This window comes from Rhamphochromis longiceps, linkage group LG7, assembly GCF_057381845.1.
Source record: "Rhamphochromis longiceps isolate RC_006_pf linkage group LG7, R_longiceps_female_GT1.1, whole genome shotgun sequence".
Taxonomy (NCBI): domain Eukaryota; kingdom Metazoa; phylum Chordata; class Actinopteri; order Cichliformes; family Cichlidae; genus Rhamphochromis; species Rhamphochromis longiceps.
The window spans coordinates 64,658,439-64,710,757 of record NC_140563.1 but is presented as its reverse complement, the minus strand read 5'-3'; the positions used below and the strand labels follow the sequence as shown (position 1 = coordinate 64,710,757).

Here is a 52,319-nt window from a genome sequence, read left to right as displayed (position 1 = left end):
GTCTGATCCACATTTTTATCATCGCATAAGTTTTGTCCCTGCCAGCTTAAGATTTGATTTAAATACAAAACACTAAATTTTGTGCAAGCCTATACCTTTTGATAAGCTTTTTCTTCTCTTTTCTCTTTTAAATGTGAACTGGATTCCAGTCAACTTGATTAAAAAGGAATTGCCAACCTCAGAGTTTAAGGTTACACCCTGAATTTCTTTAACCTGCTTTCTGGAACAAGCTGCTGCGTTAGGAAACAGCAGAGGAGACTCAGGAACAAGGCGTAGAAACAACTAACAAAGACTGAGAGAGAAGATTAAATACACACCAAATAGATAATAAACTCAATCGACACAATAATTGTAAAGGGAAAAAACAGGAAGCCACACGTGGATCTAACCTTCAAAATAAGGTCAAGAATAAACTGTGAGGCAGAGACAGGGGTCATGAAAGCCGTTAAAAATGGATTAGTGGAAGTTTCATGGATGTAGATGAGGTGGAACCCACCTTACATATACCTGAGACTCCACACCTTTATTGTTTACGCTGCTACCCACAGACCACAAATGGGGCTCTTGCATCTTTTAGAGCTGTGGCTGCAATCAGTCTTTATTTTCTTGCTGTCATTTCGAGTGCAGAGAAAACCAAAAATAGAGACAGGTTTATTCACATGGATGCTCAGTTCAGGATTAACAGACACCTCGAGATGCTTTAAAGTGTGAGGTAAAAACCCTGCAGTATTCAGGGGGAAAAAACTACAATCAAGTAACTCCCTATAAGCAATCACTTTGCAATTGTGGGAAGAAAAAACTCTTTTAACAGGAAGAAACCTCTGGCAGGACCAGGCTCAGGGAGGCGCAGCCATCTGCTGCGACTGGTTGGAGAGGTTAAGAGGTAAAAACACAGAGCATATGAAGGCAGACTAAGGGAGAGAGAAGACAAGAATGTAATGACATGTTGCTGTGGTGAATAAACCTGCGTGGACTGAAAAAAGCCGAGTGGAGAAGTGTTTAGTACACAACGTGAAGCCTGGCAGCAGTCTGAGCCTATAGCTGCGTAACTAAGGGATGGTTCAGGGTCATCACCTGTAAGCCTGCAGTCTGAGAGTCTGGTGCTCTGTTAGCATAACATGGTACTGATGAGGTCTCTAAAATATGATGGGACTTATTCAAGAATTTTTATGTGAGACGAAGGATTTGAGTTTCAATTCTGGATTCAACAGTGAGCCAGTGAAGAGAATCTAACATGGAGAAAGAAAGACACGCTCTGTCTTTCTTGTCACTGTTAGCGCTCTCACAGCAGGATTCTGGATTAACTCGAGGCTTTTGAGGGAGCTTTTAGAACAAGCTGATAAAAAATGAATTACAGTAGTCAAGATTACAAGCAATTAATACATGAACTAGTTTTTAGCATCACTCTGATACTGTGAGAATGTAAAAAAAAAGCAGTCCGACATGTTAGTTTCATGTGTGCGTTGGAGGACATATTTTAAAATGACTCCCAGGTTCTTCACAGTGTTGCTGGAAGCTACAGTAAAGCCATCCAGAGCACATATCTGGTTAGACACAATGTTTCTAAGATTTTTAGGCCCAAGTATAACAATGTCGTGAATTTAGAAGCAAATTGTGGGCTATCCAGGCCTTTATGTCTTTCAGACGTGCCATTCTGTCATTTGGCTTTATAGATATATATAACTGGGTATTATTTTCTAATAATACTGCCTAAGGGAAGCTGGTATAATGTATATCGTGTTGGTCCAAGCACAGAACCCTGTGGAACTCTGTGTCTAACTTTTCTGTGTACAGATTCAAACCATTACAGAGCATTTACTTTAATAAAAAAAGGTAAATGTTATGATGAAGAGTATCCAGTGTTGCACCGAAGCCTAAAGGACAAGCACAGAGAGAGCTCCAGTTCGATCTGTGCTGCTCAAAGTACAGCGAGCGGGACCAATTTGCCTCTCCACAAAATTATTTTTAGCACCTCAAAGCAAGTTTCTAGGGAGTGGCACCATGATCTATTCGGATTTTCTGGTTGACAAGATCTGAGCTGTGATTTTAATCTTTTGATGAGAGAAGAAGCAGCTCCGTGCATATTATTATGTGTTCTTTAAATAACAAATGTGCAGCAGACCGTCACTTCTGTACGCAGGCGTGAAGAAGATGCAGGACTCCGGGCACACAGAGCGTTAATAAAACATCAGGAAACCAGGTGAGGTCAGATCAGAGGTCAGACGGTTGACCTTTAGGTCACCGAGCTGAATGGTTTTACTAGCTGCTCCTGTGTTTGCATTGTTCTGAGTCTGGGAACGAGCCACGCACGCCTCCTCTAAGATGTCTCAGAAACACACTGTGTACGGTCCACATGTGAATCAGCTGTGTGGCTGGGTGTGTATGGGAGAATTTGTTCCTGTGCACACAAACACAGACATGCTGCCATGTGGAATGCTTGTCTGCTGGCTTGCCTGGCTTGGCCGTGGTGTCGGGTTGCAGTAGGTGTTCCGGAGGCTGCGACCCTGGCATATCTGTGTTTGTTTTATGTCACAGCCCCTCCCTCTAGGGAGATGACAGTCCAGCAGAGCCCGAGGGGATGAAACCTGAGATAGGCAGAGCTTAGTAGTAAACAACAACTCCTTTATGAGGCAGAGGCGGCTGTCTGCCGCATTCGAAGATCTCATAGAGACACAAAGATTTTTTTTTTTCTGGTTAGGGCAGTGGCTCCTAAAAGTGAGGTCAGGATAAGCCCTCTGGGGCTTTGTGCATAATAGAAAGCCAAAGAAGTTTAATCCCAATACTTGTTCTTTTAAAGTTATGAAGATTTAGAGTGACTAGCCTTCATAAATCCTGCTCCATTCGGTCTGTAACGTTAAACCAACACAAAGCAGCATTAACTTCAAGCCTCTGATAATGTTAAATTAGCCTAAATGTCAAGCCTGTGCTTGCTTGTCTTTTTAGTGGTTTGCCCCAGCTGTTGCTGTTCCTGCATGGAGTCCATCAATCTGTCAAGCATTTCCCCTTCAGTTCGCTAGCATTAATGGCACAGACGTAGCATTACTAAAAATGTGTAACAGGTTGTTCTTTCGGGGTTTTTAAAAAACACAACCCGTGCAACTACATATTATGTTTTATTATATGTGGACACCTCATTTGTAAATGACTAAGTGGGAAAAGGTTGTTAATCATCTTACAAATATATGTGTCAGTCTCTGCTCTGTGGTGCAAGAGCTGTGCGTCTTGATTTATAGTGTTTTTATTAGAATTTTACTTAGCATTGATTAGCAATTATGGGTATTTGTGCATTATAGCTGTACGTGGATTTTAAGGATGGCCCTAAGTTATAACTTTTCAAAATTCTTTGGTTCAAACATGTCCAAAAACACTACTTGCGTGATGGCTACATCCATCTTTTATTTACTGTGGACGCAGACTTTTGTAGTTGTGTGAGTACTCAGTCTGTTAGGTGAAATATTGCGTTTAAACTTAACTGCAGACCATTAAACACGAATACTCAAACCTAGGCTTGCATAACAGCAGACGAAAGTTACACACGTCACGTTTTTATTGATTATAAATCAGATTTAAAAAATATTTCTAGGTTGTGGTTGACTAACTTTTTGAGTCTCTGAATTCCTGCCACAAAGCTCCCATCCAAAGTGTTTTTCTCTTTCTTTTAGCGTCACCTTATCTGATTAGTTGTCAGCCCCGCACAGCAGACTGTGTTTTATCTCGACCCTCCTCCTCCTCTTCCTGAATAGAGTTTGGGCGCTCCACTCTTTTGTTGTTGAACGCAGCCTGTACAGTCCCTTCCCCTTCCCCCTCGCTCTCTTTCTCTTTCTTTTTTTTCTCTCTCTCCACCCATCCTCCCATCTCTCACTCACTCTATTTCATCCATCCAGGGTGACGCCAGTCCCTCTCACCCCGCCCCGTTCAACTCAGTCCGCTGCGTTCATTTCATTCCTGCTCCCATTCCGCGCATATTTCGCATCCTTGGAGAGACGCTGCGTATTTTACGCACTCAGCGCGCCCGATCCTTCCTCAAACCAAAACCGAGAGGAGACTCTGGAGTTGGCGGAGGGCTTCCCGCTGCTGTAGCGACTCCGATCCGGTGAAAAGTGTGGGAATTAATCCATAAAGAGGCGTATGAATCGAGGTAAGTTCCCTAGGAGGAGTCCCCCCCTCCCTCCCTTCGCTCTCTTCAGCCTGTAGCCTGAAAGCCCCCGGACGTTTCGCTTGTTTCTAAAATCCTGAAGTGGTCACTGAAGCTCAAATTAAAACAGTTTCGGCGACACTGGAATACAAATCGCCACAAATACACCTATTCTACACGCTGAACAAGTCTAACAAGCTTATTAATACTGCGCCGTGTTGAGCTTCAAAGCGAGGGATGTCGCTTTCACTACAGTTTTATTCCCCTTCCTTCCGACACCAGAAAACAAACCTTGTTTCCTAACACTTCTTTCTGTCGTAAGCTAAAAATCACGTGTTTTCTGTTTTTAAAAACGGGAATGTGTCCACGGGAGATTGAGAGATTGTGGATGAAAAGCTTTTCGCAGCAGCGCTGGGAGGCAGCTTAACAAAGCTGGGAGTGAATGGGGGACTTGTTGCATCGGCGGGGTTTTCTCTTTTCCTACACAGGCAGGCAGGCAGGCAGGCCCCAGTCACAGAAACAGGCCATAGGCTGATAACATGCACACAGCCAGTGTTTACCCAGTGGACAGAACACATTACACGCTCACTCTCAGCACCATCACACAGCCCGTTTGGGAGATCTGTTAACGCATTTACTTCTTATTCCACCTTTATAGAAAATGACTTTTATGAAGAGCTTTAAAGCTCTTCTTATATATATATATATATATATATATATATATATATATATATATATATATATATATAAGTCTAAATGGAGATCTGTGATGCTGACACTCCTTCCACTCCACGCGTCTGTCAGTTTGGAGTAAAAGCTGCCTGCAAAAATTAAACACATCACAAATCACAAGTGTCCTTGTTCTCCAGCAGCTCCTCACATGAGCCTATGTAGTTGTGTTCTGTACTTCCTTTTTAATATTGATCAAAGGACTGCTCCTGTCCTCTATGGCTGGAGATGTGTGGCAAAGCAGGGCCAAACCACAATGTAATTATTGGAGAAAATTACAGCCTGTAGGATGAAACATAGTAGATGCATTAATTCTGTTACAGTAATCCTTCTGTTAGATGTCGGGAGGGCGATGTTGGATAAAAGGATTATATTTCAGAGAATATTAGTTTGGGCTTCTTTTTGAATAGAGTTGATGCGGCTAAATGAAATTGGGGATATTGGAGATGAATGTTTTGTTAATGTGAAGTTGTGCAACAAGTCCAGTAATTACAATGGAATCAGTGAGGAATGTAACTTGTAGCTGTTTCCATTATCAGTGTAATTTTCTAATTCTTGTCTCTTTTGTTTTTGTTTTTTTTAAAGATGTCTGGTGCTCTATTTCCCCACGTCACTGAATGTATCGTTTTGTTCATGAAATATATAAAAAACAAGGAGGGAAAGACTATTCTGCATATTCTGCCTTTTAAAATGGTCCAAATGATGAAGTAACACCTGACATTGTCGATCAAGCGGTGAATTTCATCACTGCCCCAGTTTCAGAACAGCCAGTGCCAAAAAAAGTGTGGGATGCATTTAAGTGTTTTTTAAAATGATCCGGAAAACAAAAGAGTTTTTCTGCAGAGGTATTCCAAATATTTCATTCCACCTTTTTAAAAGTGTGTGAACAATTACTTTGTTCAGGCTCTGTTTTGGCAGATGTGCAAATTATAACATTGGAATCATTAATGAAATGTGGATTTCTCCAAGTGGAGCAGGTTACTTTTAAAACCTGTCTTTAAGAGGGCGAATCTGAATGTGGATGCAAATTGCGTTTTCTATTCACGCTCATCCCCCCTTTAAAGTTTCCAACAGTGACAAATCAGGCCGGCCTGAATGTGTAACAGAGTAAGGTGTGTGTGTGTGTGTGTGTGTGTCATTGTCTTTGCCGTGTCTAGGCCCGCAAGTGTACAAAGCTTTGTCAGTCGCTCTGGGCAAACAGCCTCCACTTTCCTCCCCTCTCCCCCTCACTCACCCGTGCCTCTCCTTCTCCAGTCCGTTGACATCTGTTTTGAGTGCTCCGTGCACCTGTAGAGACCAGGGGTGTGTGTGTGTGTGTGTGTGTGTGAGTGAGGGGGAGAGGGAGGGGAGGAGGAGAATAAAGGGAGGTGCAGAATGCAAATCCAGGCGTTTGTTCGGGGCCTAAGCAACGCAGACTGACTGACTAACGACCATTTGGTGTGTGTGTGTGTGTGTGTGTGTGTGTGTGTGTACACACACATTTGTGGATGTGTGTGTTTGCCTCTTGCTGTCCAGGCCAGGCAGCCCCATTGTTGAAGCAGCAACAGGCGTTGGTGGATGAGGACGCACCATATGGCCTCTGTGTGCTTTAGTCACAACCGCTGTGTATGTGTGCATGTTTGTGTGTGTGTGTGTGTGTGTGTGTTTTCATCTACTTCACCAATGCTGCTGCAATATGGTGGAGTTTGGAGTGGCGCTGCTCGCTGCCGTCCTCCTTGTTGTTTCATCTGTCGACTCATTTCTAAACAGGAGGACAAAATCCGGCACACAGATTTTTGTGGAACTGGGATTAAGAGGAGTAATCTTCGTGGCAAATGAAATGATGTCTTGTGACGTCCCACTTGTTTCGTTTATAATTTCAAATGTAGTTGTAGTTCTTTTTTTTTTTTGCCAGTGCAAGTTGTCATTTTGGCTGAATCAACAGGTGATACAGTAAATCCTGCAAATGAACGGATGCTGCTGGCTTGCAAGATGTTTGCTCTGCTCTTTTTTCTTTTTTTTTTAAAATTTCTCTTTTAAAAAAAAAAAAGACACAATCTTCCTTTTAATTCTCACGATAAATTAATTCCTCCAGTGTCACTGCAGTCCAGTTTTTCAGCTTCCTGGTTTTTCATCGAGCAGTTTCTGTTGTTGTTGTAGTGCATTCTGTTCTGATGTCCCAATATTTAGCATGCAGCACGATACGCAAAGATAAACTCTGCCAAGAGGGGAAAAACTGTAAAAGAAAGAAGGGAAGGGGGGGGTGGCTGGGTGGGTGGGGGTCCGGGCTTGTATGTAATGAAATTTAGGGAGCTGAGCCAGTTTATTAGAGCAGCAAAGCTGTGTGTGTGTGTGAGTGTGTGTGCTGAGGGAGGGCAAAGGGGTTAGATGGGGAAAGAGAGGGTGGTTTTGGGGGTGAGGTTGTGAGGGTGCAGGCTTTGTTTAGGAGATGGGGGAACAATAGGCATCCTCCTGGGTGGGGTGGGGGAGTAGGGTGGAATAGGGGATGCTGGTGTGCAAGGGAGCCGGATGGGGGGTGGTGGTGGTGGCTGGATTGTGGCTGCAGGAGGCTGGCGGAGCCTGTGCTGGCTTGCCTGACTGCCCGAGCTCCTCGTCTTTCAGTGTGTCTCTCACATCCACACAGATGTGACTGTATCTGAAAATGTGTCTCTTTCGTTGTTTGTATCTGTGCCAATAATCACTTAAGTCACACAACAACACTGTTGTTGCACTTTGAAGATGATAAGAATGCTGTTACCGAACGTGTGATTCTGCAACATGTTGTAAGATACGGCAACATGTCTCTATTAGAAGCAAACAAGCAAAAATAAAACAAAATAGCCCATAAAAGCACATTCATACCCACAAGACGTGAAACCAGCTTTACATGGCTTTACTTTTTGCAGTATAATAAGCTAGTGATGCACTCATTGTGACATTCTGATGCTAATAACAGTTTTTTTCTTTTTACTTAAATTTAGTTTTTATTATTTGTAATTATCAATTTTTTCTATCTAAACTAATATAGCCCCATTTAAATGAAACAAAAAAACTATTTCACTGTTTTGATTCCTAAACATTTCACATCCCAAACCTGATGTGCCACAACAGCTAAATATTTCCCAGCAATATCAGTAAATGGTATGTCATTAGCTGATATTAGTCAACGATATCGTGTGATACATCGGGACACAGATACGTGATTTTGGGTCCTGTGCATTCTGGTGTATGCTTGAGTGGATCCTGAAAACATGGAGGTCAATTAACACCTTTGGGCTCTGTGCTGTTTTCCTTGAGTTTGTAGCTGAGCAGTTTTTTAAGCGATATGAGGCACACTGTCCTTCCAGAGGAGGGAAGAGTCACCGGGGAGTGTTGTTGCTATGGGGTCCTGTGTTTTCTCTCTAACATTGTTTAGGTGGTCATCAGCAAAACATCAAGATTTGCTGGCATTGCAATTTTCTGCAGTGCAATCACTTCACCTGTCATGGGCATAATTGCTGTGGCTGATCAGTGTACACTGATCATAATCCATGTACATTTTTTTTTACTGAACATACAAAGGCAGGCATGGATTAACCCTAATCCCTAACTTAAAAAACTCAATGAAGATCTCCACTGAAAAAAGTGACTTGGCTTAATCCTTGTCGCGGGAGCTGAGCCATTGTGTGAATAAACTGCAGAATGGAGCTCGTGTATAAAGACGCTGATGTCTTTGATATTCCCTTTGAGTCACGTGATCTTATTTTATTTGTTTTTGTTTTTCTTCTGCAAAAACGGAAATAAATAACTAGATAAAAATAGAATTTTTGCACATTACTTTTAAAGCTACATTTAACCTATACTGAAAATACCACCGAGAACAGTAAGTTCACATATTTTATTTCGAAAGTAAGAACAGAAATAAATACTGTAAGCAGGATCTCAGCCTTTCGGGGGTTTTGAGCACCAAGCAGAGGAATGGATGAGTCCAACCATCCCACTGTGGGAAGTCTGAATCAACCCTCACATTTCCTGACCTCAGCAGGAAGTGAAAAGGAAGTCTAGATTTCAACTACTACTTATGTATTTTCCCGGCTGGAAGAATTGACACGATAAACACTCCACAGAGTGGGCCAACTGCTCGCTCTGCTCTCTGAAAACTCCCACAGTGGAAAAATGTTTCCCTGCTGTTGTGCTCACGACCTCGGTTTTTGTGTTCAGCAGGCCTGATGGTGATTACTCACTGTTGTTTGTTCTGATAATTTCTTTTCACTCTGTGCAGAGTGTGATAAATTATTAAAAAATGATATATAATTACCTAATTGGAAACAAGTAAGTTTTCACAGAGTACGAAGTCTATTTCTCTTTTTCTTTGAACTTATATCCTTTTTATGGTAATTCAGCTAACACTGGTTTGTGTTTTAGATTTGCTATTAGCATTAGTGAACAGCAGCAGAAAATAGCACAAAAAAGAATCCTGTGGCCTTTTCATTTTTAAAAGATGAAATTATATTTTCTCCTCTTGCACATTTAAAGCTAAGCAATTTATAATTAAAACCTGGCTTTTAATTTTACTGTCTCAATATTTTTTTTATTTTTAGCCTTGACATGTAGCACCTAGCCAATTAGCCTAGCTAATGCTCGCAACCTCAAGCTAGATAATGCTAACGTTCAAATCATAAATTGAATTTGGAATGATCATCGACTTGAATTCCTTACTTGGAAAGTTGGAGAATCTCCAAGTTAAGAGTCCAAGATGGCGACATTGAATTAGACTTCAGTAAAGCTATAAAACTTTTAGTTTGTACAGCCACTGTCATGTATTGTGACTCGCTAAATACTCCGTGACGCAGGCTTTATCTGACGTGCTGTAGCTGTGTTTTTCTGTGCAAAACAACAAGTTTCACGGTGTATTGTTAGCGAGACCTGAGTGGTGCGAACTCCATTTTTTACTTTTATGACATTTCTGCTGGAACGCGCTAACTCGGGAATAAAGTAATTTCCCAGTTCTGACTTCCAAGGGACACTTAGAAGTCATAGTATGACTACATGTAAATTTAATCTTTTTGTGCAGTTTATGTTATTATGTAAGTTTCAGTATAGCATTACATAGAAGTGGAAGGAGAGATAGGGAATGACATACAACAAACATCCATAAATAAAGCTACCAGCGCAAGGCTAGCTTACCTACCATGGGCTCTGAGCTTGTGACAGTAGCTCAGAAATGTCACAAATGAAGACTTTCAAACCAGTGCTTTGTTCTGCCTTACTTAATGTTGATCGCACAATGTCAGCTCTCCAGGCTGTATTTTGAAGCCTCAACATTAGAGATTTAGCTGCTGCTATGTTCCCATATTTGTATATAGTGAAATTAAGTGTAGCAGCAAGTCATAATAACAGTTGCCTCAAGGCGCATTATACTGTATAGTAAAGACACTTGGAGTATTAGAGGGGAAACGACAATCAGATGATTTCCTGTAAGCAGAACTTGGCAAGAGAAAAGAAACTTCTGGCACACCCAACCTCAGTGAAGGGCAAACACCTGCCATGACTGGTGTGGGGTGGAAAAAGGAAAGGAAACCAAAACTAGTTTAAAACTCAGTTCGAGCAACAGAGACTATTGAAATGCTAGAATCTCAAATTTTACAAATTATTTTTTAGATCGTTCAAGTTGTCCTTAACTAGTTTTTTTGTTTACAAAGTTAAACTCTGGGAGGGACAGACGACCCTCTGAGAGCACAATAAAATGACAAAAATCATTCAAATAAAAGTTACCCTAAAAAATGATTGATGATTATACTTACTTTCAGAGATATGAGTTAATGGCACATTATAGTAGATTTTCAGTGAGTAAACAATTGAGCTGATTCAACATAAAGCAGCATTTTTTAAAAATTTAATTATTCCGCTGTTGATTTGTCCCCCGGATCACCTTAAAGACCATTTGTTCTGATCCTTTGTGGTCTGTGATAAAGTCCAGCTGGAGTTTCAGCTTAGGAGAGAGGAATCCAAAACAAACAAACAAATGAAACAGTGCTGACAAAGCACTATATTTAAATAAGGGGTGCGCAGCCGCCACAATCTCTGCCTCTTTACCTGCTACTGTCTAAATAAAGCAGTACCCAAGTTTTAATGGACCACAGATGGAAAACACAGTTCAGGGGCTAATTCGTTTTGTACGTGTGTTTTGAGGAGAGCGGAGCTCGTGTTGGCTTTAGAGGATGTAATCGTGGCAATGAGATGGGTAGATGGAGGTCACTGTACTCTTTTTCGCATCCATGCAGCCGTACGCTGTTCCTTTACTAGGTGTGGGTTAAGACTCACAGATGCACGCACATGCAGCACACGTGGTGTCTGCCTCGGCACAACGCTCCTGTGTTCACACTTATTAAACGGTGTTGTATTGCTGTAACCTCCCCAGGCCTCCCTTTCCTCTGGTGGAGGATATTGTCTCCTGCGTGTGTGTCTGTGTGACGTGTGACCCCACCCCCCTCATCCTCCAATTTCCCTCCACCCTCCCAAGGAAGAGACTGGATAATGACTCTGTCTGACTCAGCAAAAAAACCAACCTAAAGCTGGTGGATGAGGAATAACGGTAAGGACGGCGAGCAGAGAGGAGAGCTGCTAGCTGAACCTTTTACCGTCATATTTCAGGAGGAAATAAGCACTTCACTGTATCAGTGTGCAATCTGTGACCAATTACTGCGTGTGTGCATAAATGGTAATGCCTCCGTGAGAAGAGATGGTGAAATAATGAGGAGCGCATGCTGTGAATCACAGCCTCTTCACCACTCATAAAGCAACTTTCTCTGTCTTACTCAAGTGCGTATTAGTGCCGAGAAAGAATAAAAGATGCTTTGCAGGTTTCTTTTCACTGATGCAGCTTTATTATTCAGCCTGATGAATATGTCTTTGTTTTGTTTTTTTTTACAAAATGAAATCGGGTCAGAACTAATCAGAAGAACTGGAGACGTGGATAAAGGTTTTTTTTTTTCAGTCTGTCTTCAGCAGAATGAACTTATCAGTAATGGATTAATTGAAATCGTGACCAAATTATATCAAAAAGTCTGAACTCGGACACGTGCATCAATGCCAAGTCAAAAATCACATGTGACGGAGTAGAAAACTGATTAAAGTCTACATTAGAAATGGAACCAAGAATAATCGGCTTGGTCTGAATGGAAGGCATTTGTAGGGTCTCATATGGATTATCCATAAAAGTAGGTAGCCACTAGTGAAACCAAACAAAACACCTTTCCAGCTTCAGATCACGTGAGAAACGCTGCTGAATATTGTTAGTATAATGAATTTAATTAGTACGATACTGATTTCTGTTGATTGCTGTTCAATGCAGGGTATCTAATGCTGCCGTTCTTACAAATATCTTAGATGAAATTTTATATCCTGTCTTCTGCGCCGTGGTCATTTCAGCCGTTTGATGTTAGGGTTTCGTTCACTACAACTTTCTTATTTGTGTCTTATGGGAGTGGACGAGCACAAAGGACAAGATCCCTATCAAAGCAGTCATACTGTGATATTGTCATACCAACGCATTCTCACCCTTGGGTGCTACAAAATACAGTTCTGGCAAGTAATGTCATTACACCTCTCTTTTGGTGTCGGTTCCTTGATGCACCAGCTACAGCTGTGTGTGTATGTATTTCTATAGATGTATAAAGGTGCTGCTTTTGTGACCTACAGAGGCTGTACTAAGAGGCTGTGCAGATGGGAGTTCATCAACCATGAGTTTGCGGTTTGTGTCCTTATCTGACTCTTGTGTTTTTGCACTTTTTTCCCCCCACTCGCTGATTATTTTTTCAGTTTATTTTTTTTTATCACTTTTTACTTTGACTAACACTCCGTGGTTGGGGTTAGTCAAAGTAATGGAATGATCCTAGTTTGGGTAGGATAACCCCCTCCTAAAAGGATGCCTTTGTAGACAAAGGCACACCAGCAGTGTTAATTGTAACCTCTGGAATGAGAGTGGGCTGGTCATACTTTCTAAACTGCAAGAGAGTTGGTGTAAAAAGGGAAAAAAGCAGAGTTTTGTATTCATGTGGTCAGTATGTGTATTCAGTTCAAATCCACTCAGTTTAATTATCAAGTTCTTGGATTGGAGTTCCGGTGACGTCCATCAGTGCTGGAAAAAATCCTTTCTCCCTGTAAGTTTTTCAGTTGAATTCAGTTTTATTCATATAGCTCCAAATTACAACTACAGTTGCCCAGTTGCTTAAGGGCTTTGTATTGTAAGGTAAAGACGCCGCAATAATACAGAGAAAACAGAGAATTGTTGGCTGACACAACAATCAGATCACTCCCTATGAGCAAGCGCTTTGGTGACAGTGGGAAGGAAAAACTCCCATTCAACAGGAAGAAACCTCCAGCAGAACCAGGCTCAAGTGGGGATGGCCATCTCATGCAACTAGTTGGGAATGAGTGGTGGAAGATGAGACGAAGACATGCTGTTTAGTTAGTTGACTGCTGATCACGTTATTTCACTCGATTTGTTAGTGTTTGGCACTAGTGTACAATATATCGCAGTAACATTTAATATTATTTTATGCCATCAGTACATTAAGGTAGGAATGTACCTGCTTAAGCAGGTGCTGCTCAAGCCAGAAGTAGACAAAGGCTTGCATCCTTGAAAGGTTTTATGTGTAGTTTATCCTTTTTGACCCTTAAAGACATCCAGTCTCTAAACCTTCGATGCCCTGGATAATAGATGTATGAGTTAAGACTTTCTGTTCTGTGTATTTGTGTTTGAATGTCGATTCTTTTTTAACATTTTAAAGGTTTCAACCCTTGGTTTCAGTTCTTTAACTCTTAACATGGGCTGTTTATCTGCGTGGAAACAATGCCTCCTATTCATTGCCTGCTTTCGTTCCTTGGATGTCCATATGTCTGCATGTTCGCAGCAGATATCTGCTTGTAGAGATTAGGATGACCTTCACTCTAATGTGTGAAAAGCAAAGTAAATCTGGTTGATTAGAAGTATAAAATGCACAATGTTCTGTGCTCATTGCATGAATGGCATGTGCTCAGTGTTAAGGAAAGAAGGGGGAACCAAAAAACTCATAGTGAACTATTCCCAGTACATTTGAGATGCCATATATTAACGGTTGTAACACAGTCACAGTCTGTTATTCTGGAAGGTTCTGGACCAAACCTTTGAATATGTGACTGTCTTCCCTCTCTTCTATAGTTATGGTTTTATGCTTGTCTCTCTGTGTTTTGTCCTTTAAAAAAAAAAAAAAAAAAATCTTTGTTTTTTTCTGTTCTCTTGCCTCTTGCCCCCACCCACCCCCACCCCAGCCAGTTGTGGCAGATGGCCGACCCTCCCTGATCCTGGTTCTACCCGAACTTCCTGTTAAAATATAGTTTTTCCTTCCCACTCTGTCACCCAGTGCTTGCTCCTAGGGGACTGAGTCTGTAAATTAAAGTTCAAGCTTTGAAAGTAGTGCAGCACACACAATGTAGATGTTTTTTTTTTCACAGTAAACACTTAAATTTTGAGATTATTTTTAATTGTAGTATTCTTTTTTAATAATTAGAAAAAGAAGACTTATAGCGCTGTGGTGCAATGTTCCTATCTGTTAACTTTTATTTATAAGAAATCTCCAAATGACTTACATTTTTCAAATACTTGATTCTGAGACAAACAAAAACAAACAATCAAGCAGACCCCCCCCCCCCCCCCCCCAACCATTCTTTGGACTCATTTACATATTTAACTATTTGTAGCAGTGCTTTACATAGTATTTATGTTTATTTTTACAGAGCATGGGGTATGTTTTAAATGGACCTAAGCACATACATGACCACAAACAGTTACAAAACTTTGTGTAAATCCTCTTTGACACACAAACAGTTTTAGAAGAATCATTTCCAAATATTTTCCTCACGTGTAACAGTAGTAGCCACTGCGACCTGACCTGACGTCACTGAACTGGAGTTATTTGTTTTTGTTGACCAGAAGTGCTTGGCATGTGGGACAACCCCTCCATTAGCCTGTTGTTTGGGATATGTGCGTTCACCAAAATGCTAATGCACCCTCAACTATGGTCACTTCTGATCACATGGTAGCAGCCAATATATAACCGTTAGCGTCCACTAATAAAAGGGTGTATCAATGGTAACATCCATCCTTTATATACAGTCTATGAAGCCTACTTTAGCAGGCAATGCTCTGGATTTTTACACAAGGACAATAATTACCCATCACACAGATTAGAGGACAGGCAGGTAAAGGAATGCCTAAAGTCTGAACAGATTGTGAAATATTCATTGGCATTTGCACATCTGTTGGATGAGTGCTAGGAAAGTTCAGTACTGCAGCCCCCGGTCTTTGTAACATCCATGTTGTAGCAAATCCCACCTCAGATGTTGCAAAGTCCTTATATTCAAAGGTTTAATTTACTAGAGTAGTAGATATGTGCATGCATTAGTAAGAGAAAATAGAACTACATTTTTCTCTTTTTCAGAATTGTTCCTATAGTGATGACCAGGGTGGAAGTCAGGGACGGACGGCACATCAGCTCGGCCCAGAATCACACATTTAAATACATTCTGACTGCTTGAATAACATGAGGTGTACTTGAATGATTTTTACCTTGGGACCTCTGTAGTGGAGGCTATTAACATAGGAAGATGAATGAAGCACCCCCGAGTCTGCTTAGATATTGAATGCTTTAGTCACACTTGCATACTTGTAAAGAATGAATATTGTGCCATATGGTCCTTGAAGTAAAATAGCAATATTAAAATAAGCAGAGTACAAGAAATGTCATCCCTGATGGTGAATAATTCTCTTTGGGCCATATGGGCTACAACATTAAAACATGGCTAAACATTATAAAGTGGAACAATGTTTGCTTTGAGGATTATGGGAAAATCCTCTTTTTATAAAAACCGGTGTGTGTGTGTGTGTGTGTGTGTGTGTGTGTGTGTGTGTGTGTGTGTGTGTGTGTGTGTGTGTGTGTGCAAATGTTGGAAGCAGTTGAAACAGATGCCGTTGAGTGGTCCAACAGAAGAATGAGTGAAAGGAACTGCCTAGGCTGGGATAAAACATTCAACTTGTATAGCAACACGACCTCCTGCTGATGCACACATACAAGCACAATTACACACACAAACAGGTTTCTTCTGATAATGCAGACAATCGCACGCCAGTAAAAGCTTCCATCTTCATTATAACCTCCATAAACGTTGCATATTTGCAAACACACGCATGTAGCAGGCCTGTGGAAGAGCTGTGAGAATCAAGTGAAAGTGGAAGAAAGGCGACACACGGGGAAAACATGAGAGTCCGAGGCAGCTGCAGGATTGTGGCTGTATGCCCCGTGTGTGTTCTCCTGAGGGCTGGCACTGACACTATGAAGCCTGCTGTCCTGGCTCGAGTGGCCCGGGCCTGCCTGGTGACAGAGAGACACGCAGGGAGGGGGGGGTGCCCGGGGTGCAGAAGAGTCGCCCAGTAGTCAGAGTTGATTGTTGTGTGACTAATGTCTCTCTCCAGCGTCCATCTGCTACTGGGCCCCTTTCATGGCTCACATGAGCCTAACTGTAGTTCTTATTCTTTAACCTCCCCTCTTCATCAAAACCTTCGTCCACACAAACATCAATGTTAATATCAAACTACTGGATTCCCTGAGATACAGTGGCTGTATTTAGGAAGATTAAGAATCTCAAATGGGTTATTTATTGTGACAAATATAACAAAGTTTTTACAGTGAAAAAGATTTTTTTCCCTTTCTGCAATTTCTGAGCAAGTTTATATTTTAGTCCGAGATAATGGATGCACAGTGATGAAACCAGAAGTTCTTCACGGAGCTTTACACCAAGTTCGAGGTCAGTTTGCAGCCGAGAACCAAACCCAGAGAACCTTTCATGTAGAGATTAAATTATCCTCTAAATACAAATACTTAGAATTTTACTTTTAAAAGACTTAAAGTTGGGGTGTGCCATTGTTACTTACACACTGTGCCGTCTTACATGGAACTTACAAATCTCACAGGCCTTATTCACCACTGCACGGTCTATGTTTGGCTTTTAATGGCTGGCTTTGTCCTTCTGTAGACTCACATTTCTTATATTCTTATTTAGAGGCTATTCTTGGTCTACTTACTGACCTACAGCACATTCTTCTCCTTCTTACCCATAAAGCCCACACCGAACTTTGAAAATAGACTTTCTGATTTGCAGATCTCTCTGGTGCAAAATCATGTAAATCTCACATCTCGGTAAATAAATATAAAGTTATTTTTACTGACTTTGACACAGTTGCTTCATTCTGCAAATGATATGAACAGTGCTGCATCTGTTGGGCATGTTGGCAGTATAATGTTAGCTTTGTTGTTCTACCTGGCGGCTATTACGTATTCGTGTTTAATACCACGTAATCCCTACACACCGGGATATACTTTGCATAATTTTCTCATGTATTCCACCACAGTAGATGATGCAATCTCATGATGTGGTTGAAGTGCACACTAGTGTTTTTTTCCCCCCCAACATCAACCAAAGTAAAACATGCATCCATCCAGGACATCATATCATCACCCAGGTTTACCAAAAAGAGGAAACTTCACAAACTGAGGATTCATCACAAAGTGCAAACGTGTCTCCTGAACTGGAAGGCCAGATTAGATTCAGTGAAACCAAGATGGCAGGAGGACACAAGTCTAGAAAAGGCTTGGAGTGGCTCATGATCTGAAGCATTTGTTTATGATTGTGGTTTGTTAAACTACAGTTGAGCCCCGTGTACAAAAACGGCTTGCGAGGACTCGCGAAGATGGAAAAATTTGGAGAATCTCATATCGTTTCAGCCTTTATGCCATTTTAACCAGTTAACAGCTGGTGGATGAAGCTCCAGTTTATGCAAACGTGATCTTGTCAGTTTGGTTTTTTTTGCCTTATGCAAAAATTCCTCTCATTAGAACATTTGCATGGTTTCTTTATGCTGATGAGTGTACCGTAATGGAGTAATTCGTGTGAGATCGGAACCACAGTCTGTCTTCCTGTAATGCTGACGAGTACAAGCTTTTAGCAATAATTTAAGTACATTTTTACTTGAATGGGTATTTACACTATGAACCCCAAGAATGAGGTTCACAGACCTCATGTGCAGAGAAGTGAAATATAGCAAGTATTTATTCAGGCTGAGCTTGGTATTTAAAGCCTGTTGCACAGTGATAAAAGTGGTAGTGTTGAGTGTTTAGATGCAATAGAGGTTATAAATGTAGCTGTGAGAATTAAAACGCCTTTGAATTTAAGCGTAGGTGGTCTATTGTCATCACTTCAGCATAGGGTCTTTAAAGAGGTCAAATGTTTTCTGAAGAGCTCTCCAGAAAAATGCAGAAATATTTTCAGATGAAGAAGAAATTCCACATTTCTGTAACACGTCTTAAACCTACTGGTTTGAGAGCTTCATCTCCAGTCTTTTTTTTCCTGGGTGAATCTTTGAATGCAGGAATGCTTTTATGCTGAAATATTATTTAAACTTTCCTTTTTAACCAAGGTTATGGGGAACAAAGAGCTCAGTGACTACACGGAGGTAGCAGACGCTGATACATTTTATTAGGGTGTCAGAATGGGGCGAAACAGTTTGAATACGCTGCTTAGAGATTGTAATGATATTTGATTACTGACAGCTCTGAAGCACCTTTATTTTATTTTATTTTTGATCTCCTGTCCTAAGCAATGGGTCGGTCTTCTGATTATTTATTTTTGTAAAGAAGATATTTCAGTTTGACCATTGGAAGTTAATCCTCTGCTAACAGTTCACCTGTGGAGTCCTTCAGGTCTCTGTTCATGCCGCAAATCTCAGAAAGTTCAGTTTTCTATGTGTGTGACTAAAGGCAGACACGTGAACACCCCATAGCTCACGGTCGGTTCACTAGTGGACGTACACTCAACAAAAATATAAACGCAACACCTTTGTTACTGCTCCCATTCCCCATGGGATGGACGTAGAGACCTAAAATTCATTCCAGATACACAATATAACCATCTCTCCCAAACAGCGGTCACAAATCAGTCCAAATGTGTGGAATGTGCAGTTTTGTCTCACAGCAAAATGCCACAGATGCCACAAGGAATGAGGGAGCGTGCAATTGGCATGCTGACAGCAGGAATGTCAACCAGATCTGTCGCCCGTGCATTGAATGTTCATTTCTCAACCATAAGCCGTCTCCACAGGCGTTTCAGAGAATATGGCAGCACATCCAACCGGCCTCACAACCGCAGACCTCGTGTAACCAGCCCAGGACCTCCACATCCAGCAGGTTCACCTCCAAGATCGTCTGAGACCAGCCACCCAGACAGCTGCTGGAACAATTGGTTTGCACAACCAAACAATTTCTGCACAAACTGCCAGAAACCATCTCAGGGACGCTCAACTGCATGCCCGTCGTCCTCATCGGGGTCTTGACCTGACTCCAGCTCGTCGCCGTAACAGACTTGTGTGGGCAAATGCTCACATTCGATGGCGTCTGGCACGTTGGAGAGGTGTGCGCTTCACGGATGAATCATGGTTCACATTGTTCAGGGCAGATGGCAGCTGAGAATGTCCCAGTTCTTGCATGGCCAGCATACTCACCGGACATGTCACCCATTGAGCATGTTCGGGATGTGCTTGACCGGCGTATACGACAGCGTGTACCAGTTCCCACGAATATCCAACAACCTCGCACAGCCATTGAAGTGGAGTGGACCAACATTCCACAGGCCACAATTGACAATCTGATAGACTCCATGCGACGATGTGTTGCACTGCATGAGGCAAATGGTGGTCACACCAGATACTGACCGGTTCTGGGTCCCCAGACCCCCAATAGCGCAAAAAACTGCACATTCCAGGGTGGCCTTTTGTTGTGGGCAGTCTGAGGTACACCTGTGCACTACTCATGATGTCAGATCAGCATCCTGATGTGGCACACCTGTGAGGTGGGATGGATTATCTCAATATAGCAGATGTGCCCACTACCACACATTTGGACTGATTTGTGACCACTGTTTGGGAGGGATGGTTATATTGTGTATCTGGAATGAATTTTAGGTCTCTACGTCCATCCCATGGGGAATGGGAGCAGTAACAAAGGTGTTGCGTTTATTATTATTGTTATTATTATATTTTTGTTGAGTGTATGAGTGCTTAGGCGACCCACTAAGGCGCCGTGTCATACATCAGCTGTTGTCTTCACCTCCTGTTGGTGTTTGTAAATTTCACCTGATACTCATTTTGCATCGCTAATGGTTATTTCGACTGTGCTAAACTTCACTGAGATTCCACAATCTCTGGTCACCACGTTGCTGCTTGTCTCTTCCTTTTTCTAAGCCCCTTTACGGTCCTTTCTTGTAAGAACTATAAAAGAACACAAATAAGAGAATCCAGGTTTCATCTTAAATAAGAAAGTTAATTTTGTCTTTTGTCTTTAATTTTGTGTTTCCTTTTTCTTTGCAATGGCACAAATAACGCTTTTTAAACTTATAAAATCTACTAAATGAATCCATATAAGAGACTCAGCCAAATGTGCTTCATTACTTAAATCCTGCACAGAACAGAATTCTTGTTAAGAAAATCCTCTCGTCTTGTCCTGAATTGGGTAAGATGAGCAAGATGGATGGAAAATGCTAACAGCTCCTCAAAGGTCAGTTGATTTATACATGTTTTTATTAGTTCTTTAGTTTTAAAGATAAAGTAATTTTAGCTGAAAATGTAGCATTAAAATTTAAAATGCACGTCCACTGGTTACTCTTCTAAGAAGTATTTTTCGGACTGTATATTTCCGCTGTGTTCATTTTGACAGTACATTTTGATTTGCGTTTTTGTAGTCTTTTGACTAAAATGCTCTTTAGTTTCAGTCAAATTTAAGTTGTCTAAACTTATGAAGTTTAAAAATTTGAAGTCTTTCAATTGATTAAAATACAAAATGTTTTTAATGGTGAGAGTTGCTCCACACAGTTTATAAAATGTCTTACTTCCCTTGACTTTAAATGCAGAATGTGTCCACATGTTTACTCTCTTCTCTTCCTTCAAATCGTTGACATTTTGTAGCGTAATCAGTTCTGATTGGATCTCGTCTCTCCAGAATATTTCCATCTCGTTTTTATTTATCGACAAAAAGTCATCATAGTTTTTTAACTTGGCTATTATGTTGTTTTTGTGAGGAAACAAAGAGTCACTGATGAAAATTATGACGAAAAGTAAGAAAAGTCAACAAAGTTCATGCTGGTTTTGTGCTGTGCTGTGGGTTCATTGTCTCTAAACAGCTGTGAGATGCAGCTGGAATTGACCTTAATCAGTAGTAGAAATCAAAACTAGTCATTTTATCTTCTATTTATTATAAAATATTGCTCAGTGATGCTTTAGACCTTGATTTTAATAGGCTGCCAATGTCAGTGACTGACTCTGATGGGCTTTAAAAAGCACTTTACAAACAAAAATGAGTCTAGTGTAATATTGTGCTATCACCTTCTGTTAGCTACCATATAGAAGCAACATATTTAAGCGTAAAGGTTGAAGGTTGACAACAAATTAACAAGAACTGACTTATTTAAAGAATGTTGCCATTGACGTATCAGTGAAATGACTGTAACGTGAAACTAGACGATCACAGCGTCTGTATTCTGACTTCAGCACGAAAAGTCTCACCGAAACTTGTAAGAAATCCAGCTGCTGCTGCTCATTGGTGCGGGCTGCTGGATGAATGAATCTTTGTTTGAATGGGGAAAACTGCTGGAGAGGGATGGGTGGGAAGAGGCGGGGAAGAAAGCCACGATGGGAAGTTGGAGAGGAAACGGAAACGAGGGTGAACAGAATGAGCATGAAGAGAGAACCTGGGGACAAACTCTAGTAAAACCAGCAGATCCCTTTCATTACACATGTCTGTAATTCTCTGCCAGCGGATGTTTTCTTGTGGATTCGCAGCGTTTTCCTCCAGGTGTTAAAAAGCCTCAAGCTGAACGCTGGTGTGCAGACGGGGTTAAAATGTGTCCAAAATGTTGCCTGCTGTTTTACATGCTTCAGTTGCATGTGTGCTTATTGTCAAATATAATTGTGTTAAGTATAGACACACACACACACACATATCTACTTCACACTGCAGGCTTGTTCGGGCTGTGGCAAGGGGACAGTGCATGGGAAGTGTGAACAGTAGAAGACCAGGCAAAATGACATGTGTTCGCCCAAGGGGCTGGCACAGTAATTGTGTGTGTGTGCGTGTGTGTGCGTGTGTGTGTGTGTGTGTGTGTGTGCATATGGTGGTGGTGTTTGAGTGTGGTGTGTACTGCGCCAACCCTGCTGTTTACCATGGGGGATTTAGAAGAATTGTAGGCAGCTGGCAAGCCCCTTCAGTTTGTCTTTTTTCCCCTCCCTGAGTCTGTCGCTGTGTGTAGTAGTAGCCTGCCCCTCACACGCTTGCACTCCTTACGTGCATGGATTTGATGTACCACAACGGTTTTAACAAAATAGGCAATTTCCTTCATGAAAGGAAGCAATACTTTACCTCTTGCAGCTGGAATACAGGCTTGCTACATGTTGATCGGTACTTAAAGCTACATTAAAAAATATTTTCCTGGTTTAAAAAAAAAAAAATCTGACTTAATATCAGTGTGAATCACAAAGCAGGCTGCAGAGAGAGAAGAATGGCACCCCTCCATTATGTTTGTCCCATTTTCTGAAATGAAATTCTGGGATGTGGTGATCACACCTGCACAATGCAAGCTGAAAAGCAAAATTTAGCAGTGAAATCCGTATTTGTCTCCTGAACATGACCGAGAAGCTCATTGGATGCAAGTCGCTGGGTGATCAGTTGATCCTTTCCTCTGGGCTTGGGGGTGTAATTGTATCAAAACTTTGACTCTAGTTTCTTTTGTCCTTTTCTTGCTCTTTTTTGTGTTAGTTTTTTGATAAAACATAGGCACAGCCACAGTAAGACTGCTCGCTGGAAAAGCGAGGCACCCTTATGAAGCCTCGAGCTGATTTTGTTTTTGCTGTCGCCGTCTTGGTGCTTTGGAATCGGACATGACAAGCGAGAGGCGCATCTGTCTGTGGAACAGAACTCAATGTTTTATTCAAGAGTTTGATCGCAGTGAACACTCTCCTGATCGCTTTCACAGAATAAGGGATCAGAGGGACGTTTTTCCAGAGACTTCTATACAATCGGGAGTCTTTTTGGAACCAGAGGAATCGGCCCCTGCTGGTCAGTGTTGGCTTCAGTTTCCAGACCCTAAAGCTGCATCCGTCGTTTACAGTCAGTGGTTATAAGCAGACCCCTACTGTACCAAACAGTAAAATTATTCGCAGTTTCAATATTAAAAGGTTTTTCAATAGCGTGCCACTTTGTCTTGTCTTATACGTGAGCTTGTGTTGCTGCAGTAAAATTTAATTTGCATATATGGGAAGAATCAAGTTTGAATATTAATGACTAATACGATACTTTTCTTTGTTATTCCTCTTTTCTTGTAGAGCTCTGAGGTTGGATTTTGGAGCGGCTCACTCACTTTTCTACAGTTCACTAGTCCTTAAATTTTTATTACTGGTAGTTACCATTTGGAGCTACCGTCAGTTTCTAGTTGGCCACAGCTGGCCGTTGTTACTGGGAGTTAATTATTACCATTATAGTTCATTTTAGCTTCAGTTTATCACTAGACTTTTAATTACTTTATCAACTTGGCATCAAGGCATTTGCACTGAGTACACATCAGCTAGTTACCGTTAGCTGCCAGTATGGAGCGCAGTAGCTGGAGTGGCAGTGAGAGTCCAGGGGAGGACATGGACAGACTGAGTGATTCTGGAGGGGACAAGACCATGGATGGGGATCCCGAGGGAGTTTGGAGCCCGGACATCGAGCAGAGCTTCCAGGAGGCCCTGGCCATCTATCCGCCCTGTGGAAGGAGGAAGATTATACTGTCGGATGAAGGGAAGATGTACGGTGAGTGATGGGAAATCAGGGCTGGGTATAAATCAGTACAAGTTACTGACACTTGAAAAACTGAAAAAGGTCTTTTTCTCATATCAGTGTAGATAAACAATGAAAAACAGTTTTACTCCTCGCTTAATAAATGTTCCTATTGCTTTGGACTGCGAATTACAGGAGCTGTTGTGAAAGTGCGATGCACCCCGTGTGCTTTGTTTTGGTTTCTTCACGAAGGCGCAAACAAGCAGAGGTCACTTCTTTGTGTTGTTCTACAACCGTGGGCCATATTTAATAAGTGTGAATAAATTTGATAGTTCGTCACTAATTCACACGGTATATGTGGTAGAATGTGATATAAACGCACCGAGCGACTGGCCGAGCTGTTGAAATGTTCGCTGTTGTGTCAGACGGTGCGAATAACGACATAGACGGCTGTGGCGGAGGCTTGTCGCGCAGGGCAAAGTGTCAGAGATGCAGGGGGAGGAAAGAGCCGTAAAAGAGAGGAAATAGAAGCAGGCTATAGGTGCGCAGTGTGTGTGAGCGTGGGACTAAGAGAGAGTACTTATATGTGTGTGTGTGTGTGTGTGTGTGTGTGAACTAATCGAGTGATGAACAGATGGTTCTCTGGCTGCCACCAGCTGCGTCCCCCCTCCCTTTCACCCTGTTGTTTTTCTTTTTTCCTCTCTTTCGTCGTATCGCTCTCTAGTGAATACTTCTTGAGTTTTGGGAATCGAGAGAAAATCAAAATCAGTATCCTAAATATGAGATAGTTATTTCCTCTATCATCTAGGTTAAAGGTCCCACACAGACTAGAACGCTAAATATGAGCCCTGAAAGAGGGCGGCCATATTTGTTTGTCCCATTAGTGAGGTCAGGTCCTGTTCATGGGTGATCTGGCTTACAGTCTGTGTACCAGTGCGTCTCTAGGGTGTTTGGTTAGGTTAAGGTCAGGACTCTTTAAAGCACCTTAAAGTTATACTTTTAAAAACTTGTGAATTGTCCCAACGTCACAGTTTCCTTCGGAATTTTTGCAATTTTAGCGAATCGTCTTCTTTTTTTAGCTTCATGTTGTTGTTTTGCTTCAGCTGTCCTTTTCTTTGAACCCCAGAGACACAATAAGAAGAGTTTCTAAGCCTGTAAAGCAAACTTATGTAACATTAATGCTATGATAATCTATGAGGAACATGATCTACTATAATTAGATGTCTTAAACCAACAGTACTAATGTTCTGTGTGCTGGTATAACTCAGTGGTTGAGCAGGTGACTTATTTGCTAAAAGGCTTCTGGGTTCGAGTCCGCCCTGGGCTATTTCCTGTGTGTTGTTCCCCTTGCTCTCTCTCTGCTGTTCTACTGTGCTGTCCAAAATAAAGGTGAAAATAAAATTAATACATTTTCTGATGTGTAGATCCGGCCACGTGTGTTGTTATGGAGGGCTATGGAACAAAAATAATCTCGCTGCATTATTTGGCTGAGTTGTGATGCAAAAAAAGCCAGCCAGCTTTCAACAGAAATGAGCTAAATGTTCTTTCACATCCCCTGGTCATTCATGGATGCACTGCTGCTGTTCTCTGAATAGAGCAGAAACAGAGAGAGGTGTACCCAAAAAACCCTAAACGCTACGGACATGCACAGATTGGAAGCAGCAGCGCTCTCCTGTCGCGTTGATGCTAAACCTCGCGATCGACCTCCTTTGTGTTCCCGATCAGTTGCCGATCAATCAGACTCATTCTGTTCTCTGCCTTGGTGGCATGTTCAGTTGTTTACCTTGCTGACTCTGTGTGCAGGTTGTTGACACGTTTATCATGGTGACCTAATCGAGTTAGATGGTGTCTGTTTTCAGAGGCAGAGCAGGAAAGGCGAAATGGCAAGAAGGGATGAGCAGCATTTGGCCACAGAGACCAGGGGTTTTAATCATTGCCTACAACATCTGTGCAAAGCGGAATTATAAAACAGTATCTCGTTTATTGTAATTTTTAGCTAATGGAGCTTGCAGGATTGAATAGGCTCTTATTTTATTTCATGCCTGGTGTGTAATCGGGCTCTTGAGGCTTTGTTGAGTTTGTTTTGTTTTTTAATGATTTTTCTGCTTTTTTTCCTGCTTGCACAGAAGCAAAATACAAGCTTAGTTATTAAAGGCAAACTTAAACATCTTTAAGGGTAGATTCGCTTTCTTTGACATTACATTAAGGCACACTGAGTGGCTGGTAAGTTGTCTTACAGTACAGAGGAGAAACGAGTAATACTTGATAGGCAGGGGACTACTGCGGTTCTAGAAACACCCCCCACAGGGTGGAGGAAAATGGAGTGAAACGTAAAAGAAGAAGAAACGGGTACAAAAAGTGCCGGGATAAACTTAGTGGATGAGAAGCTTAGAAACATCATAATGTGGGTGCATATAACAGGGAATGAAAAGGCGAATAATGGCTCTATTATCCTTGGGAAAGATGCATCAAAAGTACAATATAATGACCAGTGTCTTTGTCTCCTACATATCCTATAGATCTACTGACTAATACACAGAACGGCATCTGTCTCTTCAGCGGCGAGCATGCTCAAACCAGCTATGTCACAGGGGGCTTTACTTATCGAGAATAACAGTGGAAGAAGTATAGACTGTGACACATGTTGGCAAAAGTTTTCCAGTCACATGGTGTCATACACACCTACATTTTCTTCATTGTAAAAATGTAATCGTCTTAAACTGGAGGTTGCATCCTTCATTGGGGCTGAATGGTTTTGGTTCTTTCCAGTCGACATACCAACAACGTTGCAAAATCAACTTCAGCGAAACCAGTTACTCGACTTATATGACTCATTTTGAAGATACTCTTCATCTTCCCCTAAGACAAAGGGCTAGCTACCCTTCTGCCTTTGTCTGTTCATTTCGAAATCCTTTAGATGGCGAGGAATTGAATCCTCACGTGCCCGATGCGTGACTGTATTTTTTAAATGTTTCTTCCTGTGTGTGCGTTACTGTACCCCGCCGATGTATCTATATTGTTTTTTACCTTCTTAGGGGCTGTAACCTACCCAAGTTTGTTTTCCAGTAATAATAAAATACAAATCATAAGACTCACTAAATTTCAGGCTCACTGCCGCCTACTTTATGTGACGTTATTAAGAGAAAAGTTCCTCAAATCGCCGCTTTTTTCAGCTACATTTGTCTTTATTTCTAATAAATCACATAAAAGTAAAGAAATTTCTTTTTAAAGGATAATTCAGTAGAAAACAAATTTACTCTTAAGCCAGTGTCTGGTCAGATTAGTGTGGTTTTCACTATGTGATCAGCAGTGCTGACAAGCTTTAAGCACAACACCCAGATCTTATCACCTTATGGTGAACATGTGCGTGAGCACGCGTCTGCATTAGCATTTATTTAAGCCCTGTTTGGCAAATGGAAATCTGGTAGCCTTCGCTCTCCTTTTAGCTGTCTCCACAAACACTTTTAAAAGGAAATATCTGTTTTTTTAAGCTGCTAAATGCTCTCCAGCTAGTCCGTGACTTCAGCCGTCAAAGCTGACGTGTGCTGCTGCGAGTAACAGGATTTATGAGACCGAAGGAAAAGAAAGAGACGCAAAAACAAAGCAAAGAGGAACCGCCGAGTCCTGCGATCATTCCCCCACAAATAACGAGTCATCTTAGACCACTGTAATACGGAAAAAACATTTTTAGTCCACGTTTAATTTCAGTGTGCACTGTAACTAAATTGGAATAAACTGGTATTAATACTGAAATTTTGGAGTGGTTTCAGAATGAAAGGAGAAAATGAATATTAAAGGCTTTATTTGTTGTCAGAGTTGAGGGTTTAAGTCTTTTACTGGTTCTATCCTCACAGCTTCTTCTTGTTGCATGTTTTAATCATCACATTATTCCGTTCCCTGACACCGGCAACAAATATCATACTATTATCAGCACTTTGAAAAACAATATTTACACGGTGCTGGGAACACTCAGTCAACACTTCTTGGTTCCTTTGAAACAAGTCGGATACCGTGATGCGCTACATATTACGGTCGTCCAACATTAGAGTAAGTCGATGTTACCAAATCTCTGCAGGTGGCATCACCTGGCAGTAAAAGATTAACAGGATTTGGTTACTCTTTAAAAGAACTGGCAGCTTGTTTGTAATAAATGAAAGATTAACTTCAGTCTGCACCAACCAGGATTTCAGGGATTGTGCCTTGGAGGACAAAGGGAAGAGCCTCAAATGAGTGCAAATGCAAATCCTAAAGGTTTAGCACTTTAAAAACTGCTTTTTGGATGTAACGAACAGAAACTCCCACAAAGCTGCTGCGAATCCAGGCTCTAGGCCAGTGTTTGGCCCCTGTGGTCTCTGAGGTCTGTCCAGGGTACACAACAATACACACCACTCAACTCCAGCCTTGTTAGCGAGCGCGGTCAGCGAGGCCTTGACCTTATTCTGAAAGGGGTTTTGAGCTATTCTATGAAGCAGCTGAAGCTCTTAATCACCCCACTAAGAGAGCGACGGCGTAACAGTAATGTACTGCGCCTAGCGGACAGGAAAGAAAAGGCGCATTTCTAACCACACAAACTGCAGGAAGCGTCTGATTTAGCTTCTCCTTCTCACTCGTTCTGCCTCGTACCACCTCGTATTCACTTTTGTATTGTAACCCTGTGTCGTCGTAGCATTACGTCACCAACCCGGCTCTTGTTTCCTGTGTTTTCTGGAACTTTTTTCGTGTTCTCAAATCAGCTCTAAATGGTTCAGAATCACATAACAAACATGTAATTTCATTACTTTTCTTTCTTCCCAGTTTGTCGTCTCCATTAATATCGGCTTGCACGCGGTGGCCTCAGCCTAGAGATAGGGAGCTGGGGGGAGCACGGGGGTTGCTTCTGTTCGTCACGGTTAATGACCATCTGACTTTGGCCTTGAAGTCTTTCACTGGGCGAGTAGAGAGAGATGGAGACAGAGAGTGGAAGAGGGAGGGAGGGAGCAGACGGGAAGCCCATTCACTACAAGAGGGACAGAGGAGGGGGGAAAAGGAACAGCCAGAACACAGGATGGATGGATGGCCGAATGAAGGGAGGGAAGAAAGTGTGTTTGTGTGTGCGTGCGTGTGTGTGTGCTGGAGAGTTTTTGAAAGAGAGGGAGGGTGAGAGTGAGGGATGTGTGCCGCAGGGTTAGTGAAGGATGATAATTCACCGTTAAGCCTCCTAGAAAGACCAGCTGGCCCCTCTGGAGTCAGATGTCAGCCTCCACAGCCAGGACTACTCAGTGTGTGTGTGTTTCTGTGCACGCGTTCACAGCACGCACTCATGTTTGCGTATACATCTATGTGTACTGTGTGTGTGTGTGCGTCTGCGTGCTGTCGTCAGTCACAGCTTTTGACTGCTCGAAGGAAAACACCTGCATGGTGAGCTGTAGATTTTATCAGTCTAAGCTCCATATCTCAGTGAGAGTGGGACTGCTCAGAAGGTACACACACACACAGACACACACACGCATGCACACACACCATCTGCTAGTTAGTTAGGGCTATTGTTGCAAGCCATTTGGGTAGTGTGTTGAGGTTTGGCTTTGTGCTGATCTTGACCATCAGTTGGCCAGCTGGCCCGACTTTGGTTTTCCACTTGGTTGCAACAGCGAACAGATCGGGAGCGAAACCAAACCAAACCAAACTGAACCGCATTTGCTTGTTAGCAAATAAAATTACAGTCAAATTACATAATTTCCTGAAATCTGTAAAATGGTCTGTCGTCCTTAATTCCTAAGGACTGTAAAGCTGTAATATAGCCAGGCGGAGCAGGCCTAAGTTAATATGTGCAAACGACCCCTCCCCTCCCCTTCGCAGTTTCTCTGGATGTAAAAGTTGTGTTTTTCTGCTTTGTTTCTCACTGCCTCCCTCTCCCTGGCTAATCTATACTAGCCAGGTCATGCTGAGTCTGCTGTGCTCCCCATTGAATGGGTTGAATTATTCAGCATCGTAAGCGTGCGTGCGTGTGTGTGTGTCTTTATGTGTGCGTGTATGTGTGCACGCGTAAACACGGGTACAGCTGGCCTGCTGGCTCCTTTAATCAGGGGACGGCCGGTCCGCATGAATGCCTGTATTGTTGGGTCATGTGTATTCAGGGCCGTGGCGTGTGTGATTTTATGTGCATGTGTGTATGTGTGGACGGCTCAACAGGGGTATCGGTGATTACAGCGTTTCTATGTGAAACTGCACGTCAACCAGGCCGCTGGGTCAACAGCTCTAAATCAGCCACTAAGTTGTTTGTCAGGGTCATATGATTTCTGCGTGCGATTGTCCGCGTAAACGAAAGACCGGTCAAATGGGGTTTAACATGCATGTGGGCATGCATAATGTTTCATTACTATGTTCTGTGTCTTGTGCCTCCAGGTCGAAACGAGCTGATAGCCAGATACATCAAACTCCGAACGGGGAAGACGCGAACAAGGAAACAGGTAATAATGGGAGTGCGCTTTAAATCTAGTCATGCCGCCTACAGTATGGATCGCCACGTATCCCATTATACAAAGAGTAGCTTGGGAAAAAAAAAAGATCTCCAACTGTCGGAAAAAAGCACAGAGATTTAAAGAATATTGTTTCCCCGATTAGCTGTTGATTCAGCAGTGCAAAAAAAGCCCATTCAGGTGCAGCTACAGTCAGCTATACTCAGTGTTGGGGAGGAATAGTTTTCTATACGAGATCGCTGCAAAAAGTGCAGCCTTACCTAATGTCCACCTACTGTTACTCATTTATATTAAGATTTAAACATCTAGTTGGTGTTGGTATGGCGAATAACCTTCAGTAATAGTAATAAATCACATTCATGTAGTTGTAAGAAGCATGATAATATATTAAGTAATCCAAAGTATTCAGAATACGTTAATCTCATTGGGTAACGTAACGGAATACGTTATAAAATACATTTTGGGGCATGTACTCTGTAATCTGTAGTGGAATACATTTTAAAAGTAACCTTCCCAACACTGGCCACGCTGGTTACTGATCCTGATTTTACTTGTATCATTGTTACCTCGAGGTAAAGATGCGTGTGCTTAGTAAAGCTCCGGTAAGTGTGATAGTGCAGCTGGAGCTGTAAGCCAACATGCGCAAGCTAACCTCTGATGTAACTACAGTGGGGCAAAAAAGTATTTAGTCAGCCACCGATTGTGCAAGTTCCCCCACTTAAGATGATGACAGGGGTCAGTAATTTGCACCAGAGGTACACTTCAACTGTGAGAGACAGAATGTGAAAAAAAAATCCATGAATCCACATGGTAGGATTTGTAAAGAATTTATCTGTAAATCAGGGTGGAAAATAAGTATTTGGTCACCTCAAACATGGAAAATCTCTGGCTCTCACAGACCTGTAACGTCTTCTGTAAGACGCTTTTCTGTCCCCCACTCGTTACCTGTATGAATGGCACCTGTTTGAACTCATCATCTGTATAAAAGACACCTGTCCACAGCCTCAAACAGTCAGACTCCAAACTCCGCCATGGCCAAGACCAAAGAGCTTTCGAAGGACACCAGGAAAAGTATTGTAGACCTGCACCAGACTGGGAAGAGTGAATCTACAATAGGCAAGCAGCTTGGTGTGAAAAAATCAACTGTGGGAGCAATCATCAGAAAATGGAAGACATACAAGACCACTGATAATCTCCCTCGATCTGGGGCTCCACGCAAGATCTCATCCCGTGGGGTCAAAATGATCATGAGAACGGTGAGCAAAGATCCCAGAACCACACGGGGGGACCTGGTGAATGACCTGCAGAGAGCTGGGACCAAAGTAACAAAGGTCACCATCAGTAACACACTACAACGGCAGGGAATCAAATCCCGCAGTGCCAGACGTGTTCCGCTGCTGAAGCCAGTGCATGTCCAGGCCCGTCTGAAGTTTGCCAGAGAGCACATGGATGATACAGCAGAGGATTGGGAGAATGTCATGTGGTCAGATGAAACCAAAGTAGAACTTTTTGGTATAAACTCAACTCGTCGTGTTTGGAGGAAGAAGAATACTGAGTTGCATCCCAAGAACACCATACCTACTGTGAAGCATGGGGGTGGAAACATCATGCTATGGGGCTGTTTTTCTGCCAAGGGGACAGGACGACTGATCCGTGTTAAGGACAGAATGAATGGGGCCATGTATCGTGAGATTTTGAGCCAAAACCTCCTTCCATCAGTGAGAACTTTGAAGATGAAACGAGGCTGGGTCTTCCAACATGACAATGATCCAAAACACACCGCCCGGGCAACAAAGGAGTGGCTCCGTAAGAAGCATTTGAAAGTCCTGGAGTGGCCTAGCCAGTCTCCAGACCTCAACCCCATAGAAAATCTGTGGCGGGAGTTGAAAGTCCGTGTTGCTCTGCGACAGCCCCAAAACATCACTGCTCTCGAGAAGATCTGCATGGAGGAATGGGCCAAAATACCAGCTACTGTGTGTGCAAACCTGGTAAAGACCTATAGTAGACGTTTGACCTCTGTTATTGCCAACAAAGGTTATGTTACAAAGTATTGAGTTGTATTTTTGTTATTGACCAAATACTTATTTTCCACCCTGATTTACGAATAAATTCTTTACAAATCCTACCATGTGGATTCATGGGTTTTTTTTCACATTCTGTCTCTCACAGTTGAAGTGTACCTCTGGTGCAAATTACTGACCTCTGTCATCATTTTAGGTGGGGGAACTTGCACAATCGGTGGCTGACTAAATACTTTTTTGCCCCACTGTATAACTGTAGTTTTACTGACGACCAACCATCCTTTTATATTATATACACGTGCATTTTGGACCTCATATTGTTGACTATGGTTATGTTCCATTGATGGATTTTAATTGGAGTATATGTGTATTATGTCATATTGTGTGCCATATATAATGTGTTTATTCTGCAGTTTCATTTCATTTTAACATAACAGTCGTCCAGTCAAATAAACTGTGTTGGAAAGTGTTGTGTTTGTTGTCACAACAACCAAATGTGACATCTTCTCTGTGCTACTAGAAAGGAAACCAGGAACGTATTGTCCGACTAACTGCCTAGCAGCTGCGCTACTGTTACAAGTTGAGCAATGATATAAATACAGGAGAATGATAGATTATACCACCCGTCTGTTGAGAAACACTAACTGGGTGTCTGGATTTTTATTTATTTTTTAATTATTGCATGTCAGTGAAGTGTAATCTTAGTATCTGAGCTCTTGGCCCGTGTTCCCAGGTGTCATTTTGCTTGCTCAAAAGATGTGCATAGATGGGTCTATTCACTGTTGTCAGGGGAGGTAGGTGTGTGTCTGTGTGTGCGTGTGTGTGTGTGCACCCTTCCAGTGTAGCAACAGTCCTTTCATAACCATGGCAACTCACTGTTTGGTTCTTCCTCCTCTCCTTCCTACCCTTCAACCCCTCCTTCACTTCGTCCTCTCCTCTCGTCTCCTCTCCCCCAGGTATCCAGTCACATCCAAGTATTGGCCCGAAGAAAATCCAGGGAATTTCAGTCCAAGCTAAAGGTAAGAGACCGCACAGAAACGTTTCCAGAAAAATCCTCTGCTGCTCAGGAAGTGTTGCTGTTTTTTCTTTTCCAGTTTGTTTGCTATAAACACAGATGATTAGTGAGGATTTGCTGTGATGACTACAGTGGATGAACAGAGTGAAAACAGCATCATCCACACAACTGCAAACAGATTTTTCTACGTTAACATTAAGAAATGGAATGAAAGAAAAATCACTTTTTAAAATTTGGAGTCTCTGAAGCTGTCCTGAAGAAGCAGTGGGAATCTGTAGCTGGCTGCTTTGCTCTTTGCTTGTTAATGTGACGCTATAGCTGGGAGGACGCCTGTCACGTTGACACCAGTTTCCTAGGTGTATAATTAGGTCTGTTTAGGTTTTTCACTCTCTCGTGTTTCCTCCTCTTCCTGTCATTCTCTTGTATCCATACATTATTTTGTCCTTGTCCTCTTACTCTCTCTCTCTTTGAGTCTGCTAATCTCGTGTCCTTAGTATCTTGTCCTTCTTCACCCCTCTTTCCTTTTCTTCCTCACAGTTGGTTGTAATTAACTTTATGTAAAGCAACAAGGGAGCGCTTGTTTTCCGAGAAGAGCAGTCGGAATGAGAACAATTGTTTGCTTTCATAAAAGAAACAACAGATGGTTAATTGAAGTTTATAATAAAGGTTATTCAAATTCATATAGATCCTTTTGTTGATGATACACTATATGTTTAGGAAAAATTGTGCATGTCTCTAGTGTTGCTTTCTGATTTATTTATTTATTTTTTACCCCCCTTAACAATTTTCTAATTGGTTACACATCTAATGACAAAAAGCTTCTAGTGGGGTATAAGTGACGATTGAGAGCAAGTACTTCTTTATGTGTCTATACATTCATTTCAGTTCTTGAATATTATACCTTTTAACCCACAAATAAGTTGGTAATTGTCAACAAAGGAGGTGGAAAGACCTCTTTAACCGTAGACAATCTTACATGAGATCACGCCACTGATGATGCTCGCGAGTTCTTGGGCCGTACACGTTTTATAACAGACAAACGTGTATGTGTGAGTGCTAATTTCGTCACCACGTGGCTTTCTTGAAGAGCTGCACGCATCTCTTACGTGACTGTAACGTGTGACGTGATTAACTGTGTATATGGATGGCTCTTATGGCCAAAAGGTTGTATGACAGTCTTTGGAGTAAAATGAAGGCTTGATCAGATGATTAGGTCACAGAGCCCGTCACTAATCCATTAAAATGAATTGACCTGTAGCCCCTGAAGGTTTTAATATTGATTATAGCAGTGCCCGTAGTTCTCTCAGGATCACTTTAGCCAAAATAGGATTGTTATTCCATCTCCACTAATTTATACATGGAAGGCCTGAGGCCTTTTAGGTCCCCCCTAACAGCACCTAGAAGCCACCTGTGAGATTGATTAGGACAGAAATGGCAGGAAATGGGTTGCAAAGTAGTTTGTAGGGCAGGCAGCAACTGTATGCAGGTATCATTACACATGCAAGATTTCCCAATTGGTTGTGAAGATGGTTATCAGCTTAGGCGTCAGCGTACGTGGGCAGGGATTGAGATTGACTGAGCTACCGGTACTGCTGGCTGAGCTTGATCTTTTGTTCTGCCAAAACCAATGCTCCGGTGAGTTTCGGTGGAGTTTGTCCTCTTTGCCACCCTCTGTGCGTAACACTTGACCATTTAGAAAACCGAAATATTGTAGAAAAGTGGGAAGAATGGGGAAAGTGTGAGCTCAGTGTAGATCACATCCCAGACCATGAGACCATTCAAGATACAAAATCATCAGATAGTGTGTCTGCTGTCCGAGTAACATTTGCTGCTTCGCAGATTTAATACATTTTCTGATCATCTATTAAAAATCAAACTACGTATGCGACTCTTTGTGTGGATTTCACAATACTTCCTCATTCAACAGGAACAGGATCATTGGTGATTTTGAAGGAATGAGTTGAGGTCAAGGTGGTTATCATACCCATATGGCTCCTGGTATTTAATATGAAAATCCAGCATGATTCCCATTTCAGTGCCTCCTATAATGTTATTACCTCCCCTAGGAGGAGAGATTTCTCTCAGTGCCAATTAACTTGAGTGAAGCAGCCAATTAGTGATTCTCCAGCTATGGCAGTGGCTCTAATTCCATTTCTTTCAGCTGTTTCATGAGTTTCATGCAGCCTTTTTGTTCACGTTATAAATAAGCCCACACCATCAAGCTTATAAATCTGCTATATGTTATCGTTTGCCCCGAGGCAGCAGCTCTGATCAGCAATGTTCACCGCGCCGTCTGAAGCACATTCAGCTCTGCTGTACACTTTGTCCTCGCCGCTCACCACTCATGTCGCCATGATTTTCCCTCGAGGCCACAAGCAACATCACCACACCCAAATGACATGCACAAAAAGACAAAGCCCTGTCCCCTGAATCGCTCTGAAACGTCACAGGGACAGTTTTTTACAAAGCAAGAGATTTAGATACGAAAGAATGTAGTCTGACCCTGATAAGGGTGTAAAAGAAGCTCCTGTAATTGTTCGCTTGGAGCTACACGGTGTTTTGTTGGCAAATGAGCTGCTCCATGTTGGGCAGTTTACTTAAATTGCTGTACGTTAATTTGTGCAATCAAAAAGTAGCAGGAAAGTGGCAGCCTGATCACATCCAGTCACACAGGGACAGTGTTTTCCCCTCAAGCTTTAATATTTAAGATTCCATTATTCAAGACAATTCAGATTCTTCTTCTCAATTTCATGAATTTTCCGGCTTTTTATGACTCACTGCTGATCTGCACAAGCTGCACGGTAATGACAATGTTCAGAGGAATGACGATGTTAATGAGTGTGTGGTGTTTGTTTACATGCAGGACCAGAATGCCAAGGAGAAAGCTCTGCAGAGCATCTCCTCCATGTCCTCTGCTCAGATCGTCTCAGCCACGGCCATACACAGCAAGCTGCTGCCTGGGATAGTCCGTGCCAGCTTCCCTGCTAATGCACAGGTAATACTTGCGCACACACGTGCATACATACATGCATACATACACAGATGTGCTGTATTTATTCTCTGTGAATAAATACAGGGAGTAGGGGATGAATAGAAATAAAGCAATCTGAAGTGGCAGTGCACAAAAAACATGCAGAGATTGCATTGCATGCATGGTTTGCATTCTCAGTCCAGTGTATTAATGTGCATGTGTGTCTTTCCAGCTGTGGCAGGGGATGATTCCTGGAGGACAGTCCAGCTCCACCGCAGAAGAGTGAGTCGCAGTCACCTTACACGTTCTCATCCAACTTTACATGTTTTCTCTTTTGTCCATGCTTGCACAACTGCAAACTATCATGCATATTATGCCCTTTTGTAGTAAAATGAAATAACAGCGACTGGTCTGCAGGTGTGGGATAGGATTTGAGAAATAACTTGAGATCAATTCACGACTTTATGGAAAGATTGCGATGATTTGAAAGTAAAATCTGTTGATAAAGTTAAGAATTCACAAGCAAACACTTGGGAGATTTTCGTTTTTAAGTCAAGGAACTTGATAAGCTGTCAGTTCTCCCAAATCAGCGTATTGTTTTCTTCTAAATAGGCCCAATTTACAGCACCGTGAAGCCGGGATGCTTCTGATAGTATGCTCAATGTGGTTACAGGTCATTCTAAAATCACGGGTAATTTCTTATGGCTTAATCCGATTGCCAAGAAGGCTAAAATTTGATTAGTTCATCCACTGGAGGCATAACACATGTCAAGCACCGGCAGCAGCACTGGTGTGAAGAGGTTGTTACACCTTTGCAAAGTAACACAATATAGTTCGTTGACCAAGAGAAAAAAAGACCTATTTTTCCCCCCCAAAATCTATGAGATGTCTTCTAAATTTGTAAGTTTTTAAATCTTAAACTGCTCTGTAATTTCCATTTTCACTGACAGTGGCCATACTAACCACTAACTGTACTAAACACAGTGAAACATGCACTTTGTTTCATTTAAGTGAACTTGTAAACCCTCACATCAGGAGTTTTTCACTCCTCTGGCTGTAGACATTATTACTGAGTACTCGCTATGTTTTTGAAATGTCAGAGAGGGTTCATCCTAGAGCTGGGCGATATATCGAGTTTTTAAAACATATCGATATATTTTTATACGAGATATAAGATGTGACAATATCCTTTATATCGATATAGTCTATGTTACGTTATAATTATAGTTGTGGAGCCGCAAGTTTGCCTCTCTTTCGTCCACTTTTGTCTCTACGCAACGTTACTCCGCCTCGCCTTCACTGAAGACAACTCCCCCTCCTTCCCCATCGCTTCACATGCAGGCAGCGACAAGACGGACACGGCAAATCTCCGTTAACGAGTTACTGCGCATCGCCCCATGCGTGGGGCTGGACGGCGTCAACGTGCTAACGAGCTAAACATGCTAACGAGCTAACAGCGCTAACCCTAAAATCCTTTCATTCTCTCAAAAGTTGATAGCGCGCCTTATGTATGAATTCTGGTTGTGCTTGATGGCCGCGAACTGATTTTATGTGGTACACGGCGCTCAGCAATCTGTCAAAAATGTTTGAGTACGACTTTGGTAAGCTACGGAGCTGCACCGCTTGATAGATTGTCGGCGCATTACGGCTACCGAGGAGCTTCGCGGAGTGATATGTACTGTGCATCAACGTAATATTACCTATTGTGTGTGTATAAGGACCATAAATGGCACCTGTAAGAGACGTGGTTATGAAGCGGATTTCAAACTCCAGGCTATCAGTCACACAGTAAAACTTGGGAACAGAGCAGCTGTGAAATCTGTCTGTCTTTGTTATTACGCTCAGCGTCTTTTAGTTTACATTTTGACTGCACAATTGTGAGCTCTTTGTTTAGCACAAAAACAACCTTGTTTTCTTTTATTTATGGAGCATTATTATTTAATGAATGCTCATAATTTAATTTTGAGTAATTTTTCATGTACATCTGTGCTGTATGTTAATAAAAGTGCCTGTGTGACATCTGGGACACAGCTTTGACTAAGAACTCTCTTTTTGTTCTTACTTTATGGCTTAAAAAAAAAAATCGAGATATATATCTTATATCGCCATCCAGCTAAAAAATATCGAGATATGAATTTTGGGTCATATCGCCCAGCCCTAGTTCATCCCATTTACTACTAAGTGCTTTTTGAAATATGACAAGCCAGAACTCAAACACACAAAGATTTCTCAGTGTTGTCAGTCTGGATTTGGCTTAAAGTTATTGATGCATTTTTTGCAGCACACAGAATCATAACAAGAGTCTCGCAGACACATCCAGATGCATGCAATCAGAATAAATGAATGGATGTTTAAACAAGGTGGCAATTCAGAAGTCATAAATCTGATTAGTTTGCAGGAGTGACACGTGGAATCTTCCAATTCCTTAGAAAATAACGGTACATTTGATTTCCAACATGGTTAAGCTGGTTTCTTGGCCTAGTTTCTGTTCACATGGCTAGCTGCACCAAGTTCAAACCCCCTTTTCATTTCATCACCTGCTGCTCTTACGTGCCCGTGAGATGATGATAATGGTTGGAAATAGGGCTGGTATAGCTTTTACTGAACTCGGAGCTGCTCTTGATCTCTGTGCTTCTACTACTGTTCATACAAGACGCACAGCAGACTTCCTCGCTGTATAATGTAAGTACAGTGACAATGCTTCCTTTCTGCTTCTGTCTCTGTTTCTCTCAGCATCAAGCCTTTCTCTCAGCAAGCCTACTCTGTGCAGACAGCAGGGACCACCACGATCTCAGGTGAGACGGACCACAGCGTAATTATCTTCTTTTTTTTAAAGCGGACTCGCAGTCCTGTCTCCTGCCATTTAGACCGCTGCCTCACTACAGGATGGTTTTTGAATCTGTCTGAACACCTGGGTCTCCAGCACTCCCGCTTTTGTATCGTGAAGAGGTCGTGAGAGGGAAAAGGTGTCGAGCTGACTTTTCTTACGTCATCTGTACTAAAAGTTTGTGTTGCTTTTTCTAGAAGCAGCTTTGAAAATATCAGGTGGAAAGTGCAATTCCTGGGAAAATTGCACTTTGATTGCTTGGCATAGCTTTTGCAGCTTGCGTGCAGCTGCTGAGCCTGTCTGTTTACTGCCTGAAAATGCTAGTAATTTTAATCTTGGAGCCATATACCCTTTAATACAAGGAGTAGCAGGATAGCAAGCAGCGTTCATTTGGTCCTGTCAACTTAAAAACTCTGTGTAACCTCAGAAAACCATTATCAATAATGACCTCCATTGCCGCTGAGTGAACTCCAGTGTTGAGGACATTAGTGTGCAGCTCGTGCTCACACATTGACTATTACTGCAAAAAGTCAACTTATACATCTGCCATTAAACAGCTGGCAAGCTATCCAGATAGAAATATCCCTCGGATATGATTTTGCTGCCGATAATGTTAGCAAGAAAGACAACTATACCCAGTGACGTGTCCATAATGTAGTGCTGCTCACACCGAAGTTGGTTCCTCTTGTTACAACCTTTATCCAGAGGAGCTGCTTTGAGTCTACAGTCTGGAATCTACATCAGACGACATTATTAGTTCGACTGGCTGCATCAAAGAATAGATCCAATTTTGTGATGATACGAGCCAGGCCTGTATGCTACTTTGAGACCAAGCCTGGGATACCTAGTGACCTAAAAGAAATGGTAAATGGACTGTACTTGTTTTCTATTCAATTTAAGCTCTTGGTGTTTTTCTACTCTAAGCCTCATTCACACACACATTCACAAAAGTGCTTTTTCTTTGCCTAACTGAAAAAAATGATGCATCAGGAGAACTCGGGGTTCAGTATCTCGCCCGAGGATACTTGACATACAGGTGTCAGAGGAGCCAGGGATCGAACCACTTTTCCAATTAGTAGACAAACCACTCTACCTCCTGAGCCGCAGCCATCCACAAAAACTGCTTAGTATAAAGAAGAAACACTTTAAGGTGACAGGGAAGAAGTGAACTCCCAGAGGAGAGTGAGAGTCCACGTAAGGGTGAAGCTGGAGGCCACACGCGACCACAAGAGATATGTGGCGAGGAATGAACAACGTCACTGAGGTTAAGATGACAGACAAGCAGCGCACAGCCAGTTTCTTCAGCAAGTTTAGGTTTAGCGTGGCCTCTGTTCACCATCGCTACATGATGGTACCAACTGAGAAAGTTGGAGGTGGTCTCATTTTTAATATTTTTATTAAATATATTACCTAATTTTTATATTACGATCCTGTCAAACAATGAAAAACTAATGAAATGACAAAAGTTAGTTTTATTGGCTGACCTGTTGATTGCACACACCTTGTTAGCTTTGCTGTTTCAGAGTGGAAAACAACCTCAGCTGCGTGGCCTGTCCTCTCAAATGTGGAACAGGGCACCCAAACTAACGAGTTCCTTAGTGCGTGCTTGACTTGAAAAAGTTAAAATTTGACAGTTTGTCAGAAAATTAGGTAACCACGGCCACTGGAAATGCCCCAAAACATCTCTAATCTTTTATCCACTCATGACAAATCAGAAAAAGACTGAGCTTCCTCTCTTCAGATTGGATGATGGGGTGTGCTAGTTACAATAGCATGAAACTAAGTGACGAGAGTGGCGAGGTTTTTGAAAATGGAGCGAGTGAGTTTTGAGGCAGCAACCGGGGGTCTCGCTGTGGCCCCTGCATTGTTACCCCTTTACATATACTGTTGTTAACCGCTTTTTAGTGCCTCGCCTTTACCTCAGCCGGCTTTTGTCCTCGGGCCTCCAGTAATGGCTTAAAGTTTTACACGTTTGCATTACTGCTAAGCCCGTTAAAAAGCACGATTGAACATGTTGCAGTGGTGAAGTGGGATTAAATGGTGTGTGTGTGTGTGTGTGTGTGTGTGTGTTCAAGGCTATGAACCTCCCAGTGCAGCCCAAACGCACCGAGAGCCGGCATGGCAGGGTCGCTCCATCGGCACCACCAAACTACGACTGGTGGAGTTTTCATCTTTCCTGGAGACACAGAGGGACCAGGAGGCAGTGAGTTACTCTGCACACATGCACACATATCCAGCACCAGACTACAATAAGCACTCCCTATTGTCCCATAAACAGAGATGACAGATAACCCCACAGCAGAGAACAGCGTTAAAGCCCTTTGTGTGTCGCCTAGTATGAATAACCTTTGTAAAGCTCTATCTCTCTGTCTGCTCAGTCTATCTGTCATCCTGCCACGCTGCGTACTCACTGCCATTTTTCTACCTTGGGCTCATAGACAGCTGGCATTCATCTTGTTGCTTTTTGTTTGCTTAGTGGGAAAAAAACTGTTGTACAGTGACTTTGTTGTACAGTGAAATAGATTCTGTTGTCAAACGGCATCATTTACATTAGTGGGAATAAATGGAGTCCTTAAATGTAGATCCATCCCACTGAAGTCACATTTAACATGCAGATTTATCAGTAGGCAAAGACAAAGTTGGGTAAAAATGCAGAAATTATGTATTTTTTTAACCAACCAGACTAGCAGATCTTTCTATTAAGTTTTTTGCCCTCTGTGATCTGTATAGCTGGCCAATATTGCATTAAACTGTATGATTTATTGTGCTGCAAAGCCAAACAAACTCACACCCTGTCTAAGAAAAGCAGGTCAGAGAACAGCCCAGTAAAGTTGCCGTGGTCCTGTTCTGAAACTGGTCAGTGGGAGTAAGTCAGTAAAGCCTCTATTTGAGCTCAGAAATAGAAATTTGAAGTTTGCTTTCAACATAAGCGTATTAATCAGCAGCTTACATGGATACTGAGATTACAGTTGAATTATTAGCAGTTTATCCCTCAGTTTAATTTTGTAGTTTTAGCCATAACTTCTAGCAGCTATGCTTGCATTCAGTTTGTTATAATTGATAAAACCTGACTTAAATTTAACGATTAAATGATAACCACACATTTAGGTTCCTAATCTTTTGGACAAAGACAGTTTTTGCAGCTTTGCCTGTGCAGCGACTGCAGCGTTTGACTTTAAATCAAACAACGAAGATCTGACTGAAGTGCTTTCAGCTTTAATTCAGGGGAATTAACACTAAATTTGCATTAACTGTTGAGGAATTACAGCCATTTATACACAATCCTGTTTTCAGAGGCTCAAAGGTATTATGAGGATTTTTTCACTGCTTGGATGAAAGCCATTTGCAGTCTGCCTGAAGTGGAGAACCCATGGACACCATCGAGTGTTTCCTCCCTTGAGATGCTCTGCTAGACCTTTACTGCAGCTTCCTTCAGTGGCGGCTTGTTTGGGTGTTTTCTCTGCCATTAGTTCAGTAATGAACAACATGATCTGCTGGGTTGAGATCACAGCTAGTGATAGAAACATTTCTGAGGGTTTTTTGGGTCCTCGGGGGGAGAGAGTAGCTTGTCTCTTGGTTGCAGAACTTGACAACCTCGATGAACGGGAGCGTCTCAATTCATGCTTAGAGTGTTCTTGACTGTGTTTCATGTCGATAAGTTGTTTTTCTAAACCATGGAGATAACTCGTTGCACTTTCAATGACTTCTGTGGTCTTGTTGGCTTTTGGTTGTGCTGTGATGACGTGCAGTCTTTCTTTTAACAATCCACCAGATTGCTGATCTAACTTTATATTTTTCTGTTTCTCTGTTAGGTTCAAAATTACAGTGAAAAGTTATAGCAGGATCCTTGAAGTAACTTTAGGCGTACCCAGTGTGTTTATCTCCACATTTCTGGCGTCCGTCTGATTCAAATGTTTCTCTCTTCTCAGTACAACAAGCACCTTTTTGTGCACATCAGCCAGAGCAGCCTGAGCTACAGCGATCCGCTGCTGGAGTGTGTGGACATCCGGCAAATCTACGACAAGTTCCCCGAGAAGAAGGGAGGTCTGAAGGAGCTGTTTGATAAGGGCCCACAAAACGCCTTCTACCTGATCAAATTCTGGGTAAGCAGACAAACTTTTAATCAGTTTCCTGTTTACTTGAGTTTTTTTTTCCAGTACCTGTCAAATATCTTAAAAATATTTCTGGACTAAGGTTAATGTTTTTTCCTCCTGAAAATGCTTTGGACGTCACCGAGTAGGGTCAGCAAGAACCGCATTCCATGCACCTCTGCCCCCACCCAGGGAAAGTTCCCTTATTTTTCTACGCAGCACTGTGTGTGTGTGTGTGTGTGTGTGTGTGTGTGTGTGTGTGCGTGTGCTTGTGTGAGTTCCATCTGTCCACCTGGAATATGGAGGTGGTGGGTTGATGAAAGCGCAGATGCTTTGTTTGAACACCTGCTCACCTCCAGACTCACAGGTAGCTGTTTTCACCTGTGTGTGTGTGTGTGTGTGTGTGCTGACTTTACTGTCCTTTCTCAGAACTCCTCTGTACCATAGGACTTCCAAAAATCCGACTCTCAAACTAATAATTTATAGCCTCTACGAAAAAAAGCCAGTAACAAAAAACCCAGTAAGATGACAATAATTGGATCTAAGTGGGCGCCTGTGGCGTTATTTTTGTGCCACTATTCTGAGTGCACGTAAAAAAAAGTTTGCAGGTGCAAGTGTTGTATTTTGAGGAGAAATTTATTTTGAGTGAAGAAAAGCTGAATTTGAGTGAACAAAATTCATTGCTGCGTGCAAAAAATGTATTTCAGTGTTTGCTATTATCCATACAAACGCACAATAGCTGCCCCTCAGTTCGGTCAGTTTTTGCATTTGCACTCGCTCGCAATGTGTTGCTCGCACTCTAAACATTTCTGCCCGTGCGCGCTCAGCTCTTTCTCTACACCGTTATATTTGTGCCACAAAACCAGCCAATCACAGACTTGGATGCAAAAAAATCTGATTGGCTGTTTTGGTCTCCAATCAGCTCGAAATGACAAAATGCAATATCCCAGAATCCATTTCGTCCAAAACTCAATCGAGGCAGTGGCGGAGGAACACAGAGTGGCGGAGTTTGAAATATTGCTCTTTCTGGGTCTGAAAATAAACTTTTAAGATATTTTCATGCGAGAATGGTGCTGTGTAAACTTCTAATATCTGCTCGATTCATCAAGACATCACATTTTTGCATAAGTGCTCTAACGTTTTCGGAGATGCCTGTTACCCACCAGCTGACCGCATAGCTGGACTGGAACCGGCCCCGGTGAGCCGATGATGATTTTTCATTTTTATGTTTGTTTGTTTTTGTAACTGTATAAACAATGAAAGGTGGTGGATTAGCCAATTCGTCATGATCAACTCTGGGCTGGACCAATTACAATACATCCGTATTGAGGGGAAAAGGAACGCGATTAGTCCCGGACTTCAGCTACAATGAAAAAGACACAAAGCTGGAGTTATTCTGTCTTTACGCTGTGAGCTGCCTCTTCTTCTCTCATCTTCTCCCCTCTCTCTCCTGTTGCTACTTCAATCATGAAACTGATCAATGATCAGCTGATCGTCTCTCTTGTTTGTTTATCTCCCACTTTGCGCCAGAAACAGGAAACCAGCAGATGTTGCGCTAAACAACAACAGCAGCACGTTCAAGCTTGATCAGCTGTTGTTAGAATTTATTTAAAATTAATTTCTAGTATCAGCTGATGTTTGCTGGAGCCACAGCTGTAAAAGCTGCTGCTCATCATATCGGTTTGGAAACATGAAGGTGAAATAAATCATACATATATACCAACAAGACAGTGTACGTCACTGTCACAACAGCGTTTGTTTTAGTTCAAAGGCTTTATTGTTTTTCCTATAATACCTGGTGGTGTAGTCGGTGATTTTTTGTCAGTTCAGCCTCATATATTATGTTTAACCTGAGTGACCACCCGGTCAGCTGGTGGGTAACAGGCGTTGCAGGAATGACTTTTGTTCACTCAAATTCAGCTTTTCTTCGCTCAAAATAAATTTCTCCTCAAAATGCAACACTTACACCTGCAAACTTTTTTTACGTGCGCTCAGAATAGTGGCACAAAAATAACGCCATAGGCGGACGCTTTCAGCTATTGTGTTGCTGTTTTTTGGAACAAGCTACTCTCTTCTCAGTTACATGTGTGCATACATTCAACAACAGACCCCAAACCTTTTTATTTACACAGATCTTCGCTTAATAGGCGTTGGCGTTGTTTTGTTGTGCAGCTTTGACTGCCTTAAGGCATTGCAAACATACACAGGTTTTTATGTCTCTATCTTCTGCGTCAGGTGGATTGAGTTTACATGTAATGAAATGTGATCTATAGATAAAAACGTCATTGTCATTTGCAATATGAATTAAATGTGTGTAAAGGTGTAGTAAGTAGTTTTTCTTAGAATCATCTCAGATGAATGGGTCAATTAAAGTAATTGGATTTGGTGATTGACAAACTGAGCTGTTGGATGCTTTCAGTGCTCACGGTGGAAAAACATACTGGCTTTTATCTTCATGTTTTCAGACAGTACTTCAGTCTGATGATGCTATGTCATAGTTATTATGCTGTAGCATTGTGGTGGCCTTTGAGTTGATGTTCTGTGACCGTGTGGCTACATTGTATTGTTAGTCGCTAATCAGAGTAGCTAAAATCCTTGCCTGGAGAAGTAAAATAAAGTGGATATTGTGTAATTCTTTTTAACCACAAGCATTTCGAGTTGGATATCAGATGTTGTCACAGCCCTAATTCGTAAGCAAGTTAGCTTAGTAGGAGTCACACTGATTTGCTAGCTAGATGAGCTCATGTTACAGCAGACGATCTATTCTCGACACCTTTTCCTCTTTCCGTCATTGTCATAAATGTAATTCTAAAACGACACCATCCTCTTTGCATGTGTTACACTTGCACTGCTTCAACATGAGCAGAAATCCAAGGCTTCCTGTTAGTTGCAGCTGCTAAGCTCCATGACTGGAGAACTCCTGTTCTGGGGTGGGGCTGGTCAACCGACAAAATCACTGTGAGGTGAGGAGGTTGTTGGACAGTAGAAATAATCCAGGAGAGGACAGGAGCCTGCAGGCTTGTGAAGTGGTGAGGTGTGCTTGCAGCATGCGAACAAATAAAGAGAGAGTGTGTGTGTCATGTAGAGAGCCTTCCCTTGAATTTAATTAAAAAGCTCTCAGATCTACCACAATGGAGTGTGTTTCTGATAATCTGCAGCTTTAATAGAGCACGGTTTGATGTTTGTGTGCACGTGAATGGATGTAAATGTAAGTGAGTAAGCATATGGTGTTTGTGTTTGTGTGTTCTCTGAGCCCCGAGACGCACGGTGCTCCTCAGAGGACTCATTACAAACAGTACAAACCCTTCCTCGCTCCTCCCTGCCTGCAGTCCAGGTGCAGCGTGTTCTCTCTGCTCTGATTAAACATTTTTCTGCTTCAACTTCAGTCGCACAAAGTTGTATAAGAAAATGTTTCTTTCTTCTGTTTCCCCCCTGTACCTGCCTCTTTCCTGTCTCATAAAACACCTGCATAAAGGTTTGGTTCAAATAAAAAAAACAAACAAACAAATGTGGATGTTATAAAGGTCAATCCCCACATTTTACAACAATACATTTTTTCTTCTTCTAAAGATTACACAACAAATTGCATTTTAACTGTTTTATGAGGTGATTAAGGAGATAAACATGCATATGCAAGGTTTCAGAACATTTTAGTGCCCAATTAAAACAGCACTCTGCACTGATGGATGGAGGAAGAGTCTCGGAGATGATTCTTTTACTTCATGTACTGAAAAATAAGGTTGCACATTGCATTTTCATGTCAGTTTCAGCATCATAATCATGGATTTGCTCGTCCTCTGGAGACCTTTTATGGTGCAGTACCAGCAGAGGGCACTGTCGGAAAACTTTAGCTTCAGAAAAGCAACAGGACTAAACGTGCTTGTTTTCTGTGACCTGATGTTTGCGTTGTCGTCTTTGCTCTGTGGTTTCCAGGCGGACCTGAATTATAACGTGCAGGACGACCCCGCAGCCTTCTACGGTGTGACCAGCCAGTACGAGAGCTCGGAGAACATGACAATCACCTGCTCCACCAAGGTCTGCTCCTTTGGCAAGCAGGTGGTTGAGAAGGTTGAGGTGAGGACTGAGGATAACTGCTAAATAGAAACATGTGGGGTTTATTCACACAGCAGGTGATTTCTGCATTCAGACTGAAAAAATATTGATACTTGCAAAATGTCCTGTAACTCCCTATGTGGGCTTTAAAACCACCACATCCTTCATTTTCTTCACCTTAAGCCCTCGATGGCATCAAATAATCCCTTATGACACTAGCAAAAATGATTATGTCAGGCCTGACAGTTTTCCACAGCTGCACATAATGTTACACAACCATTTTCAAAGGCTGAGCTTTTCACTAGAAAGCTGCTTTTGATGTGTAAAACTGATGGAGGTGCCTTTCATTGGTGCGTTGTGTAATATTATTTGGCTAAAGCATCTTCCTTTGCTTCCCCCTCTCTCACAGACGGAGTACGCGAGGTTTGAAAACGGGCGTTTTGTCTACAGAATCAGTCGTTCGCCGATGTGCGAATACATGATCAACTTCATCCACAAGCTCAAACACCTGCCGGAGAAATACATGATGAACAGCGTGCTGGAGAACTTCACTATTTTGCTGGTGCGTCTCTCTGTGTGCTGTACTGTTTATGTTATGCAAATATATATTTACCACCTTCCTTCTCTCGATGGGTGAAAATGTTACACTAATGCAGTTAATCCAAGTCTGGGACGTCTCTTCCGCTTTTCCTCATTCTCTGTTATATCGTTACTGTTATCATGGCGATTGCTTATATTAAACATGAAGCTTCAAATAATGAGGTCAACATATGTACAGGTAATCCCCATGAGATAAAAGCTCCGGTTTCATCCTGTCTAAAAACTGAGTTTTTAAACTCTTAGACCTCTGTGATGTCAGAGTCATAGAAGCTAATTATTAATATCCTTAATATGATCATCTCACACTGACAGCCAATCAGTAGAAAGCTGGATTACAGAGAGGGAGATTTTAAAGGGAGAAGAGCTAAAACCGCTTGCTTTAGAGAGTGGATAAGGTAAAGACTGTATATCAAAGATGTACAGTATGGCATTAATGACGGACCCGACCACAGGCTTGTGCTTTTCAGCATCTCTTTATTAACTCGGTTGCTGTTAAACACACACGAATGGCCTCAGCTCTCCCGCTGCCAGCCGCACGCATCACCAACAACAATAACCCAGGACCCAGTGCAGATCTTCCAGCCGACGACGCGTGACTGCCGATGTCGTGCACGTGCATCCATCTCCCCTGCAACGGCACCACAGACCACGCCCCGCCACACACAGATTCTAGGTCTGGAAAAGGAATGGAACATCAAAGTGGTTGATTCATCAAGCTGGTTGCAAAGAGGAGTATATTAAGATCCTACTTCCCATCAAACACACGGGAAGATAAGGCAGGGAAGGTGATGGAGCAGTTCTTACAACATGAGCTTCAGTGTGTCTCAGTTTCCCAGGCAGACCAACCCCTCCCTCATCATGTCTGGCTTTAAAATGGGAAGATGACAGCAGTGAAAAAGCTTAGCTCAAGACTTCACAACAGGATTTCACTAGTCAGCATCTGTGTTGACCTACTTTTATATACAGTCTATGGAATGAACTTGGGGGCAGCACCAAGATCCAGTACAAAATAAACAAGAGTGATTTTAAACTAATGCAAAGCCACCTTAGTGGAGTCCAAGAATAAAAACATGAAACTGGAAATGAGCAGCGTAGGTCCCCTTTAACACCAGCCGGTGCCAGGTCTCTGTGACACTACATTCACTGGGAATAGATAATGAGAATCTTCTTCAGCGTCTGTGCAGAGCTCTCGCTGCTACTTTATCCACTTTTTTTGCAAAAATCACACAACCCCAAAACAAATGGGATTAACCAAACTCTGGTTTTCTCCATAAACCAGCACCTTCAGTGTGCTACTAAAACTGTGCATGTGAATTTCTCAGTGGCACCTTTCTGCATTGGTAGACCTTTTAAAGTGCTTTTGTTCAGGTGCTGTAATTGTTTCATGTGCTTTGTATAAGCATATTGTCTTCTATATCCTACAGCTGTGAATACATGTTGAAATATTAGTTGTTGCCTTAAGGAGGATAAGAGTTTAGAAGTATACTTGTGCAGTTCTTGATCTCGAATGATATATGTATACGAGTGTGCTTAACCTTGACCTCTTGTGTGTTCTTCATTCCCGTGTGTGTGTTTCCAGGTGGTGAGCAACAGAGACACTCAGGAAACGTTGCTGTGTATGGCGTGTGTGTTCGAGGTGTCCAACAACGAGCACGGAGCACAGCACCACATCTATCGACTCATCAAGGAATAACACACACACATATACACACTCACGTTGAAACACATGTATGGCCTTTGCTTGGTGTTTTTTTTTTTTTCCTTTTTTGTGACATCAGAGCTAAAAATGTCTCTAAAAATTAGTTTCAGCCAAACAAATTCGTGAAAAAAAGAAAAAGGCTGCATTTTCACTGAAAATAACGGGGGTAAAAATATTTTTTTTAATTAACACCAGATGTGACACCGCAGAAACCTCCTCAACAGGAGCATATCCACACTAACTCCAAACCTGGTGATCGGTAGCTCATTAGCTATAATGATAATAAAAAAAGCACAGTGGCAGTGCAGCCATAAAAACACATCAGAATCGACCTGGTGCATTTCCCCAAGAACATCCTGACTCTGATATCACCAGGGGATGTCACGTCTCCACTAATTGGTTCCTTCTTCTCTTTCTCCCAGTTTTTTCTCTTTTCTGTCTTTTTTTTCTCTTTCCTATCTTGATGATGGAAATGAAAGTGGTGTTTCTGTCATGAGTTTTGGTGAAAGTCGACCCAGGGAGAAGAAAGAAAGAGAGGGGGAGAAAAACAAAACAAAAAAACAACAAAAAACAGAGAGAGTGAGATCTCATAATTTCCCCCCCGTGTGTTATCTGTCAGGAAACTGACAGGCGCTGAAGGTCAGACCCTGTGTATCATCAATAAGCAGAGAAAGCTGGAGGAAATAACACTACTGCATTATCATATAGTAGAATATAGAGGTGGATTTGTACAGATGGACACTGCAAATTGTGTGAGCTGAATTCTTATACAAGAGGTTTGTCCCAAAGAAAAAGAAATCAAATTTTTACCTTTTTGTATGTTTTCTTTACAAAAAAAAGAAAAGAAAAAAATCTTCTAAACTTTGGGGAGTTGTTTATTGATAATAGCATAGAGATTCTATTTTAATTCCACAATCACTATCTAAACCTTATGTTAATAATAAGAAACTATAAGTGAAATTGAACTGAATTGTTTTTTGTGCAACAGGTGACTCTTTATTTTGCTTAAAAGACTAACGAAATTATAATCCTCAAGATTTCAGAATCCTGTTTTGTGGGCTTTTATTGTGAAGCAGCAGCTGTAGGAAATGCCAGCTCTGTGGGAGAACGGCAAACGGTGAAACTGACGTCACTGAGACGTCATTAGAAATGCTAAAACTGGATTCCATAAATGGATTCAACGTGGAATTGCAGGCTTCATCCCAAACCGTGACAGCTGTCAACCAGAGGGGTGATTAACAGATAGAAATGTGATTACAAACTATGATCAACTATTAATATGAGTTTGCAGATCTTAAGGATTATAATCTGAAGCATACTCTGGTCTACTGAAAAGCACTGTGAATTTTAAACCTTATACATTGCCATTCATGGTGTACACGTAGGGAAAAAAGTTTTACTGCTGTTTTTATTGTGTAAATTACTTTTGCAACTTAAAGGGGACCTATTGTGTTCATTTCCAAATTTTCATTCTTTTAGTCTCCTAGAGTAGCTTTGCATGCGTCACAGTTCAAAATAATCCTCCTTTATCTTATTTTGGTCCTTGATGTAGCCCTTCAGTTCATTCAATGTCTGAGTCAGCCTCCCATTATTAAACCCAACTTCTTCTAATTGGCCACTTCCTGCAAACAGAAGGCTCAGCAGGTGGGCGGGGCTTTTGTACACAGAGGTTTTTTTTTGTTTTGTTTTGTTTTTTTGCTATCTGAAGCAGAAACCTGAGCTTTTGGTTCACAGGGATTACTTATACATACCCGGACATATTATTTAAAATGTTGGCCTAGTTTATTCCAAGTGTCCACCATTTTAACTTTATATATGATGGAAAACAAGGAAAAGTATAATATGTCCCCTTTAATGTTATCTTAGGTAAGTGTGATGACCATGCCCATACAAGCAAGCCTGAATATTACATCCATATTTAGATGGGACAGCCCTGACCAGAAGCATTCTCACCTCAGTGTCAGGGTTATTTTAACTCTAGATGACACAGTTCCCCTCAACCACTACAACACAGGTTTTTCTGGTTATATAATATTTAAAAAGTAATTTATGAATTTTAAAAAACCAAAAACTCTCGATGGAGTGTACTGTAGCAGGTGTCGTCTGGTGGTTTGTCTGTGTCATGCCCAGCAGCATGAAGTGCCTTTGGCTGGAAACAGCATTAGACATTTCTATTGTGTTTCCCAAAAGTCCTGATAATTTGATGTTGTAGGTGGTGCATGGGTACAAAAAAACAAAAACATTTTATTGTACAGGAACATTTTGGTCCCACATGCCCCTGTTTTCTGTGTCCTGGGATCAGTTTATCCAAATTCCATGTAAAAGTGGTTCTTTAATTTAATTTGTGGACAGTCCTGATTAATTTTTCAATTATTTCTGATGTCTTTGGGATAAATTCTTGTTCATGTGGTATCTATTGGCAGTATTTATTCCATGTATTTGCATTTGTTTATTACATGTATGACGGATTCATGTAGACAGAGCTTGTGCACTAGATATTACCTGGCGCCTCGTTCATAAAATGCAATTGTTTGGACTTGTCACTGTTTGGACGACCTGCTCTTACAAACCTGCTGTAGAATCATTTTGATTATCTGTTTTATATAGACGCTGTTAAAAGTAGTGGATGCCATCAATTAACTTTTTACAACTTTAATATCTCTGTCTGATACAGCTACAGCTAGCAGGTTAGCTTAGCTTAGCATAGCAATGAAAGCAAGTGGAAACAGTGCTCATAATCCCTTCTAAAGCTAGCAAATTCACATATTATATTGTGTTTGTTTGGTATGTTTTAAAAAAAAAAGCATATAGTCAAGTTAGGCAGTTTAAAAAATAAGAAGAAATGCTAAAAGTCAACCAGCTCTCAAAT

At 41.8% G+C, this 52,319-nt stretch overlaps 1 protein-coding gene across 2 annotated transcripts; it reads left to right on the top strand.

Annotated features, from left to right (window-relative positions):
- Positions 1 to 3,879: 3,879 nt before the first annotated feature.
- On the top strand, positions 3,880 to 51,674 carry tead1a (TEA domain family member 1a). Of its 2 annotated transcripts, XM_085414819.1 has the most exons (12): positions 3,880 to 4,138; positions 23,286 to 23,751; positions 30,100 to 30,164; positions 33,151 to 33,213; positions 36,073 to 36,204; positions 36,413 to 36,462; positions 38,914 to 38,975; positions 41,083 to 41,210; positions 42,937 to 43,110; positions 47,032 to 47,172; positions 47,561 to 47,713; positions 49,331 to 51,674. In XM_085414819.1, the coding sequence occupies exons 2-12, from the start codon at positions 23,547 to 23,549 to the stop codon at positions 49,442 to 49,444; spliced, it is 1,287 nt and encodes a 428-aa protein (XP_085270945.1). In that variant the 5' UTR covers positions 3,880 to 4,138; positions 23,286 to 23,546; the 3' UTR covers positions 49,445 to 51,674. The 2 variants fall into 2 exon arrangements, with proteins under 2 accessions (XP_085270945.1, XP_085270946.1); XM_085414820.1 differs by lacking the exon at positions 23,286 to 23,751.
- The last annotated feature ends 645 nt before the right edge of the window (positions 51,675 to 52,319 follow it).

Coding starts and splice junctions, on each gene's coding strand:
- tead1a (XM_085414819.1), top strand. CDS start 23,547: ATGGAGCGCAGTAGCTGGAGTGGCAGTGAGAGTCCAGGGGAGGACATG. Junction 38,976..41,082: donor AGGGACCACCACGATCTCAG/GTGAGACGGACC, acceptor TGTGTGTTCAAG/GCTATGAACCTCCCAGTGCA. Junction 43,111..47,031: donor TCTACCTGATCAAATTCTGG/GTAAGCAGACAA, acceptor TGTGGTTTCCAG/GCGGACCTGAATTATAACGT.